Raw genomic sequence first — 70,996 nt, 5'->3', positions numbered from 1 at the left:
TTTCCTATACATAATTAATGAGATTATCTTCACCAAAAAATAAAAGATAAAAATAACTAGATTATAACACGTGATATGATTTTGTTTGTCTGTTTTAAATTTTATTATCTTGATTTTTTCATTACATATAAATATTAATTAATTTTATAAATAAATGTTATTATATAATGAAGATTGTAAATAATATAATTATTATTCTATTTGAAAATTAATACTAAATTCATTTAATCAAATAAAAATAATATAAATAAAAGGGGAGGTTACATTTACTCATCTTTGAAATGTGGTAGGCCTCAGGTTGTAATTTATTGGGTCATACTTATTAATTAATTAATTATTAATAAATTATAATTGTTAGATTGACGAAAATCAAAGAATAAGAGTTGGTAGTAAGAGATAGTAAATAGTAAGTATAACCTTTTTCTAAATAATAAAAACAATTTATAAATTTATTTGTCTCAAAATAATACTTTTATAAAAAATATAAAAATAACCGAAGAATTTCTTGAAACCATTTTTTCACCACTAATTTTTATTAATTCTGAATTTGTTGGATCATTAAATCTTTGATCGTTCTAAGTTTTCGAATAATCTGAATCAATAACTAATCAACATATTTTTAAAAGAAATAAGTTATGTCATTTTAGGATAGAGATAGACACAAGAAATAAAAATTATAGAGAGAAAGTGAGTGATTTTTTGTAATTTAATTTTTAAATAAAAAATATTACTATTAAAATAACATAATTTTATATCATTTAAAATGACAAATATTTCTTCTATTTTTAAAACAACACATAAAACTATAACTGCGCTGGCAACGGGGCTTCGTAGAGTACGGGGATAGAGATCGGTTATTCGCTCATGGGTAAATTGGCCTCCGAAGAGGAATGGAACCAGTGCTGGACCTGACTGAAAACCATAAGGGAAATAGGCCCAATCATTATAGGGCTTGTGGATCTATTTAAATTGAAAGACCCTGACTCAAAGTATGAATAAATTGCTTTATGAATCTAACTTTCTCGATACATATTTATTTGTAAATATTCAATAAAAGATTTTAATTCTTGGAACATTTTTGTTGTTGTTGTAGCTATCTATTCCTTTCTACTCCTTTTAAGCATCACTCAATGAATGCTTTTGTATATATTGCCACGAATTTTTTTTTATTTCCTTACGCAAAACATTTTCTAGGCACATCGGAGTCCAGAAAAGAGTTATGTCCAAATTAGTTACAGACAGTTTCATCATAGCCAGTAATCCAAATAATTCATATTATTGGGCAAATTAAAAAATTTAATACTGTTAAGATTACTCTATTATTTTTTGAAATAATAATAATAATAAAAACTGCTAGGTAAGGCGCTCGTGTGCCACTTCAAAAGAAAAGTATATACGAAGCCATATTTTCTTTGTTAGTTTCACTTTATGAAGGCTCAAAGTTCGAACAGAAATGACTCTTGGAAATAAAAAGCTTACAAAGAAAGAGACAGAGACTGTGATAGAACACGGAGTAAATAATTAAAAGGGGTCAATTCCTTACATTTGACGAACCAACAAATTCGGCTTCTGATTCGTTACCTGCATCTCTAACATTACCATTTATCCTTCCTTCACCATAACAAATATTTTTCCACAAAACCATGCCACACGCTATTCTTAACGTACCCAGTAAGTCACACTCGTAAATTCACTCACTCAAAAAGTTCTAACTATTTTGAGACAGCAAATGTTGTCTTTTTACCCTTTGCTAAAAACACAGAAAACGACTCTGCCATGCTCAACCCAACCGACCGTTTGTTATTTCTTCCTTTGTTCTTGTTCTTGATTTCCGCTCCTGTGTTTCAACAAAAATGTTTAGCCTCAGGGTCCCCTGTGCATGAAAGGAGCTTCAAGAGACCTGATCCTTTGCGACATTTCAAATACTACAATGGATATTTCGATGTTCGAAACAAGCATTACTTGTCTGTGAGTCGTTTTTCCCTTCTCTATTTCTTAAATTATGATATATTTATTTTTCTTTGAAATCACGTGTACCATCATCATATATGTATGTCTACTATAGGCACATATAGCGTATTATATTATGTATATCGGAATTTGAAGCCAAGGCAAGGTGTCACTCTACACTTTCACATACAGTTCATCATAACCTCAACCATGATTTTATATCATCATCATCATCATCATTATTAATATTATTATTGGCTGATTATAAACAAAAAAGTTTTGATCCTTTTCAGTCTGCGGCATTTACAGGAGTCCACGGATACGCATTTGCGGGAGTTTGGTTGTTATGTGGGGTGGCCTTCGGCATTTTTATGATGGTGAAGTGTCTAAGTGGTGGCTCTGTTTCATTACCATGTTTGAACCATTTCTATCTCCACATTTTCTTCTTGCTTCTCTTTTTGACCTCTCTCGCCATGTAAGTTCACAATTTCATACACTTTATCTTCCTACGCATGCACCATTCAACGTTATTAGATGAAACTGTAATTGAAGCAATTGGGTGTATGACAGAGTTGCTTCCAGTTTTGTCCTCGCCACGAGTCAGAAGACCCTGCAGAGGACAGAAAAACTGAAAGAAACTGTGCTGGATATAGGAGAAGATGCTCTTGGGACCTTAGGCAGAGTAATAAGAACAACGAAACAAATGCAATACCTTTTGCTTCCATATAATCCACAGATATGTTCCAGTTTGAATTCCACCACTGAAGACCTTAGAAGCAACTCGCGTGTGATCCACCGTTTTGTTGAAACAAGTGGGCAATCATTCGACAAAGCCACTCATACTTCGTATAAATTTTTTTCCCTTTAAATAACTTCGAAGTTGATTGTAATTGTGTTTCTTACTTTCTAATTCATTGATTTCGCGATCTTAATGTGTCATAGGTATGTAGTTCATTTCGTTGTTCTAACCATCAACTTAGTGACACTGGTTGCAGCACTAGGTAAGCATTAATCCAGCACAACATGAGAAGCCTCATTCTTATACCTTGTAATATACTTTATATTGTTTATATTTAGCTAATTTCCTCAGACAATTGATTGATATTAATTTGGTTTCATTAATTGTTTGCTCACTTTGCTGTTTTGACTCAGTTCTGCTGCTGCTGCATTGGCGTCCTGGGTTTATAATGTATGATATACTATCATTTTCAATGTTTTAATTAACTACAGAGTTAGTAGCTCTGTTCACTATTTTGCTATGACTTAACATTATTTAGCATTATTTTGTTTCAGCATAATTTTCTTGTTTTGGATCTTAACAAGCCTGTGCTGGTTCTTGACTGGTTTTGATTTTTTCCTTCACACGTGAGTAAACGAACTGTTCATGCATGAGTTATAAGTGGGATTGAAGTCATTGAAACCTCTTTTCAAGTGTCACGACGTTCTGTAAACTGTGCATGCAGTTTTGCAGATGATGCATGCTCAGCTTTAGAGGACTTTGAAGAAAACCCACAAAACAGTAGCCTGGGTTCGATGTTGCCGTGCATGAACGAATCATTCTCAGGGAACTTGATAGCTCAAATTGGCAACACCATCCACAATTTCATAGTTGAGGTACAAAATTTGAACTCCATTCATTCATTCATTCAAAAGAAAATGCAAACGAATGGTTTCTTTCTGTCTCAAGATGAATTCTAATATATTATGTTTTGATATAATGTTTTCTTTGTGTCTCAGTTGAATTCTAATATGTCGGTGATTTATCGGCTCCTAGGAGTAGGTGAAGAAAATGAAGAATTAATGGGAGTCATAAAGATTTGTGACCCTTTCTCAGGATCACCAAACTACAGCTACATTCCACAGAACTGCCCTCAGGATGCCATTCGGATTGGAGATTTACCAAAAGTAAGTCTTACACTAAATTAAAGCTAGACTGCTATTTATATCTTTTACAACATCTCTGAAAAGTAAACTCGTAATTAGATTCTTGCAAGGTTCACATGTCACGAAGAGGACAAAAGGGAAGAATGCACAAAAAAGGGGAGATTTCTTCCAGAAGCTTCTTACAACATGGCTCATGCCTATAGTAGATCCATCCAGGATTTGCTGGATATATATCCAGACTTGGAAAGACTGTCAAAATGCACCATTGTGAAGAACAAAATTGCTGAAATTGTGCTGCATCAATGCAGGCCAATAAGAATTTGGACTAGATTGTTGTGGTCATCTATGATGTCTTTGTCCATTATTATGGTAGTCTTGGTATTCACCTGGGTGGTGGAGGCTTTTCAATGCTGGGAAAAACCCCTCTCTATGTATTCTAGGACTCCAAGATCTACATAGGGGGTTTTATCTATTTACACATTTTAAAGGTAGATACAGTAATCAGGGGAGGAGGTATATACTTCTTTTCCTTTTCTTTTGTTCTGTGGTTTTTCCAATTTCAGCCTAATAACTGGGAAAATAGCACTCCATGCAGTTCGTAAGACAAACTGGAGAACAATGTAAAAAAATGAAAATAATTTGTTTCAAGTGTGAATATTGCATGCTTGTGGAAAAAAAAAAAGTTGTACATTGCAGTTGCAGCTTAATGATTTGTGTGAGATACATTGTATGCAATTGGTTGTAATTGTAAATATGACAATATATTACTGCAGTCATTTGATGTTACTGATATAAATTGTCTCCTGTATTAATATTGAATTCGCTTTTAAAACAATAGGAATAATTATGTTATATTACTAGTTTTATTAAGGGGTGTTTGGTAGAGTAAAATTTTTTTTGTCGGGAAATCATGATTACCAAGAATATAGTGGGAAAGTGAATTTTTCGATTGGTTGATTGTCAAATATTAATGGGAATGTCAAATTTTTCTGATACTTGAGATTTCAAGAATACCACCCTCCTAGTGGTATTTTTGGATGTCATTTTGCTATACAATTTGTTCACAAATCAGAATCTCAAACAAATTAGATTACTGAAAAAAAATTTAAAAACCTTCTACCAAATATTGGTAAATAGAATTCTCGTAAATTTAAAAAAAGTCCAAACGCTCCGTAAAGAAACAATGTACTTTGTTTTACTAAACTCTCTAAAGAATTATAATTTCCGGACAGTGGCGTAGCCACACATGTAGAGCTGTCAAAACGGGCCAGTCCGGCCCATTTAGCCCTAGCCCAAGTGGGTTAGGACCAAAAAGCCCACATTGATATAGATCTACACGGGCCAAAGCACTATGGGTTAGGGCCAGCCCGCGGGCCTTCTAAAAAAATAACGTATTTTTTTAAAAAAATATTTATAATAAAATGGTGCATAGAAATTATTAGAAAAAATAAATAAATAATTTTTAGAAAATTGTCACTTTTTTAAAAAATTATTGCATAGAAATTTTTTCGTAAGACGTTTTAACAGAAAACGTTTCTGTAAAAAAATTGACGAAAAAAAAAATTGTCAAAATTCTTTACAGAATCTTAATTCCATAATATTTTTGACGAAAATATTTCCAACGAAATTTTGACGAAAAAAATTTCCGTCGAAATTTTCGACGAAAATTTCTGTCAAAATTTTTGAAACAAAAATTTACGTCGAAATTTTTGATGAAAAAAGTTTTTGTTGAAATTTTTGACGAAAATATTTCCAACGAAATTTTGACGGAGAAAGTTTTTGATGAAATTTTTGAAGAAAAAAGTTTCCGTCGAAATTTTTGACGAAAAAATTTCTGTCAAAATTTTGACTTAAAAATTTACGTCGAAATTTTTGATTAAAAAAATTTTCGTCCAAATTTTTGACGAAAATATTTCCAACGAAATTTTGACGGAAAAAGTTTTTGTTGAAATTTTTGACGAAAAAAGGTTTTGTTGAAATTTTTGACGAAAAAAATTTCTGTAAAAATTTTGACTTAAAAATTTACGTCGAAATTTTCGATGAAAAAAGTTTTTGTCGAAATTTTTGACGCAAAAATTTTTCGACAAAATTTTTGACTAAACACATTTCTGTCAAAAATTTTTGATGAAAATTATTTTTGACAAAATTTTCGATAAAAGATATTTCTTTCAAAATTTTAAACGGAACACATTTTTGTTAAAAATTTCCCACGAAAATTATTTCTGTAAAAAACTTTGACGAAAATATTTCTGTAAAAAATTTCAACGAAAAAAAATATTTTGTCAAAAATCTTTACGAAATCTAAATTCCGTCAAAAGTTTCACAGATACATTACCCTCATAAATTTTGAAAAAAAATATTTCCGTTGTAATTTTCATTGGGTCACATTTTCATCGAAGATTTTGGACGGAAAATATTCCGTCAAATTTTTTGAAAGAATTCTTTTTTCCCTCAAAACTTTTGATGAAATTTTTTTCGTTGTAAATTGGGTTGAGTATTGTAGCCCGCGGGCCAGCCCCAACCTAACCCTATAATGAGAGGACTTTAAAAGGATGGGCTTAAAATGGCCCCATTACGTAGAGGGCTAAAATTTTGATGGGCTGGCCCTAGGGCTTAATGGGCTGGCCGTAGGGCTTGAGTCCTTTTTGACAGAACATGCACCTGCTTGTTTTAATTTTTTGTTTACTTATTATATATATTACATAATTAATTATAATTAATCAAAGTTAAAATTATAATTTGGCACCACCTAAATAAAAAATTAAATGCTCAATACAAAGTAACAACAAACTATGTAAATGCAAACAAATAATAAAAAACATGTACCGTTGTTATTTTTGTGTTTCACCTTCTTTTATTTTTTATCTTGTATATTTGTTTTTTTTCGCTTTATTCTAATTAGTTATGTTATTTATTCTTATTCCTATTATTTTAAAAAAGAAAGACTTCTAAACTTAATCAAAAAAACAATTAGTTGACATATTTCAAAATTTGGACTCAACTAAACCAAATAAACCCCTTAAAAGTAGGGAAAATGGTTTGTCCTTTTAAAGGACAGAACCTTGTGTCTTTTTAATTTTTGACACTATTTTTTAATGGTAAGACATAGTTATAATATGAAAAAAATTATTTTTCTTTTTCTTTTTCTTTTTCCTCAGTCACTTTAGCTGACGTGTAGAGAGAGAAAATAACTTTTCATGAAAATAGCTTTTTATGTTATAACTATATCTTAACGGTATAGACATAGTGTTAAAAACTAAAATGACACAATTTGTGTCATTTAAAAGGATATACACTTAACCCTTAAAAGTAACAATCATGAAACCAAATGAATAACATGTTTATAGTTATGGAATATGAAGGTCCATTAAACTATTGTGCTTTGAGTTATTGGAGACCCAAAGAATAGTCAAAAATCTAATTATCAAATGTGAGAACTTTCCTTTGTGCTTATGGCTATTGAAAATAAGGGTGATGTTCTCTAACGAGAGATATTGAAATTTTAACGAATGGAGATAATGAAAAAGAGACGAAAGACAATGCTTATTATATATATAATTATTATATTTGTGTGTTTTCATATCCTTAGAAAAATGTTTGGTTCGTTATTTATTATGTTGTGGGAGGAAAGTGAAATTCTTATGTTTGAAATGCTTATCGAAAATGTCAGTGCATTTTTATATATTTGATTTGATATATAATCAATGATAATTGTTCATTTGAATTTTCAATGTTATGTGATATTATTTAGTACATAATTTTGATAATTATGCTAGAATTCATAGTAAAATTTTTTCCTTATAATTTAATATGTGAAATTTTCTGGCACCACCTAAATTTTTGGGCTGGCTCCGCTACTGTTGCCGGACATAAAAAAATTTATCCATTGCCAAATATTTCTAACAATTATGTCTAAAATAGTAGAAGTTGGTTGCGATAGTATTGTTTGAGGACGTAAATATGCCACTACACAAAAAATAAGAGACTATTGGGATGTATAATTATTTCCATTGGAAAATTACACCTAATTAAATTCACAAAGCTAACGTCCAAACAGGGGTGGATATTAGTTAGGGCTAACCTTCCTCTCCCAAGAAAATAAATAAATTTTCCAGTGCTTACTCCTGTCACTAAAATCGTGCCTGTGCAAAATCAAAGTATGAATTTTTAAGAGAAAGAGAGGGGGGCATTCTATCTTTCAAAAAAAAAGAAAAAAACAGAGGGGGGTTATCGCCTTCACAATTTAGGGACTCGGAAAGCCACCTATTTCATTTTCAAGATATTGAGGGAGATCCCAATGAAATCAGAGTTGTAGTCCTGTTCGCAAATGGTACAATGAAAACGAAATTGATTTGGTTTTAGGGTTTTATAAGAGTTATGTTGTACGAAAAGTGATTGTGTAATGTTATAGAGATTCGTTTTGCGTGCCTGAATTTTGTATTTATTTTTTTGTTTTAAAAAGTGTGGGCCCCATAAAATATTGTGAAGGTAGGAAAGTTTGTTATGTCATGTTAAAGGATAAAACTAAAACCCTTGGTTTTAATTTGGGTATCATGAATTCGAGAGTGCGAGAGCAATGCACCGATAACGAGGAATTATCTTCAGAGAAGATGGCTAAAGAAAATTATCTTTAGGAATTATCTCTAGTTTATCTATAAAAAAAAAAAAAAAAAAAAACCACCAAATCAAATTTTCAGAGAGGACATTTCCTTTCCAATTTTTTTTTTTTGTGAAAAATGAACTACAAAAAAAATAATGCACAAATATTGAGTAGTGCATAATTAAGAAAAAAAAAATGTTGCGGGCATTACCATTTAAATGAATAATAACAAACTTCCTCATGTTATCAAAGAATAACTAACCAGTCAAATGACCTGCTATTTGTGTTTGAACTGTGTGTACTTTCTACTCTGCTCCAACCATTACTAAAAAGTCGCTATGAGACAAAACATACATTTTTTTTTTATTACGAGAAAAAAATAATACAGGACATAGAATATGTAAAATAATTTTATACTATGATACTTATACTTAATTTAATTTAAAATATATCTCTATCTTAATCCATTGAAATTAAAGAGTGAATATAACTTGTACACTTTATATATATAAATTTACTAAAACAAATGAAAACCCAGTAGTTGGTAGTTTCACTTGTTAAATTTTATTTTATTTTTTTAAATTATTCTATATCGTGAAAAAAACTTTAATTTTAAATTTTTTTAACAACTAATTAATAGTTAATAAGTCCTTTTTTTAATGTTATTTTCACATCCAGCGTCACCATAACATTTTTTTCACGCCAAAGTCCGTTTTATTCACCTTTTCTGCTTAAGAAAAAAAAAAAAGCCTTCTAATGTTCACGGTACAGAAAAGTTAAAATAAGAGTCGTGTTCGGTCATCAATCATGTTCATGATCTCCGTTTGGCACCAGATTACTATAGATAATTGAATACACTGTATTTAAATGCTGAGATTTCGCTACCTGTCATGATATAATGGACACCCGGCAATAAAAATCTAGTATTTAATCCCACCCTATGATATAGGCAGTGGCTTCGTATTTATGTTAAGTAGACACAAAATCAACGAAAGAAAGAAAGAGGAGAGAAGAAACCAAACAACAACAAAACAGAATAAACCAAGGGAAAGGATTGTTTCCTTGATGCTCATCTCATATTTATGGTAAAAGGAAAACTTCTAGAACTGTCCTTGTGGTCGGTACCAAAAGCCACAGTAACACAGTAACACAGTAACAATTGCTTTGGTTGCAAATCAATGTCATCAAACTGAGACTCAGATCCAAACTGCATCGGAAGTTAACTACCCCATACCCAACATCATCTTGTTAATTTTTAATTTTTTGCCTTCTCTCTTTCTCTGACCTCGTATTTGGATTCAGCTTAATTTGGTGTTTGTGTTCTGCCAGTGTGTCTGTAACGTTGAAAAAACACCAACAAAACCGCATGTCGGGGAGTTTTGCTCATCGCGTTGTTGGGGGGCTACTAGGTGAGAGTGCGACTCTTCCACTTCAGTTACACTTCGCTTTTATCATGCATCTATTAGGTTTATTTATTTATTTTATTAGAGTCTGCATATGAATTCCTCTTTTCTCAACCTTCAAGCGTTGTTAATTTTTGGGTGTGAGCTGTTTTGTGGGATTGGGATCTGACACATGGGGTTGAACTCTGATTCCTATAGTTTGATGGAAAATCAATCTTTTTTTTTATTTTTCCCTTCCCCTCATGTCTGTTACTGTTACAACATCTCACTGCATAGTCCTGATTTTATCTTGCTGAAGATTAGAATGATGAATTCATGGTGATAATTAATACATTGGTACGAATTAAAGATAGTGCTTTGAATTACATCTAACAAACCTGGAAGAGAGAGTCAGTTATTATAACAAATCGAGCATTGAGACTGCTTGCTCTTTAATTTTTAATTTTGTGATTACAGTATATGCATAATTCATGAAACCGAAAAGGGGACAAACCCAATTAGGCATAGTTCAGTGTCATCATTTGCAGTTATCATAATGATTTATGAAATTCTGTACCATGTAGGCTAGATGTTTGTGACTTCTATTTGGTCACTTTATCAGGTTTCCATAGGTTGCATTTTGTTAATTGCAGCATTCTCTTGAAGATAAAAGGGAAGAGAAAATGAGGATGAGGAACAAATACAGGAAACCAACAACTTTACGTTGCAATGCAGGGAGCAGATGTTCTACGTCTGTTGTGGTATTGAGCTTGCTAGGATGCCTTCTTTTGCTTCATTTATATTCCAATATTCGTCAAGGAGATGGAGATGGTGGAGAGTCTCAAGTGCGTGTGGTTCATCATCCCCAATTCCGTGAACTTCAAGAAGTGGAAGAGGAGAACATTCAGATTCCCCCACCAAAGGGAAAGAGGTCCCCTCGGGCTGCAAAACGCAGACCTAAACGGACAACCACACTGATTGAGGAATTCTTGGATGAAAATTCTCAACTGAGACATGTGTTTTTTCCTGGTTACAAAAGAGCTATAAATCCAATGCAGGCTGCTGAAAATGATAATTATTACTACTACCCTGGTAGACTTTGGTTGGATACTGATGGAAATCCCATTCAAGCCCATGGAGGGGGTGTTCTGTATGATAAAAAATCAAGGACATACTATTGGTATGGTGAATATAAAGATGGGCCCACCTACCATGCTCATAAGAAAGGAGCTGCTCGGGTAATTTATTTTATTTTAAAGAACTCTTTTGTTTGTTAGTTAATAATTGCCGTTATACTGTACCTAAAAAAAAAAAAATTGCCGTTATGGTTGTAAGATTTTATGGAGCTTATTTTTTATTATTGTAAAAATTTAATGGTTGTCGTAGTGGTTAGCATCTTTATGCAAATGCAATGTTTTATATGATTGCATCTTTCGGTTATTTCGATGTAGAAAAACAATAAGAAGACTTCCTGGTAAGCTAGAACTCACTAGATTAGAGATGCATGTTTGATTCTCATATCTGCATTGATTCCTTCTCTGTTTCCAGTTGCTTACTTAGAGATGCATTTAATTCGTGTTAGATTATTTATTGTTTAAGGTGCTGTATGCTTCAAGTAAGTAATTTCTGTGTCGTTTAAGTTCTTAACATTCTTAGTATCAGCATTAGTAATTCAATTCTTTGGCTGAGAAATGGTATATGTTTCCAAGGTCTCATTTTGTTCTTGAGATGCTAAAGTTAGTCTAAAAGGGGGATATATAATGACCTTTCAATTTGACAGGTTCAGATATTAGAAAATGTAAGAGTCTTTTCAATTTGGATTAAATGCAAACATATGGAGAGCTCATGTTTAAAAAAAAAGAATCACTCCCTATTAAACCTCGACTAGCAAAGGTGGGGGTGAGGGTAATTCTTGTACGCAGTCTTACCTTTGCATAATTGCAAATAGGTTGTTTCCCGGATTCGAACCTGTGACCTTTCAGTCACAAAGGAACAGCTTTAGGAGAGTTCATGTCTAAAAAAAAGAAGTAGTCATCCTAAGAGATATAAAGCTAAAGGATGCACTTTACAGAATAAAATGCAAAAATACCTTTGCAAAAAGTTGAGACCTTCTGCTACAAGTGAAATTGCATAGGTTCTATGCACAGCCTTTTTCACCTATCTAGAGCTCAAAAATTCCATTGGCTATTTGTTCAAAGCCCCTCAGAAATCCACTGATTATAAGTTCTTAATACTTGCAGTAATACCACTTCTTGCTTACCTCAAAGGTAACAATTTCTTTAAGTTGAATTTACATGGCTTTATATTCACAACAAAGAAAAGAAAAGATACTGGCTTTTTTTTACCTTCCTCGTGGTATTCCCTTACCTCACCCAGTTGATATGGCTTTAAGTGATGCGCAAAAGTCAGGGAAATTTCTTTTACAAGACTCAAAATTCTCCGTGCTAATTGAAAGGCACATCTGGTCAACTAGCAAGTTTACAAGTGGAGTGGCTGAGGAAGAACTTTTGTACCTGTATCCAAATAACTTAGGCAATCTTATCCTTTTTGTTCATTTTTCTATTAGGAAGAGCAAAGCTTGTATTACTAGTGAGTTTGAGTTTAGAATGTTTTTGGTTCCATGCCCAAGTAGATATCATCATGAATGATATTCTTAGTACCAATAGGAGTTTTTTTTTTATGTTTTTTAATCTATGTTTTTCCTTTTCCTCCCTCTGCTTTATGAACATAAAGTGAACTTGTTTCTCCTTAAATCAGAATTCGCTTTCAATTACTTGTATATTTTGAAATAACTATTTTCCTTACTCTTGTGGTTATAGTAGTGTTTTTGTATGATAATTTGAGCCTATATATCTTGCCGTTATAACCTCACCTTCCAGTATCTACAACAGGAATACTTTTTTATTTATATTTTTAAACCAACCTTGCACATTTACTTAGATGCATAACTTTGTGTCCAAACACTAGTCATTATCTCTTTCTCCATCAGGTGGACATTATTGGAGTTGGTTGCTATTCTTCTAAGGATTTGTGGACCTGGAAACATGAGGGAATTGTATTGCCAGCAGAGGAAACAAATGAAATGCATGATCTGCACAAGTCTAATGTGCTTGAGAGGCCAAAAGTGATTTACAATGAGAAGACTGGAAAGTATGTGATGTGGATGCATATTGATGATGCCAACTATACCAAAGCGGCTGTTGGCGTAGCAATCAGTGATGCACCTGATGGTCCTTTTGATTATCTCGGTAGCCAAAGACCCCATGGATATGAAAGCAGGGATATGACAGTTTTCAAAGATGATGATGGTGTGGCATATCTAATCTACTCCTCTGAAGACAATAGTGAACTGCACATTGGACCCCTTACCTTAGACTATGTCAACGTGACATCTGTCATGAGAAGGATTCTTGTGGGACAGCACAGAGAAGCACCAGCTTTGTTCAAGCATCAGGGTACATATTACATGATCACATCGGGCTGCACAGGATGGGCCCCAAATGAGGCACTGGCTCATGCAGCTGAGTCAATCATGGGGCCTTGGGAAACAATGGGAAATCCATGCCTCGGAGGAAATAAAATGTTTCGGCTTACAACATTCTTTGCTCAGAGCACTTTTGTGCTTCCTCTACCTGGCTTCCCAGGTTTATTTGTTTTCATGGCAGATCGGTGGAATCCAGCTGACTTAAGGGACTCAAGATATGTATGGTTGCCTTTGATAGTGGCAGGACCTGCTGATCAGCCTCTGGAGTACAGTTTTGAATTCCCATTGTGGTCAAGAGTGTCTATCTATTGGCATAGAAAGTGGAAACTGCCTCAGGTTTGGAACGGTTTGAAATGATGTAGATTCTCTTTGTAGATTTGTGGTCATATACAAAGTCTCGGTATATATCTTACCGTGTTGCATGTCTTGCATGCACTTGTTGGAAAGTTCGTGGAGTGCTTGAGGAATCAGACATAGAAACTTTTTAAGTCTCAATAACATGCAGTGGACTTGAAACCTCTTAAATTTAGGGGAAGTTGAGATTAATTTGAGGGAGCTTATGTATATTGAGAAAGATTATTCACATAATTCGAGTTTTGCTAATAATTCAGTATTGTTGATTAGTTGTGTCGCGACATTATGTGTAATTAGTTATGTAAATGATTCTTTCATATGTGTACTTTATGTTGATTTTTATTTTTATTTTTTTGGTGGGTTTCTTGGAATTGCTTCACATGCATTTTCAGTTTGTGCATAAGATTACGAACAATAAGAATATGCTGTTGGTTTGGCAAAAGCAAAGTATCCGTACAATCACCAATTGCATATAGCCAAGAATTTCCCTAAAGTTAGATGGATGGGCTGTTGAAACTTGAACATATATCATTATCGTAATTAGGGCCCTCCTGGGCTTGGGTTTAGCTTGTGGCATATTTCTAATAATAAAACCCGTAGGAAGGCCTAATGTTGGGCCCAATTCTGTGGCCCAAATGATGTGATCCCAGTAGCTGGCTTCAACATATGCTTGGATCTGGTGTGGGATCTCAAGTTGCATCAAACCACCGTCTCAGGCAAAAAGTGACTGAAAAAGTGAGCAGGAGACTGGGTATATGACAATTTCAATTAATTTTAATCGTAAGTTTGGTCCTTATTTTCTTTCTTAGTCATTCTCGTTTAGCTTTTCTATTATTAAATTAGCAAAATATAATCTCGCCAGTATTGTCGGAAAGAGGTTTTTCTTTTTTTATATTTATTATTATTACCCAAACGGGTTAATACAGAGAGACAAAGATCTTGAAGTGCCATGGGTTGGAAATTATACACTGGAGTTAGGCTTGTACTTGAACTGGTCCCATAAAAAACATAAAGATCAGCTTGTCGTTGTCATTGCTATAGAAAAGGATACTAAAGCGTAAACCTGCAGAAGGTGGTATGGGCCAGCATCAAACTCCCTTATTAACAAACACCAAAAGAAAGCAACTAATAAATGTTTTTAAATCAGGGAGGTGGGGAAAGATGCAAAAGAGTGGAGAGTGGATAAGTTAACGTGGAGGGGGCAAGTCTCATCAGAAGTTCAAGATATGCAACCCTTAAAAGATGAACCCACTATTCATATTATTTCCTTTTCATTGTTTATGTGTACGTACGATTCATTGGCTTTCATGGGAAAAAGGAGCCTCTTATGAGCCCCCCCTATCTTACCTTCATCAAAGAGCTCAGGGTTTTGTGGGGCCATACAGAAGGTAAAGCTAAAATATGTGTCATATACAAAAATAATTGAATTTAGAGTTAGAAAGAGAGAAAGACATTAAAAAAAAGAAGAAGACCATTTCAAAGGCAGCGTGCTGGCCACTAAAACCCTTAACCCACTAACGCCAATACGCCTTTTAATGAGATTCCTCAAGCATTAACCCAACTTGGTGACCGTCCTAAGATTCTATTGCCCAAAAACTAGATAACGACCTCGTTTTATATATGCAGGTTTATGGTTGCGCCTTCACTTAGTCATTAAACTCTTAATATTATTTATTAAACTCCAAATATCCTTGAAGCTGATATCATCTTCGTACGTCAAAATACCAAACCCTGTTTGTTTTCATGGACCTATTAATTTTGTGAACATAAATTAAGATTATTTTGGTGGGCCAGTATACGGCTAATTACTATTTATTATCTAAAATATTATAAAACAGGAGATTACAAGAACATTGTCCATCTTAATTATGTTTTTCCTTGCCTTGCCTTGATGGTTAGTTAAGAACATAAACAATTATGTAGCTCATCTCTAGTCAAATTTGGACAGAACCAAGCTTAAAGATAATACATATAAATCAATGATCAACAACCGCCAACTTGAAATTAGTCAATGTGCTTGAACCTGTAAACTTGGATGGTGACAATTAGTTATTTTAGCCTAAGAAATTTGGACGCTGTTATTAATATAACAAAATAAAATAATAAATACTTGACAGAGTAATTTCACAATCATTATCATTGGTAATTCATTATTATTTTTCTTAGTTATTGAAAAGGTCCCTGTATTTAATCAGATAAATAATAAATATTAAATGTGATTATCACTCACTAGTCACTACAAATTAGGCTTAGCAACAAGTACTCGTTCAAACTTATTAACCAAGCATTTGTTTCTGTTTTTTTTCTTCAATTCTATCCTTGATATTGATAAATGAGAGAAATTATTAATAGAATGATGATAATATTTTGAATAATCTTTAAAAAATATTTTAAGTAATTTAATATAGGACAATTCATTCAAACGTATTTACATTTTATAGATATAACTAAATTTTAATAACTTACTTAGTTATTGTATAATGATCTTAAAATAACCAATAAAAAAAATCAGAAAATAATAAGTTTGGTGCTAGTAAGATCGAGATGCATTGTTTTAATTCTTAACACTGAACAATTGAAATTAAAGTCGTTTCAATTAATTCATACATATATAAAAATTTGCAAGCCAAAACCTGTACTATACTTCTAATTAAAAAAAAGAAAAGAAAAGTGAATAGTAATCAAAACCAATTTAGTTGATGATTCCTTTTTGAATAATTAATACAAGCAAACTCATAACCACCAATTAATCCTATTGTCTTACTTACCAAACTTTAAAAAAATAAAACCCATAACTGAAAAAAGAAACAAAGAAAAAAGAAAACCCAACACAGGCACGTGCTAAGAGAACAAAGAACACGTGCGAATCAGTCACGTCAAGTCATCCTCCCACCACGTCAAGGCCTCCATGCACTGGCCCACACCACCGGCTGATCCTTCCACGACAAGAATATTCCGGTGTCGGAGCACTGTGTCATTGACCAACCCTCCTTGTACCTCCTCAAAAGTGCTCTCACATCATCGCAAACCTCCTCGCTAAACGGCACAGTATTGAAGCCACCCCCATGCAGACGCTGCGACCACCGCGACGCCGTTTCACGCCGCTCCATGGAGTCTGACGGAGCACAGGCGATCAAATCAACGATGGCTCTCCCCGCCGCTCGTTCAAGCATCAAACGTTCATTGCTCGTCCTCGAGAAACTCTCATCCAAAGCCTCAAAGTAAACCCTAAACCATCTCAAGCATTCTTGGAAACCTTTCACAAACTCAAACCCTTCAAAACCCACATCAAGGTCAGCTTCCTCTTCCACAACGGTCACAATCCTCGGTTGCAACCTGCATAACGAAGATATCAACACGTCACGGTGGTTACCAACGGCTGTGATCGAATGGAAAGCGTTGACACAGTTAATAGCCAAGGCCTCATCGTCCTTAATGTCTAATTCGGAGAAATCCAAGTCGGAAAGATGACCGGAATGATGAACGACATTGAATTTAAAGGGAACACCCATGAGCCTGGCGAATTTTTCCATCCTGGTGCCTATCTCCTTCATGACTTTTTGAACGGAGCCACCGGGAGTGGCGGTGACGACGGTGGTCAGACGGAGGTGTGGTGTGTCGTCGTTGCGAGTGGCCAATGCTTCGAAGAGGGTAGGCCATTGGGTGCAATAGGTGTTGCTAATGTCAATTATATGCAACTTTTGGTGTCCTTCTAAGGCCTCCAAGATGGCACCATTGCAAGCCACGTGGCCGAATGTTGTCCATGGGCTCACCTCTTGGAACTTCAACACCGTCTTCCTCGTCGATTCGAAGGAGCATGTTTTCTCCGATGCGGAGGCTAAGGTTCGGTAGGTTCGGTCACCTGCTTCGGTCATGCGGCTAAACAAGGCTTGGAGGAAGTAGGAAGCGAGTTTTTGATCCGTGTCACCGTAAGGTGAGCTTAGCTCGTTGAGCATCCACATGAGTTGGTTAATACGAGCGCTGTTCTTCTCAGCAATGGCACGTGCTGTTTCGAGGAGGATGTCCTGGGCCCACTTGCCGGTTGAGAATTCCAAGTTGAAGTTGAAGGAGAAATCAGTGGTTGTGGTTGTGGTGGGGGTGGGTGTGTTGGTGTTAGTGTTAGTGTTAGTGGTAGTGGTAGTGGAGGTGGATGGGTGGGGTTGATAAGGATAGACGTAGTGTTTGGAAGAAGAGGAGGATAAGTCATCTTCATCCATGAAAAAGTTGAAGCATTCTTCTTCGTCTTGTTGTTGTTGGAAGTAGTGATGATAGTTTTGTGTCGAGGATCTAGAGCTGCTAGATGTTGTTCTGGTGGTGGTGGTGGTGGTTGTGGAGTTGAGGGATTGATGATCTTCTTGGTGTGGAAAATTCACTAGCCTAAACAACGTATCCATTTAACCAACATCGATCAATAAACTTTGACTCTGATGATGATATGGATGGTCGCGTCCCAGCACAAGCTAGCAAAGGTGCGTAACGTGTTTTTAACTCTGGGAATTTTGGAGGGGTATTGTCGTGGATCAATTAGGATTCTCTCTAGCTATAGTTAACCTTGCAACAAAATTCGGTTAATTTTTAAGGGAAAGAAAAGAGATAGATGAGAGGGTTAAAATTAATGTAGCTAATATAGTTGATTAAGTTGTGCTTTAATTTGCTCTCCTTTTTGTGCAATTAATCGATGTGCGGGGAAGGGGGAATTAGTGGGGTTGGGTTATTCTTTTATTGAAAATAAATGGGTATGGAGAGAGAGAGAGAGAGTGTGGATTCACTGAGAAGTGTTTCTTAGTCAATAACTAAATGACTTGGTAGGGCTTTGTGGCCTAGCTGATGCTTAGAATAGAATTGGTGTCTGACAAAAGATGAAAAACAACAAAGTGTGAGCAAAAGGTAGAAAGAAGAGATCCTTTTCATTCTTTTTGAGAGAGAGAGAGAAAGAGAAAGAGAAAGAGAAAGAGAAATTTACAAGTATTTGATGAGTGGGAGCAGGCGTGCCAAACTGCCAATTGGGTATAGAGAGAGAGAGAGTAAAGCTGCCGGCGTGGATCATCTTCATCAAACCCACTATCATCATTCATCTCTCATCAGCAAAACCCACTCACGTTACTTGCCTCCTAATCCCTCTCCAAACCCTGCCAAAATTCCAACCAACTTTTTTCCCTTTTCTATTCTATTCTATTTACAAAAACCCACACATCATTATGTCATATATATAATAATATTCTCTTCTAATACCAAAATGCACTCCTTCTCAAAGTTCTAGGGCATGCCTTCTTACTTTTTCTGCACTCCTATTTGATGGTTTATAAGCACGCACTAATTACTAGCACCCAAACTCTAGCTAGCTAGGCCATTTCTTTGAACTTCGAAGACCAAACCCAACCATTGCTCTCATCCCATGTCCTACTCCTCAAATATTTATTTTTATATATATATATATAATGATTGCTGCCAAAAACTCTGCTCAACTTTCCGTTGGTCTAACTCAGTCTACAACCCCTTAATTAATCTTTGTTAGGTATTAGAATAAAATTACTTCCCCATTTGTTGCCCGGACTAGACTACCCTCCTTACATATTGATGTCCCAATTATTATTATTATTTATTTATTTTAAAACCAAGTCTCTGATTGTTGTATATATAGTTTGGAGGGGTTTTCAGTATGTCTGCTTTTTTAGTAGTCATTGTAATTATTATTATAGAGTGCGGTTGCCGTATAGCTATTGTTTCTTAAATAGGCCAATTGATTATTGATTAGAGGGGAACGTGTTTGGAAACGTACACGGGCTCTTTGTTTTTCTTGTTCAATAATCTCTTACAATTACGTTTAATTATAAACATGTTACAACCGGACAAAACATTATATACTCTATTCGCTCGCTAAATATTATCTTATTTTATCTGTTTTAAAGTGAGTCTAGTCTTTTTTTATTTTTCCTTTTTCTAAGCCATTACTCCCAGACAGGATGAGACATGTTATTAGCCATATTGAAATATCAATGACCGTATATACAAATGGGAAAGGTGGTTTCGTGATCAGCTTTTTCTTTTTCTTTTTTTTTTCTTTTGTTGTTTCCCCTAATTGTGGAGGTGAGGAGTGATAGTGAAAGGGATCCATCTTTTGCTTTCAAGTTCAACCAAGATAGTGAAAACTTCCCAATTTGCACCCATTACCAGAGCTATATATTAGATTTAGTTTATGAATTTAGCCACAAATAATAGAAATTCAATACCCTTCTCTACCCTGTCAACAAATGAATAAATAAAGCAAATAAGACATGGACGTGTACCACTTAATTTTGGCGACTTTTCTTCTTTCTTTTTCCTACACGTTGAGGTGAGCCCCATATCCCCATTTTAAATTATATTGAAAGCTATTACATTTTTAAGAAAGGATATAGTTGACGTATCAACTGCTTCAATTATATATAATACTAGACAATTTCTTTTGGAGTGTAGATAGATAAAAAAAAATTTGTTATTTTACTTCTAGTATAGTACGTCATTTTCATAATTAGTAATTTACTTCTTTCATTTTATAATTAATAAATTGAATTTCGTAAAATAGAAACAAGGACATAAACTACTCTTTATTTGTTAAAGTGATGTAACGGACCGACCATCTTTACTTAATCATTTCTTAAGATATATGTGAGTGAGTTTATTTTACTCTCGATCAGTAGCAATTGTTCCCTTTATGCTTTCGAAAGACAAATTTTATAGTGTATCGATATTGTTCTTGTTGAAATAGTGTAACACGCGGCACACTCTACACAACAAATTTTAAATCTCAATTTTAACAAAACAATAAAAAATAAAATAAAAATGAAAGTGACAAAACCATATACAATCTTTAAAGCTAGTGTTTAGTTTAACACCATAAAGTTTTTTGGTAGATAATTCAACACTACAATATAAAGTAACATTTGAGTGTTACTCTTAAACTTGTATCAATTTGCACTTAAAATTTACGGCCTACAGCATGCCACATAAGCATTGTACGGATACAAAATGTTGACTTATCTCTCTGTAAAACTAACCATTCCAAAAAGTTGATATAAAGAATTGTTGAGAATGACTCTTATTTTGCATCTAGTCGATAATTTATGTTTTTTGTGCTTGTAAATGTCTAGAGCTGCTTACCGTTTATTTAATAATTTGGGGTTGCTCTTACGAAATTATATTTCCTAATGTGTTTGTGGGTTATGTATTGTATAAATAATTATATTATGTTATTTGATATATATTGGATAAATTAAACTGATTAAACAAAGATGTCCAAATAGATTCCTAAGTAAGTGTGGGACAAATGGGTGGATATAAGTGTTGGATCAATTAGGTATAATGGGAGTTTACTGGCCCAAAAATTAAAAAAAAATACTATAAAAGGTTATGGTCCCCAATATGTCAAATAGTAACCCTAGTTTCTCTTCCTCATAAAGGGAGAGACAACACACTAAAGAATAAGGATTAAGGTTATTTGACTGAGGAAGATCGCATATCTCAAAGGTGAAGATCGAAGTTATTCTGCTGCTATTGAGACATGTATGCTTCCATCTTTTTGTTAATATTCCTTTACGATTTGGTACGATGGATCTTGGTTTGTTGGTGATGGTTATCATCATAAGGTTAAGAGGAATTATTATTCCAACAATTGGTATCAGAGTCATCATCATATTGAATCACGAGGGAATTAAGTTTTGTGATTTTTATATATGATGAATCATGAAAATTTTTGTTTTATTGTCTCTTGGCATAAATTTTTTTGAACTTGGGTTTCATCTCATGTATTTTGTATTAGCTATGTAGTGTTATTTTTGTTTGACTTTGGAACAAAAGTTGCAATCTTTTGAAAATCTAGGATTCTCAGTTTAATGAGGGTTTATTATTTAAACTTTTGAATCTGTATAAAGATGTAATATTTGATATTCTTTGTTAAAAGCTAAATATAATTTTTTTTGGGGTATTGTGCATCATTTTCAAGCTTTCATTTGAAAAGACTTACCTGTGCATCGACTGTGCATCATTTTTAAGCCTTATAATGAAAAGGTATTTATTGTTATTGATATAGTATATATGTATGTACATTGAGGATTGATAAAGAATAATTTTCTTTATTGTTGTTATTTTATTTTTAAATGGGTTTATTATCCAAAGTTTCTATTTGAAATTGAATATGATAGATTTGTTAGCCGCCAAAGTGGCCATATTTATAAAGGTTAATTTGATTTCAAATAGATTGATCATATAAATATATATTATTTATGCGAATAATTATCGGCCCAAAAGAAGGTAGTTGTTTGGCCAAATAATATATGTTGTATGATCATGTGTGTGTTTGTTGCTTATACAGATAATAGTCGGTCCAAAGGAAGATTATTATTTGGCCAAGTAATGGACATACCTGTGGTAATAAATATGTGACAATTATTAAGGTTTCACCATGTGAGTCATAGTCGGCCCAAAGGAAGGTTATGGTTTGACAGGAGTTATTGACAATTTTTTATTACTTCATTGAGAGTACTACTTACAAGTTGATATTTTTGTCCAAAGAATGTCAATGTTGTGCTAGGTATCTTGTAAATAAACTCATTTGACTTCAGATTATTTGTCAATATCATGCATGTAACATGATTATGATGGTGTTTAAATATATACATGATATGACTATTATGAGTATGTTATCTTATTCCGTTCTCTTTACAGTTTCTGCTACTTCTGCTAACTTTGTTGCTCAAGTGAATATGATTCCCATGCTTAATGGGGTGAATTTCAAGATTTAGAAAGAGCATGTGGAAATTGTTCTCGGCTGCATGGATTTAGACAATGTACTAAGGACTGAGAAACCCAGTTCTACTTCAGAAAATCTGAATACTGATAAGGTTGAGAAGTGGGAACGCTTAAATTGCATGTGTCTGATGATCATGAAACACTTTATTCTGGAGGCGTTTAGGGGCTCGATAGTTGAGACTACTGATGCCAAGATGTTTCTGAAGGAACTCGAGCAATACTTTGCTCGAAATGAAAGAGACCGAAATGGGTCAAACCTTATCCAAACTCATTAATATGGGGTATAATGGAAAAGGAAACATAAGGGAGTACATTATGGAAATGTTTAACCTTGCTGAAAAACTAAAGGCATTAAAGTTAGAGCTGCCATCTGAGTTGCTCACGCACTTAGTTATAATCTCTTTTTCTGCACAATACGGTCAGCTATAACACCTAAAGGGAAAAATGGACTTTTAATGAGCTTATTGCTCATTGTGTGCAAGAAAAAAAGTTACAGCGAGAAAAGACTGATAGTGCTCACTTGGCATCAACTTCTCAAGGCAAGAAAAGAAGAGAGCTAAGGATAATGCAGAAGCTTTGCCCGTGCAAAAGAAACAAAAGAAGCTGGATCAGGAATTCACTTACTTCTTTTGTAGGAAATTTGGACACATTGAGAAAGAGTGTTCCAAATATTTGGCATGGCGCATAAAGAAGGGTATAACTCTCACTTTTGTTTGTTCTGAAATTAATTTAGCTTTTGTGCCTGTTGATACTTGGTAGGTAGATTCTGGTGCTACTACTCACATAAGTATGACTATATAGGGTTGCCTACGTAGCCAACCGCCAAGTGATGTTGAGAGATATATCTCTGTGGGCGATGGCAAGAAGATTGTAGTTCAAGCTATAGGGAATTTTAGATTATTGTTAAAGACTAGTGTTTATTTGGATTTGACTGAGACATTTGTTGTAGCGTCATTTAGACGAAACTTAATTTTTATTTCAAGTTTGGACAAATCTGGTTATTCTTGTTCATTTGGAAATACTAAAGTTTGTCTTTCTCTTAATTCGAATATTATTGGTATTGGTTCTTTGATTATTAATCTTTACATGCTTGATACTGTTGCTACTGATAATGAAATAATGCACTTAAGTGCACAAGGTACAAAACAAAAATTAAATGAGAATTCTGACATTCTGTGGCACAAGAGTTTAGGTCATATCTCTAAATAGAGAGTTCAGAGGCTTGTGAATGATGGAATTCTTGAACGCCTTAATCGGGATGCTTTTGAGGTGTGCATTGAATGCATAAAAGGGAAAAGACAAACATAAGGAAAATAGGTTCCAATAGGGCATCAGACGTCTTAGAACTGATTCATACGGATATTTGTGGACCATTCCCTATAGCTTCTTGGAATGGTCAACAATACTTTATCACGTTCATAGATGACTAATCAAGATTTGGCTACCTATATTTGATTAGTGAGAAATCACAATCATTGGACGTGTTCAAAGAATTTAATGTTGAAGGTTAACTTCAACTAGGCAAGAAAATTAAGGCCATAAGATCTGATCGTGGTGGTGAATACTATGGTAGATCTGATGGCTCAGGTGAACAACGCCCAGGGCCCTTTGTGGTCTTCCTAAAGGAGTGTGAAATCATCCCACAATACACAATGCCAGACAAACGTAGCATGAATGGTGTTACGAAAAGGCGAAACAGGACTCTTAAGGACATGGTGAGGAGTATGCTTAGCCATTCTTCTTTACCATAATCACTTTGGGGAGAAGCACTAAAGACTACAGTTTATATCCTTAACAGGGTTCCAAGCAAAGCAGTGACAAAAACCCTTATGAGCTATGGACTGGCAAGAAACCTAGCATAAGTGTAACATCCCGGGCGCTGACGAGGGCGGGGAGTGATCGCCGGTGCGAAAGGGCGTGGACAAGGAGCGGCTCCTGACAGGCTTCGAGCGACAGGGGTACATGAATGAATCAAATCAACACCCAAACGAGAAGGATTCCAGATACTGTGTTGGTATGGGACGGTACAGTTAGGAATAACTTATAAGAATTAATTGGTACTACCTATACTAACAAGATGCATCTGCTTTTCGGTAGCTCAGAACGGAAGAACTCCATAGTTAAGCGTGCTTGACTTGGAGCAATTCTGGGATGGGTGACCTCCTAAGAAGTTTTCCCAGAAAGTGTGCGAGTGAGGAAAAAGCACACTGAAAAGTCTCGTGTTAGTATGTAGGGATAGTCGTTGATTCTTGAAGCGGTCGGGTGTTACAAGTGGTATCAGAGCAGGGCCTCTCATCCAGTACGGTGTGGTTCGAGGACGAACCAGGCGGAAGATGGTGGGCATGTAACATCCCGAGCGCTGACGAGGGCGGGGAGTGATCGCCGGTGCAAAGAGGCACGGACAAGGAGCGGCTCCTGACAGGCTTCCAGCGGGGGGTTACATGCATGAATGAATCGAATCGACAGCCGAAAGAAAGGGATTCCAAAGGTTGTGCAGGTATGAGACTGCACAGTTTGGGATAGCTTATAAGAATTAATTGGTACTACCTATGCTAACAAGATGCATCTGCTTTTCGGTAGCCCGGATCGGAAGAACTCCACAGTTAAGCGTGCTTGACTTGGAGCAATTCTAGGATGGGTGACCTCCTGGAAAGTTTTCCCGAGAAGTGTGCGAGTGGGGAAAAAACACACTGAAAAGTCTCGTGTTAGTATGTGGGGATAGTCATTGATTCATGAAGCGTTCGGGCCTTACAATAAGGCATTTACACATTTGGGGTTGTCCAGCTGAAGCAAGGCCTTATAGGCCAAATGAAAGAAAGTTGGACTCAAGAACAATTAATTATAAGGTACTTGTTCATGACATTGTTATGGAATAAGCTTCAATTCCTAACATTAGTTTGGGTCAAGACAACAATGAACCACCTCATTTGCCACATGAAAAACAAACTCAAGAAGTGCCATCAAGGAGATCCATTAGAGAAAGGAGAAACGCAATCCCAGATGATTATGTTGTGTTTCTTTAAGAGCATGAAAATATTTTAGGCTTGAAGGAAGATGATCTAATCAACTTCCAACAAGTCTTAGAAAGCTCTGATGCTCATAAATTGATTAATGTCATAAAAGATGAGATGAAGTCTATGAACGATAATGACGTTTGGGATCTTGTTGAGTTACCTAAAGGTGCAAAACCTATTAGTTGTAAATGGATATTTAAAACCAAAAGGGATTCCAAGGGCAACATCGAAAGATATAAGGCACGTCTAGTTGCTAGAGGTTTCACTTAGAAGGAAGACATAGACTATAAAGAGACCTTCTCTCCAGTTTCTACGAAGGACTCTTTTAGGACTATAATGGCACTTGTGGCTCATTTGGATTTGGAGCTACATCTGATGGATGTAAAAACAATGTTTCTCAATGGTAACATTGATGAGACCATTTATATAGTGCAACAAGAAAACTTTGTATTTGGAGATTCAAAGTCTATGGTTTGCAAATTAAAGAAGTCCATTTATGGCCTAAAGCAAGCTTCTCGTCAATGGTATCACAAGTTTCATCAGGTTATCATCTCCTAAGGCTTTGAGGTGAACTTGGTAGAAGATTGTGTATAGTATAAGTTCAGTGGGAGTAAGTTCATATTCCTGATACTATATGTTGATGATATACTTGCCAGCAGGCAGCAGCGATATAGGCTTATTGCATAAAACCAAGAAATTTCTCACTAAATTTTTTGAGATGAAAGATCTTGGCGATGCATATTTTGTCTTAGGAATACAGATATTTAGAGATCGCTCTCAAGGTATCTTACGGTTATCACAAAAAACCTATATTGAAAAGATTCCTGATAGATTTGGCATGAAAGATTGTACATCAAGAGACACGCTCATATCTAAAGGAGACAAGTTTAGTATCGGTCAATGCCCCAAAGGTAAGCTTAAGATGATGGAAATGACAAAGGTACCTTATATTTCGGCAATAGGAAGCCTTATGTCTGCCCAGGTTTATACTCGCCATGATATAACATTTATAGTGGGAGTATTAGGTAGGTACTTGAGCAATCCAGGAGTGGATCATTGGAAAGCAGCCAATAGGGTTATGTGATATTTAAAGAGAACAAAAGATTACATGCTCACATATCGGAGGTCAGATGAATTAGAGATTAGTGGATATTCTAACTCTGATTTTGATGGATGTCAAGACGGTAAAAGATCCACGTCATATGGCCGCTGAATTTATAGCTTGTTTTAAGGCGTCCAACCATGGGGTATGGCTGCTAAATTTTGTCACAGGGTTGCGTATAGTAAGTGGTATTGAAAAGCCACTAAAGATTTATTGTGACAATAAGTCAGCAGTGTTGTACTCCAACAATACCATAAGCTCTTCAAAATTGAAGCACATCGATATAAAGTTTCTGGTTGTTAAAGAAAGAGTTCAGAGTGGTCAGATTTCCATAGAACACATAGGGACGAACTCCATGCTTGCGAATCCGTTTACTAAAGGCTTAGTGCCTAAGGTTTTTCACGAGCATACTGCTCATATGGGTGTTGATTAGTTTGATAACATTATGGTTTAATTGGAGTTCTTTATGTTGGTGTTCTATGTAAAAACATTTATATGTTTGTTTTTTGCAAAATAAAGATTTTGATGTTATTTTCCCTCTGATTGTGTATATTTTGTGCTTGTGTTTATGCAGAAAATTAAGGACTGATCTCATAAGGACTAAAGTAGGACCAGTTGGAAATAGGCATGGTGGAGATCACATTGCATGTAATTTCCATGCCACTTATCCATACTTGATCTATGTCATTGGATATATTGGTGTAATGACCATGGAAGGTTTAGTTATGCTTGACAGTGACAAAAGCCACCATGATCTCATATTAATATAGGAGATGGACCAGATTGTATCTAAGGAGGAATCTAAGGATAAATAGCATACAATTGCGTACTAAGGATACATGATATAATTATCTCAGGTCAATGTGTAGCCCAAGTGAGAGATTGTTAGGAAATTATATTTCCTAATATGTTTGTGGGCTACATATTGTATAAATACTTATATTATGCTATTTAATATATATTGGGTAAATTAAAGTGATCAAATAAAGATGCCCAATAGATTCCTAAGTAAGTGTGGGATAAATGGATGGATACCAGTGTTGGACCAACTAGGTATAATGGGAGTTTACCTGCTCAACAATAAAGAAAAACACTATAAAGGATTATGATCCCCGATATGTTAAATAACAACCCTAGCTTTTCTTCCTTATCAATAGAGAGATAACACACTAAAGAATAAGGATTAGGGTAATTTGACTGAGGAAGATTGCATACCCCAAAGGTGAAGATTGAAGTTATTCCGCTGCTATGGAGACATGTATGCCTCTATCTTTCTGTTAATATTCCTTTATGATTTGGTATGATGGATATTAGTTTGTTGGTGATGGTTATCACCATAAAGTTAAGAGGAATTATTATTACAAGATACAACAAAACATATTCTTAGAAGTGAGTCATGGTAGCAGTTCAAAGTTATGAAAAGTAGCATTTTGCGTTTTAGAAAAATAACCTTTGATTGCTCTTTGGATTATATCTTCCAAAATATTTCGAGTCTTGATAAGAAACACTTGTAAAAAAAGTAGACTAGATTTTTCTAACAATGCTCATTTGCTTAAAATAGAAAAGAAATTAAGTTATGGTATATAAAGTTGCCTATGTACTCCGGGGAGTACATTCCTCTCTTTTTGTACTGCTCGGAGTATATAAGCAAGTTTTTAAGAGTTTGTAAATAAAATTTTTGTAAATATAATATTGGAAAAACGTTTGTCCTTTTAAAGGATATAACATGGTGTCATTTTAGATCATAACCGTTAATTTCTGTCAATTAACGATTATAATTTATTAGGCCAAACTTATTATTAATCATTAATTGACAGAAATCAACGGTTAAAATATAAAATAACACGATGTTATATCCTTTAAAAGGATAAAAAAAAATTTCCCATATAACATTTTTCTGTAAAGTTAGCTTTTTGAAACCAGAAAGTAATAATGATTGATTATTAAAGGCCGAGTGTTTCGTCCCAAAAGAGGTTTGAGGCAAGGAGACCCATTATCTCCCTATCTCTTTGTCCTCTGTATAGAAAGATTGGCTCATCTTATCAACCAGACTGTGGAGCAAAAAAGTTGGAAGCCGATGGTGATCAAAAAGGGAGGCCCGCCAATCTTCCATTTATTTTTTGCTGATGATCTTCTTTTGTTTGCAGAAGCTACTCAGGAGCAAGTCACTGTAATACAACATATTCTTCATACTTTTTGCAGTTCCTCAGGGCAGAAAGTTAACCAGGGAAAAACTAGAGTCTATTTTTCTCGTAATGTGGGGCACACTAAAGCAAGAGAGCTTAGTCATCATCTAGGATTCTCTCTTACTGCAGATCTTGGCCGATATTTGGGTATCCCCCTACATCACAAGAGGGTGGGCAGATCATCATTTTCCTATGTGTTGGATCGCCTTCATTCTAAAATGAGTACTTGGAGTCATGCCAGTTTGTCCCTTGCTGGTCGAGTAACATTATCCAAAGCAGTGTTGACTGCTATTCCATCCTACCCGATGCAGGTTAGTATATTTCCTCATTCCACTTGTGATGAGATTGATGCGAAGATCCGAAGCTTTGTTTGGGGTTCTTCTTCCACGACCAGGCATCCTCATCTTGTTGATTGGAATCAAGTTTGCTTGGATAAAAGTCATGGTGGGCTGGGATTGCGTAATATGAGAAAGATGAATTCGGCTTTTATCATTAAGGTTGGATTTAATCTTCTCACTTATCCTGATACTTTATGGTCCAGGGTTCTTCGTGCAAAGTATAAAGTTGAGGAAGGTATGACGCCCCATATTAATGCGCCAAACAACAGTTCTCGGTTGTGGAAGGGAATCAAGCGTCATTGGGACATTATCTTAGACCACAGTCGAGTCTTAATTGGTGATGGTAGATCCACTATGTTTTGGTTTGATAACTGGCTTCCTGAATGTGGCCCTCTGATTACCTATGCTCAATCTCATGTTTCTGATGCTGATCGATTGCATTATGTGACAGACTATGTGGATGTGTCGGGTTATTGGAAATGGGATTCTTTGCATCATCTGTTTCCTGCTTGCATCATCCAGCGGCTCATGAATTTTCTTCCCCCCTCTGATCAAGATGGTAAGGACCACATCATTTGGAGCAAGACATCAGATGGGATTTTCACTCTAAAGTCAGCTTATGATTTGGTAAATAACAACACAGCTACAGCTCTAGCTTATCAATGGGACAATATCTGGAGGTGGATGGGACCAGAACGAATACGTATGTTCCTTTGGTTGTTGGTTGGAGAAAAGTTGTTGACTAATAGTCGGAGGCTTCAACGTCACATGACCTCTTCGGGTGTTTGCCCTAGATGTAATATCTCTTGTGAAACTAATCTCCACGCTATCCGGGATTGCCCTCAGTCAAAAGAGGTTTGGAGGTTGGTGGTTCATCAAACCAGTTGGCAGGTATTCTTCTCGCTTAATCTGCATGACTGGATCTTCTCTAACTTAAAAAATTGTAGAAGCTTGGCAATGGACGATGATTGGCCTTTGACTTTTGGGATATTAGCGTGGAGCATTTGGAGGAGCAGAAACACTTGGGTTTTTGAAGGAAAAATCAATAATGCTTACACAATTGCCCACTCAGCCTTGGGGTATAGCAATTGTGTCAAGCATACAGCTACCACTCTCCATGCAGCAGGTCTTCAACCGAGAAAAAGTGTAGAGAAGATGATAGCTTGGTCTTGTCCTCCGTTAGGATGGGTTAAACTTAATGTTGATGGGGCTAGAGCTGGTAATGGGAACAGATCAGGATGTGGTGGTGTTATTCGTGACCCGTCCGGAGCTTGGATTATCGGTTTCTGCAAGAGTTTGGGGCCAGGTACTGTTTTGCATGCAGAATTATGGGCTTGTTTGGAAGGTTTGCGTTTAGCTTGGGAAAAAGGATTTAGAAAAGTGTGGCTGGAAGGAGATTCCCTCTCAGCCCAACAGATTATTTCTAATGGGTGTCGTCAGGATCACCCTTCGTCGAGCTTGGTGCAACGTATTAGAGGAATGTTGCAAAGATGCTGGCAGGTCCAGATTTCTCATGTCCATCGTGAAGGAAACAAAGTAGCTGATTTCTTAGCTTCACATGCGTATAGCTTTCCATGGGATGTGCAAGTCTTTGATGACCCTCCTCCTGGCTGTCTTCAAAGTTTATACAGCGACACTGTAGGTGTTCGCTGGGCTAGGTTCTGTACTTAAGCCTTTTTGCTGTGTTTTTCATTTCCTTTATCTTTCAAAAAAATAAAATAATAATTGACTAATTTGTTGTCAGAAATTTAGAGAAGACGAATAATCAATTATCTCATGCAGTAATCAATTATTCTCAATATTCAAAACTTTCTAACAACTAGTAATAGCTAGTTTTCATAGAATACCTTTTTCAAAACACTGGTAATAACTGTTTTATCACTTGGGTTGTGAATATAAGTGAAGTTTGAATTAATCCTTCTTTCACTGAAATCAAGTTTTGAACTCTTCATTATCGATTTCTCTCTATCTCTTCTATTCAAATCAAGTTTCGAGCTATTAATAATCAATATCTCTTTATCTCATTAATTCTTCAAGTTATAATCCATTTTTTCCAGAAAGAATATATATTTTTTATTTATGCTGCAAATGCTTTTAAGAGGGTTGATATTTGATATTCCTTCAAGTGAGATTACGGGTGAGGTATCCTTTTGATTGCGACGCTCAAACACTAAGGACCAGATGAACCAAGAAAAATTAAAGTTTGATTATCTATTTTATTTACTGTTTAATATCTAATGCATATGTTGTTTTACTCAGAGGTTTGATGTTTAATATCTAATGTATATCTAGAGCATTATCAACTAATTCAACTTATATTTAAGTAATTTATATTATTTATAATTATCTAATAAACACCTTTTTCGAATTTCAAGCCATAGTTGCTTTGATTATTAGTGCCTGGCTTGTTTTATTTTTAATTTCTCTTCTTCTTAGCATAAGTTTAATTAAATATATTTTTATAAAAGTTCTTATTATAAAAAGAGCTTTTTTATAATAAAAAAAATTAAAAACTAAAAGTTCCGAAGAATAGTGTTTTTTTAAAGATGTATGCAATTTTTTTTACTCCTCATATTTATTTTACAATTTTGCCTTTATTCTAAACTTGTATTTATAAATTTTAACTTTACCCTAATAATTCATTTTAAGAATAAATTATTGAGATAACTTTATTTTGACGCTTTGTGGTTACATTGTTTAGACCCATTGTAATTACAACATTTAATCACTTGTATCACATATACGCACCCTTACGGTCTTAATTATATATATGGGATTATGTTTCTCATTTTGTAGGAGATAATTTTATCTCCTACATACACATAAAAGTATGTGAAGCCCATATTTTTTGTCTCTCTCGTTTCTTCACATGACCCCACACACTTTTATGTGTGTGTAGAAGATAAAATTATCTCCTATAACATGAGAAATATTAAACTCTCTCTCTATATATATACATTGATAAGATCCTTTGATACCGATTTCAAATATCAAACTTAGAAGTTTGACACCAAATTCTACGGTTGACTTCCGCCAATCGACGGTTATAATTTATTGAGAATAACTAAATAATTAATAAGTTTGACCCAATAAATTATAACCATCAGATTGGCATAAATCAACACTCAGAATTTGGTGTCAAAGGATTATAAATGTATCATATAGTGTTCAATTCATGATAAAAAAATAGAAAAATATTTCTGCATTTACTGCAGATAAGTTATCTGTATTTACTTCTAAAACGACTTCGTTTTGGGATTGAAATATTAAAAAATTATAATTATAAAGACTATAATAACCCTGAAATCAATTAAAATTATAAAAACACCATGATTTCCGCCCCAAAACAATGTCGTATTGGGTTTACTGTATCTGCAGTAACTGCAGAAAAAGTGAACTCTAAAAATAAATATATTTTTTTGGTAATCATAAAAATAAATTATTTATTTATTTTATTTGAATTAAATTCATTAGATGATGCGCATTTATTTTTATTGTAAAATAATATAAAAGTCAAATATCATTATTTATTTACTTATTTTATATTGTCATAATATTTTTAAAAAATTAAAATAAATAATTTTTTTAGTAATCAAATAAATAAATAATTTATTTAACTAATACATCTTTAATTTATCTTGAATAATATTCTTAATTTTAAATATATATTTTTGGCTAATTAAAAAAATCATCTTAAATTTTTAAAATAAATGACTTTAATTTTTTTAATTTAATCGTTAATAATTAATTTTATTAAAAGATTATTTGATAATATTAGAATTATATAAAATAAAAGTTAGAAAAAATAAAGAATTTTTATATTTATAAGACTATCGGGTTCTATCCAACAACAACAACAAAATCATCAGGATCTAAATGATATATTTTTATTATCACAATGGGTGTAAGTAAAAGTTTAAAATTACAAGGAGTTAAATGATAAACTTATTTAATCACAATGAGTATAAATGATAAGTTTGAAATTACAAGGGATTAAGTAAAATATCATTAAATCACAAAAGGTGAAAATAAAGTTTTTCTTAAATTATTTTATTTTTCTTCCTTCAAAATTATCAGAACATGTTATATAATCACGGAACAATTTTTAACTGTTTTTTAAACTCTCTTTTTTAACTTTAGCTTAAAAAAAAAAAAAAAAGTTACCCTTGCCGTATGTGATGCGTAGAGAAAATCTCCTATAAATCTAACATGGAACATAATATCCATTTGATTGTTCTCCATAACATGTGCATAAAATCATTATTCACTTTAGCAGTAGTTTCATGTTCTATACTATGAAGCCAGATGTAGCCATGAGTCATGGCAAAAGTAAATATATAAAAAAAAAAAATCATTATAATCTGTTCTCATTTAGTACACCAAAAACCCTAGCACTAGGCTAGCTGTCATGAAGTACTCTTGTGAAGGACAACCTTAGCTGAATTTTTAGCCTTCACGCCAGACAACTGAGCATGAAGGAATAAGTAAATTCCCTGCAAGCAAAAGTTGATCGGATTGACAAACGCCTCAGAAAGGGAGGAACAGAGCGGTTAAAAGAATTACATAGGGGAAAACTTAAATCTCTGCCATCGAATAAAGTTGTAAAATTTCTAATACTATTTGGAAAGCCAGTCCATCAATCAAATCCATAAGCAAATTCTGAAATTCTGACAAGGCAGCAACGAAACATGAGTGGAACCTGAGAGAGAGAGAGAGAGGGAGAGAGAGGGGAGGGAAGACATGCTTGAGACAAAATGATTCTATTCTTCCATTCCAATACTCAATGTACAAATCCTGAATGGCGTGAGAAATGTTCCCAATGCAAAAAAATTGCAACAAGATAAGTTTACACTTTTTTTTTTCACAAGGTACGAAATTGGGATTGTCACCATGCAGAAAAATCTTTAAATTCACTACTGGCAACTTCCACTTTTCTTTTCTTTCCTACAACGGCAGTACCGGTGTGAACAGTATCAGATTCAGCTGGAGCATTCCTAGCTTTCAAGTACTTCCCAACACCACCGCCAACCCCCGTACCTCCAGATTCAGAAATTCCAGCGCCAGGATTGCTATACCATGAGCCAACCTTATCCTGAAAGGTAAGCCAAAAAACAAAAATCTACAGAATTAGTTAAAAAAAACCTTACATAAGTGAAAAAAGAAAGAGTAAGAGTTATCTCAAAGAATATTGAACAAACATTATCTTCATCATTCTTCTCTTTGGCATTATCCTGCTCTTCTTCCTCATCTGGTTCAGTGTAAGGATTGACAAAAATCGTGACACTTGTTATCTTGATTTCTTCCTGCAACACAAAATATATAGAACATAATGCATTGTTTGAAGTGGCAGCAGCATAGCACGCTTGATAATGGATAATGGATCAATCAGAAGGCATCAAATGCCCCAGCAAGCATTGTTATTTAATATATCAACTCTTCAAACCAGTGAAAACTTGCCTCCATTTAACAAACAAGCTCTTGAGGCACAATGAGACACAAAAAGCATGAGTTATACATTGATATTAGTACCCACATTGAAAATTTATGCATGAAACTAAAAGCCCAAACTAGCTCGACAGATGCAAAGGTAAAGAACATATTTATGCAAAAGATAACAAAATATGCATAACGCAGAAGAATCTACTTTTTCTAAAGCAGATCCATGTTTAATGATCATATGTTTGTAATTACCCAGGTTGAATCTTTATGCATTTGAGAAGAATTAAGCTAAAAAAAGGGGAGACAATCTATTGCATCAACAGTCAAAAGAATAAATGACTCACAAGAGGTCGGTCATCATCATCAACTGGAACCTTTTCCATTGCTGCTAGTGTAGTCAAGCCACCGACAACTCCTCCAAAAACTGTATGTTTGAAGTTTAAATGATTTGCAGACTTGTACAGGATGAAAAACTGGGAACCATTAGTGTGTGGGCCACTGTTTGCCATGCTAACCACACCCCTTCCAGAGTGAATTAATTTGGAGTTAAGTTCATCTTTGAAAGGCTTTCCCCATATTGATTCACCTCCTTTACCAGTACCAGTCGGATCACCGCCTTGAATCATAAAATTCCTGCATAAAATGGATAATACGACATCATAAATGTGAGGTTTAATTTACTCCAGGGTGAAAGACTTTCTCCCTGGTATAAATACACAATTTTCACAAAAGGTTGTCATCATATACCTAATGTTTCTATGAAAAGAAACCCCATTATAATATCCACGTTCACAAAGCGTGATAAAATTCTCACATGTCCTGGGTGTTATATCACAATGCAGCTCAATGTTCAGATCACCGTGTGTTGTACGCAGTTGTACATATCCCTTCTTCTTTGGATTCTTCTCAACTTTCACATATTCAAATTCATTTTTTGTAACTGGATCAAATGATGTTGAAGTGAAAGACCGGGAAGCAGCACCAGTAGTAAAACGGCTTTTCACCTGAAATAGGGGACTTCATTAGAAGTTGATAATACATAGAATAGTGATTAATGGCCCTCTGTTCATATAGTACATAGAAAGGATGATTTAATTATGCATGGGAGCTCCCAATATATATTACTTGGTTAAAAAGAGGTTACTACTAGGAAACTCACCATCTTTGCATTCACTGGCGCCCTGTCACCAGCTACGTGCATAGCTATTCTAGCAGCAGTTTTATCACCTGATGAGGCTTTAGCAGCGGCTGCACTTCTCCCATGTACTGAAGCAGATGCAGCATCTACAATACTAAATGCCTGAGGAGCTTTGACCTCTCCATTTTGATTTGATTTGGAATCTTCTTTAACAAGTGACCTTGCAGCTAAGATGGCAGCAAGTGCAGCAGCCCTTTCTTTTTGTGCCTTGCCACCACCTCCCCCATGCATCGCAGTTTCCTTTCCTTTCTCAGTTCCAAGCTCCTGAAGCATTTGCTTGATATCTCCCGACATGTTTATGTTATAGGTTGGATCTGAACCCATTCTCTGTAGTTCTGAGAACAGAAAACTGAATGTGTCATAACTAATACTAATAACAACAACAAAAGCAGCAACATCAAGACCAACAAGAGATTTATAGCTGACAAAAGATGGAGGAGCTGCAGGCTGTAGCATACCTTCATCATCAACTTTCAAACTATTTTTAACATGATCAAAATCCAAAAGAACCTTGCTGTCAAGTGCATTAGGATTCTGCAAAGAGTACATGCACAAACGTCAACATGATATAAAGCAAGCCAATAAAAGATAAAGGAATGAAGAAAATGTTCTCATTCAAAGCCAACTTACCTGAATTGTTATAAGGTCATCCTTGGTGAATGCCTCATCAGTGAGGAGCTCTTTCCAGTTTTTCGTCTTGATGTTTAATTCTTTAACGGCCTATTTTCCAATAACATATATAAATATAAATACCATCAACACAAGTAAATTAGCATTATTAACACTAAGGATCCAGGAACAAACCTCATAGCAGAACACATTTCCTGTGGTCTTCACAGCCACAATATGTGTAAATTCAGTGAAAACTTTGTTTAGCACTGGACAATGATATTCTCCTGCAGAACATCAAAGAAAGGTTAGTCAATACAAAATGGCTAGTACGCTGGATATATAGAAAACACATGCAGGAAAACCAAAAATGCTAAACCCACCCCCACCCCTTCCCCAAACAATTGAAGAAACTGTATGTAACATAAGAGAACATTGGTTTGAATTTGAACAACGACATGGCTCCACAAGAAAAATATCTACGTAATTTCAGAGAACAAAAAAGTGTGCTTGAACTTTCAATTAATTTCCATTAATGATATATATCTTGTGTAGAAAGTGTGACCTGAAACAAATCCCAGACTTTTGTTATAAACTACATCTTCATAGCTGTACAACAATGCACAATCCTCACAAATATTTATTTCAATCTTCTGACCTTCTGAAACTCCATTGTGTCACAATCAATGCGAGAATAACTAGGCTAGTGAATAATGCTATGGTACCAATAAAGTGACCATAAAATAACAGGTGCACAGCACACCATAGCATTTCCATTTGACACCATGCCAATTGAAAGGCAGAGATATCTCCATTCAAAATGTTGAGGCTTGGAAAACTGAAAGGGTCCAAAACCTACAAATAATCCTCTGCTACGATTGAAGTTAGTAATAGAAAAGTGGCTTCAATTTTCTTCCTTTCTTTTTGGGTGGGTTTCAGGGTGTGACATGTTAGCAAAAGGTATCCTCTGTTTCTCTCCTGATAATACCATCATTTTCTATTCCACAAAAACCTAGGAACCAGAAGTGTTACCGCATTTGGCAAATCTGATGTGGTCTTTTAGAGTGCATGCCTGTTACTAGTGTAAACACTATTTTCATGAAAAATAAGGTAGCATACCCAAACTAATGCAACATTCACTACCCTCTTCCTGCATTAAATTTCATATCTCTTCATCAATGTTACAACAGTATAAGCAATGAAAATCATTCTGAAGAGAAATTAGGGGAAAGATTACCTAGATATTAGTTCAACACACACACACACACAAAAGAACTATGCAAAAATATGAGAAAAACCTTCCATGTAACACAGAATAAGGTCCCTGAGTTCTTTCATTCCATGACAATGTCATTTAATTACATTTGCACATCAACTCCACAAAGTGAAAGAAATAGTTCAAAAGTAAGCCTATTGAATTCACAGTATCACACAGTTAGGTTTATTTACATTGTTTACAAGCAATAATAGCCTAAAATGCAGAGCAGCCAGTTTATCAAGTATCCCCTATATCAGCTCCTCATGAAAACCTACCAAACTAAATAACTAACTACGTCATTACCAAGACTTGACCTAAGAATATTCGGGGTAAAACATTTGAAAAAAGCAACAGTTTTTTCAATGCAACCAAAATTTTTCCTTCATCCACAAACAGAACAGGAGATACTACTGGTGACAGAACCGTTTTGGCCAATGTTACAAGATACAGATACAATTTTTAAGCTTCTAATAATAACAAAATGATTAGGAAAAAAATTCATTCATATTTTAAGGCAGACACCTCTCCAATAGTACAATCAAGTAAATGAAAAATCTCAATGATTATTCAATGTCAACTAATCAAATTTATATTCGGGGACATGCAAGGATTTAAATTAGAGGAGACTACACATGGCGGCAGAGTCTCGTACCAAGAATTAGAAGTGAAGCTAATCAACTAAATCTCAATCCAAAGATTAATTTACAACTGTCAATAAAACTTCCCAATGAAATGAAGCAACAAACTTGAAAGAACAATTTTATTGCAAAAAAGTAAAACCTTCTGAATTCTTGTGGAAATTTAGTGCAATGAGATCCTGCTGCTTAAGGGGAGCTCCAGTGACAGGATGTTTACCATATTTTATAATATAAGGGGTTATGTTCCTGCAGCCAAATTGAAAAGCCAATCTATCAAATAATTGGCAATAAAAGAGGAAAGAAAAAAAAAAGGTAATACTTCAAAATATAAAGTAAATGAGAAAACTTATAACCGTGACTAAATGGATCACAAAGATACTGACATAACATCGAAAACACTGCCATCAGCTGTGCAAACCGGGAACTCAAACGGCGTAAATGTAAGCCTGAATCAAAAAAATAAAAAAAGAATGAAAATTAGAGTGAAAGGAGAAAGCTAAGAGTGAGTTATTAGGATTGAAAGGACATACGCGCAGCAATAGAAAGGAAGACGTTTGAAAGGAGTGCGATTTTCTTTGGATTTGGCTCCTCCCCATTCCGTTGCCCACTCAGTTTTAGTGATGAACATCCTATCCTTGCTGTGTTGCTTCTTCCCCATTGTTAGGGTTCTTCTTAATCACCACCTAGTTGCTTTCTTTAAGCTCCACACACCAAATCTATAAGATTGTGCTTCTGAGAGAGACCAAGCGACTCCAAATTTGTTTATGCTATTCTCGCCTCTGCACAACCGCCTTTCACAGATTCCGCCACTCACAAAACACCGCCGTGCGACGTTCCTGGGCCAGGTTATTTTGGGTCTTTGATTTTTTATTTTATTTTTTAAGAAAAAAGCATTTTCAATTTTTTATTTAATTTTGAAGAAGCTTATGCTTATCATCATTTTATTTGAATTCAAAATAAATTAATTATTGTTGATTTTAAATTAATCTAACCATAATTAAAAAGGCAACAAAAATGTTAAGTCTAAAATGGTGATAAATATAATAATTTCCATTGAATTTAAAGCTAAATTTAATTATAAATTTTTTTATTCTCTAATTATATTTGACTTTAAATATTTTTTAAGCTTTGTTTTATAATTATAATCTACTTCAAATATCTATTATTATCATTTATATTTTATTTCATAAGCACATAAAGCTAGTCAATACGCTAATAATGATAAATATTAATTTTAAAATATTTGCACCACAATTATCTAATCATGTGTTATTATATTTTTAAAAGAATTTAATTATGATAATTATTTGAAGGCCTAACTCTTAATAATGTAAGCATTATTGAATGATAATTAAAATAAATTATATCAATATTACGAATCACAATTGAACTTAATTTCTTGTTTTTATATAAATATTATACTTACTATATTATCATCTAATTATACATTATCACTTTATTTAGATTGATATCTTTGTTGGAAATAATAAGTATGAGTTGTAAAGAAGTACCACATAGACTAGACATAGACCAAGTGATGACCATATAAGTGTGAAAGACCCATAAACCTACAGCCTTAAAGTTTTGGGTTGAGATGTGGTGTCGGCCCACTTATTATGGTTTATCGCTGGACCCATGGATGTATCCCTTGCAATGGATTTTGGGCTCCCCCATACCATTCTTAACAGTGGTATCAGAGCTAAAGATTTTGGAAGGCCTCTGCAGAAGGCTAGTGTGACCCTAATATTTGAAAGAGAAAAAAAAGACTTCTGCAGAAGTTGCCCTTAGGGGATTTAGCCGATGGGTCTTACACCATGACCTCGCCTACTTTTTTTTTATATATAAAGTAATTTTTGAGCCCTCAACAAAAATTATAGACCTATTTTTTTTTTTTGGTAAACAATTATGGACCTATTTTAATTCTTAAAAAAAAAATCAACTTCTGGTCCCTATAAAATTTAAAATAAACTCAATTATTTAAAATTATGATTCCTCTAAAATTAAAAGAAGACCCTCGTAAATTCTTCGAAAATGACTAAAATGAGTCTATTTTAAATTTTAGAAGATCAGGAATCTGTTTTTTTTTTTAAGAAATTAAATTGGATCCCATAATATTTGTTGAGCACTCAAAATGTATCTTAGTCAACTTTTTTTCTTTTTCTTTTTTTAACGTCTAGAATGTCTCCGGAGAGAAAAATCTACAAAGTTACGGTAGTCCCTAGATGGACCAATAGGACTACGACAATTAGGCTGAAAAGTTTACAAGTAGATAGAAAAAAAATAATTTTAATATTATAATTATACACCATTTCAAATACATAATTATAAGTGTGACGGTGATACTTGAAAATGCGCTCGTGGGAGGCGACTTAGCAGCACTTTTAATAAAATGGCCAACATAATAAAACCCATTTCTTTAAAAATTGATGTTTAAGACTATGTTACACTTTTCCCAAGTTTTACTGATTTTTATTTGGTTTTAATGTTTCTAAAGTAAATATAGATAAGTTATTTATGTTTGTTCTCAAAACGATGTCGATTTGAGTTGAAAAATTAAAAAATTATAATTAGAAAGACTATTATAACCCTGAAATAAATTATAATTACAAAAATATCTTGATTTCTATCTTAAAATAACATCGTTTTAGGTTCAATATAGATAAATTATTTACATTAATTGTGAAAAAAGCGAACCTTTTTTATTTATGGGAAAATGATTTGTCTTTGTAAAATATATAATTTATATTTTTTAATAATTTATAATTATGTACAAAGAATAATATATAATTATAATATTAAAGTTAGTAGTTTTTTTTCTTCAGCGCTTTTGCTTGAACATGGGCTGTAATGCTAATGGAGCATACGTTTGAGCTCCATAAAAATTCGAAAGATGTAATGCGAGACGTCAAAGATGAAAGATGGGATCGTGAAAACAAAATGAGGACGGCGACTGGTTAGCATTACCATATATGATATAACTTGGTAAACAATTTGCCAACACCAATTTCTTTTATTTCAGGATAAAGTAAGGATGTGGTCTCGATATAATAGAACAGACAGTTGCTTGATTTTTTTTAAGCCCGCTAACATTTGTTGGCTTTGGATAATCATTTACAGATCATCTAATACTATCTGAAAACTCTATATCCCTTTCACCAAGGGCCTTAACCTTAAGTAAGCAAGCAGAATGTTGAGGATAAGGACTCCCAGACCTAGTATTAACAGTTACTAGTTGCGGATTACGGCTTTCGCAGCAGGAAGATGTCACGTAGGATAGCAAACAAATCTTCACAGACACTACATATTGTACTACAAACATCTTTTTGCTAAAAGATACCGATCATATATACTAAATTTATTACTTCCTCTTTCCTATACCATAATACCAATCAAAACCAACTCCTTCCTCATGGTACCACCTCACTTATTTCCATCTATATAATTAAGCTTTAATAGCTCTCGTGTTGCTGCAGATCAGAAAATTTGCAGCACCATTTACTTTCATCAGGATCCGGATTCGTATCTAAGATTTTTATTTATTTTTTTTAATTTCAGGATCCGGCTCCGTGTCTTATGTAAATATATTTGCTGCAAGTTTTTTCATCAGCAGTGACAGCAGAAATGAGGAACCCATATAATTAAGTCGTAAATACAGTGTGGCTGTAACGAGCAATTTTTTATATGCCTTGCTACTAGATTGAAGCAGATGCATAGGATACAATGATTTCCTCGCTGCTGGAAGCAGCAGTTCTTTATGTGCCTCAGACTGTTATATACAATATACCAACAACAAACAAGAAAGCAAGGACCCGTTCAAGCAAGGTCAGGCCCGCAGGTATCCATTCTTCTCCAAGTAGGATATCACTATTTCTGCGGTGTCACTTGGAGACATACAATCACTTACTTTTTGCTGTAATACTATCTGCAAGAGGATGAGAAAGTAAAGTCAAATTAACGAAAGTTCGGAAAAGTTTCAAAGGAAAAGCAGAGGCTGGATTACTCTGACATCTTGTTTATAAGGTCAATTTTTCCCTTCAAAGTTGAATCCAGGGCAAAGAGAACTAAAACTAAAATATTCTCATCGTAAGCCCAGTATGGTATATATTTGTTCTATGTTCCTCTAAAACAACACTAGCATTTGTACAACACAATAAATACGCACCTCACAACTACATGGTGGTTCATATGGATCATCTACGCCTGTGAAACCTGCAGATTTCCAAATAGATAATTTAACACTGATGCACGATTCGACCAGCAGTTAGTGAGAAATAAGCATAATTTATATAGCTAAACTGCTGAAGCTAAAGTACTTAAATAACAACTCCAACACAAACATAACTGTTAAGTTGTTGCACATAATACCAAGAAGACACCTATTAGATACAAAGCAGTAATGCAATAAAAACAAATAAGATACCTTTGATCTTTCCGGCTCGAGCAAGCTTGTAGAGTCCCTTTGGGTCCCTTGCTTCACATAAGTCTAGTGGCACGTCTATGAAAACCTGCTACACGTGTTGGTTGAGGGTTGTAAACATTGCATTGACAATGAAGAAATCTTGTCTTCAATTATCTTAGAATTCCCTATTATTAGCACTTAGAAGATGCCAAACCAATTGCATAATTTGGTTTACCAAAATAAGAATGTACCTCGATAAAATCTCCTTCTGGCAGCAGAGCTCGGCAAGCATCCCTATCCTTACGGTAGGGTGATATTAAACTAGTGATGCAAATAACACCTGCATCTGCCAAGAGTTTTGCTACTTCACCTGAAAATTATTAGTCATGATGTTTGGCTATTAACAAATAATATAGCAAAAAACTTGGAAGATTGAGCGAATAACTTTTGTATATTGATATGTATATATGTAGTAACTCACCAATCCTTCGTATGTTCTCTGAACGATCTTCTGCTTTAAAACTAAGATCACGGTTTAGACCATGCCGAATATTGTCACCATCAAGGATGTAAGTTAGCTTTCCTCTGCGGTGCAAGCTTCGACTCAAAGCACATGCCAGAGTGCTCTTTCCTGAAATCAATGTCTAATACTGTAATTAATGAGACAGAGAGAGAGAGCAAGAAGTTCAGTGTTGAATATCATAGATACAAGAGGAAATGATAGTAATCCTTGTTGTATTAAACTACACAACATTGGTGCTATTATATAGCGAACCAATTGAAGAATACTAAGAGACACACTCAATGTGAGACTTCTACACTATTAACACTAACACTCTTAACACTCCCCCTCAAGCTGTAGCATATAGTTAATATGCTACAAGCTTGATACATAAATAATACTCCCATTAGGAACCAAAAACAACAATGCTACATCAACGAAATGAAATGACTAAGTACAACAAATCAACTGGAATGACCATCAGTGTGAAGAGCTGATAAAGAGATAGTGCTGGAATGGACATCAGAGCATGGATGGTGCCGGAATTATCATCGACAAAGACAACTGAGCTGACCAGGACATCAGCATCAAGATCCTTCTCAGACATTTCATTTAACAGTTTGTGAGCAACCGTGGTTTCCCCTTGACTATGCTACAAGCTTATTACAAGAAAGACCAAGTAACATAACATCAAAATAAATCTCCTAAATGAGAAACCAAAAATCAACAATGTGCTAAAAATGGCGTCGAAATGAACATCAACATGGAAGATGCCGAAATAATCATCGGCAAAGACAATTGTGCTGGAATGACCATCAGCAACATGGACGGTGCTCCCCCTCAAGAGGAACTTCTAAACAGTGCCAGAATTATCATCGGCAAAGACAGTTGTGCTGGAATGACCATCAGCAACATGGACAGTGCTCCCCCTCAAGAGGAACTTCTAAACAGTGCCGGAATTATCATCGGCAAAGACAGTTTTGCTGGAATGACCATCAGCAACATGGACAGTGCTCCCCATCAAGAGGAACTTCTAAACAGTGCCGGAATTATCATCGGCAAAGACAATTGTGCTGGAATGACCATCAGCAACATGAACAGTGCTCCCCCTCAAGAGGAACTTCTAAACAGTGCCGGAATTATCATCGGCAAAGACAATTGTGCTGGAATGACCATCAGCAACATGGACAGTGCTCCCCCTCAAGAGGAACTTCTAAACAGTGCCGAAATTATCATCGGCAAAGACAATTGTGCTGGAATGACCATCAGCAACATGGACAGTGCTCCCCCTTAAGATGGATGATGAATAGTATAAATACTCCATCTTGGGAAGAAAGAAGATTAAAGAAAAACAAAGCTTCGCGGAATCGAAAAAGTCGCCGGAGACGGCGGTGGGTCGTCGAAAAAGTCGTCGGAGACGGTAGTGGATCGCCGAAAAAGTCGCTGGGGACGGCTGTCAACAGCGGATGACGCGGTCAACGACAACGGTGGTCAACCCAACAACTTCCCAAGGATCATTCTTTTCTGATGTGACAGATCAGTCTAAGCTGCAGTCACAGAGCATACTAAGAAAAACCCGAAAAAGAAATAGCAACGGGAATCCCTCAAGGAGGGTGTTATCTCTCTATAACCATATTGAAATTATGGAAAATAGAACTAAGTTAAACGGATTAAGATTCCTTTTGTTGGGCTCTGATACCATGTTGAATATCATAGATACAAGAGGAAATGATAGTAATCCTTGTTGTATTAAACTACACAACATTGGTGCTATTATATAGCGAACCAATTGAAGAATACTAAGAGACACACTCAATGTGAGACTTCTACACTATTAACACTAACACTCTTAACATTCAGTTTTGATTTCACATGAATAAGTGCAACTAAAATTATCTCAAAGTCATATCCTAAAAGCTGAGAGTGAATAACAAAAGTATAGATCTCGGTTCAAAGGAAGACAAGCAAAAATTAGTGCAACATTATAACTAAGGACTTTTTAGTGCAAATAGATAATCTAACTATAAGAGAGATGATCAAACCACCTGATGGAATAATGATAGAAATATGTGTTCTGTTCTAACGTGCTTCTTCTGGATCAATATATAGTCTTGACCATTTATGTATTTTATCCTCTTTCACATGCATATATCAACTATTCAATGTCAGATATAAACAAAAATTTGAAAAGTCTGCGCTAGTTCTGTCACATAATAGCTCAGTTGCAGGGTAATTAGTGTGTTCATCATATGATCATATCAGGCAAAAACTTATCAACTGTGGTTGCATAGGTCAGAGCAAAGAAGCTGAGACGGGTACATAGGGAAGAAACGTAGCAGAGAATGATACATAGCAAACAAGACGATGCAGTATTTTAACTGTTTAGTTATACAACAATATGAGACATTATGAAAAAGGAGCATATACCAAAATGAATGCTCACTATTTCTGCTCTGCTTATAATGCATGACTACGGAAAAATCAAATCACCATTGGAATCCTGGAGGTATTTAAGACTGATAAATGGATTATTGAACATAATTGGGTATTTCAGCTTGATATCAATGAACTACAGCGAACATTTAGAAAAAGTGAGTATCTAAAAATTAACTGAATTTCACAAACCTGAACCACTGAGACCAGTTAACCAAATGACACAACCTTTTTGCTGAAGTAGTTGCTGTCTATCAAGTTTCTGGATTGGACATTCATGCCACAAAATGTTCGTCGATTTCCCAATATTTGACACCTCGCAGATATTTTTGCCTAGCTAGATAATAACAGGGTTAAAGATTTGAATTATCATTTTTTTAAAATTGTAATCGCATCGCTTAGAATTAGAAGCTAGACATTAACTGTTTTTTTTTTTTCTTGAAAAACAAAAGTTGTTAAGGGCCTGTAAGCAGCATATATGAACGCTTAAACAGTAATTCAGTGAAGTCCATTAGATTTCCAGTTTCAGTTCAAAAGGTTTTCCATAAAAAAAGAAATTCTCTGCTTTATATAACTTCCAGAAGAATCAGATCATTCAAGCCTTAAAACTTAAAAGATAAACAAGAAAAAAAAAAAAAAAAAAAGATTGTACAGGCTTACCACTCTTTTTACTACTAATTTAATTACGTTTATTTGGAAAATTACCTTGGACAGCAAAATCGGGTCTTCCTGATCAATAGATCACTAAAGATTTTATAGCAATAAAGGCATTGGTGAATAGATGTGGCGGTTCAAAGTTGATTGTTTAGCACGTGAGAATCTTAGACACGACTGTTGTAAAAATATTTTCATACATGGTACATCAGATCATTTAACTCTGTCATATCAGCCATGTCACTTATCATTGAGTGGTTGAACAGGACTTTATTGAAGAATTTCTGATTGAAAGAGCATAGATGGAAACGGACACGAAGCTACAAATTACTACACAGTCTTCAAAGGTTTCAAAACAGACAAGTCCAAGGTCGTGAACGATCTCATTCGACCCTACACTAATCTTCAGTATAGTAATGATTGATAAAAGCTAGTCGAAAAGTGTCTAACTCTAAGCATTTGTAAAAATCAAACAATGGAAAATACTCATGATATAAACAAAGAGCAACGAAAAGAAAGTACCGGAAAATGCAGCACAATAATCAGTAAAAGGCTTATTCACAGAAAGCCCCTGACATATAGGACTAGCGTCATCGGTAGGAGAGGCGCCACGGTCCTCCTTCGCCATAATCGGCTTCAACAAGCTCTTACAACTTCGGCCTAATCCAACGGCATTGATCCCGCAGAACTTCACAAACCCTAACTTCTCTGGCGCCGAATGTCTACATTCGACGTTCAGGAACAATCCACAACTACACGATGCACGCAGTGCTTGCACGGTGGTGCTCATCTCCGCCAGACGAAGAGGAATTAGTTGGTTAAATCAATATTATGATTAGTGTTTGAAAGAGAATGGGAGAAGGAGGTGTGGTACAATGCTCCAAAGGGCACAGGCTCCGTAACGGTTTCCAGTTTCACCTAATCTTGCATATCATGATTATTTGTATCATTGTATGAGCTGCCATGGACTATAAAGCTACGTGTCCACGCAAAGGTGAGAAATGACAAATGTTCATTTGAACCGTGAATGGGATCTGCAAAAGTAATGCGTGCCGCCACGTCAGAAATCACAATGGGATCTTCTTATTCAGGGAAAAGTTCAACAACAAAAAAATCCACATGCTGTTGCTTTCAATCACTTACATGACTGTACTTTTTTTAATCATTGTAATTTCTTGTAGTTTTTCTTCTTCTTTTTTGTTAGAAGATTAATTAAGTATATTTATTCTACTATTTTTAGAATAAAAAAATAAAGTGATTAAAAAAAATAAGATCAAATATTATAAAAATTTAGAACACTTAATAGAAAATTAAAAAATATTAAAAAATCAAATTTGTCGAAATAAAAAAATAAATATATAAAAAAAGAATATAGAATAAGAAAAAAAATAGAAAAATCAAATGATGATAGATTAATTGACGCATTAAAACTGATCAGGTAAGGATGAAAGCGTGTGTTCGATCCTTCACAGTACAATCTTTGGAAAGGATTTAAAACTTTAATTATGAACCTACCCTGAATAGAATTGTCTATCGTAGAAGATATCAGTGATTTATTCTCAAAAAAATAAAATCAAATATATTAAAAATCACAACAGTAATAGAAAAGACTAAAATTAAAAAATAATATACCAAAGACACAAAATTAAAAGAAAAATTTAAGATAAAAAATAAATGTTTCTAGTATATTTTGTTTTATTTTTTTAATTATTCTTTTTGTCATTCGTCTATTTTATTTTATTTTTTTTCTTGATTTTTTTTAGTCTTGTGTCACATCCACTCATCTAATGAAGATTTTTTAAAAAAAGAGGGAGAATGAAATAGAAATATAAAAAAGATCAAACATATCTAAATAGAAAGAACTAATAGACCACGGACAAAAAAATAAATAGAAAAAAAAATAAAAGCAAATATATTGAAAATTCATAGTTTCTTTTTCTCCTATTTTTTTCTTATTCTATTTTCTTTTTTAATTTAAAAACATTTGATTTATTTTTTTTACTATTTGTTTATTTTAGTCATCTATTAAGTATTCTAATTTTTCATAATTTTTTTGTCTTATTTTTTTTTCATTTTATATTTTTCTTTTAAGAAGAATAGAACCTGCATACTTAGTTAATTTTTTAATAGTGTTAAGAGAAGTATAAATAAAAAAATCACAGAAAATTAAATAATTAAAAAAAAGTATAAAGAGATAAGTAATTTAAAAGCATACTACACGTATTACCAAAAAAAAAGAAAATACTATACGAGAATTTTTGAACTTTTCTCTAATAATAATGTTCAAATTTGCGGTCCAGCGTTGTGTCACACTAAAAAGCAATTCGTGATATACGGCCACGTGTACCCGATTAAACTTCTTTATTACCGATTAGACAAAGTGCTGCGATTTGTGATAAAACTTTAAGGACGGGTTTGGTATAGATTTTATTTTGTGTTGATTTTTAGTATTTCAAAAAATCATTTGAGATATGATATTTTGAGATAGATGAGAAAGTGGAAAAATGAAGAAAAAGTTATGGATCAAATTGACCTTCATAGTGAGTGACTTCACTTCCACAAAAAATTTATAATTGGGTATTTTCGTCAATTTAACTTATTTTCTCATCATTATTTTACATTCAATCAAACATAGACTTTGCAAATTTATATAAAAATTTTCAGTAATATTTTGGTTAACCAAATAATTTTTTTTAAATTTTTCTATCAAAGTTACTATTTTACTATTTCTCCAGTAATTATATTTTTCTAATAAATTTTTTTTTTCATCTACCAAACATATATTCTAGAGATATTGCGGTTTGTCATTTTAATTTAGATGTAGATGCGGCATGGCTATGTACTTCCTTTAAGAAATGATAAAGTGATGAGATTGAGTGAGACACATAGCATGAGTTGTTGAGTTGAATCAATAATTATGATTTAAGTGGAAAGTTTGTTGTAAACCACAATCACTCACTCCGTGCTTGCTTTATCTTTTTTCCGCCGCCTGCTTTCTGTTCTCGCGATTGTGAAACGGGCAATTTTTTTTAGAGTAATTATCAAATACAAGTGTTTACGCACATGTTATTTTTTATTATATAATTTCAGTTAATTTTATTTTTTTATATGCTTAATTTAGGAATCTACTTTGATATTTTTAAAAACATAATATTGTATTATTTTAAAAAATTAGAAACTGGAAACAATATTTATAAATGAAATAATAGAAGTATGCAATTTTTATGAATTTATAACTTTTATTTTAAGTACGTAATTTTTTAAACATTTAATATGAAATTTATAATTTTAAAAAAGAGTCTAATGTTTTTTAAAACTAATTAATAAACTCCTTGAATTACCGTTTTACACGTACGTGCAGAGATGAGATTTCGAAAAGGATTTTATTTGTATCAAGTAACAGGACCAATTACTTTTTTTCCTGCTGATAGAGTGAGATATGGGTCCCACGCAAGAGAAAAATAAAAAAAATAAAGAAAACAGAAAACGCTGCTTTCGATGGGAGAGCAGCAAAAAAAACATGTTTACAGTAACATGACAATTGATTTTCCCTTTCGAAAAATATATAAATCATTTTTCTTTTGCAGCTTGCAAACCCCGACATTGTTTGTTGTTTTCTTTCACAGTTGTCCGACACGTATATTATGAACGATGAAAAACAGTGCTAAAGAGATTGATTTGACTGAAAAATCAATTATGATAAAGCGAATAATTCGTACTATTTTAAAATTAATAGAGTAAAATATCACTTAAGGTATATTTGTAATGTCAGCTGAGGACACTTTTGTAATAGCTCAAGTAAGGATTAGTTAGTGTGGAATTGATTCTGTTCAAACAGAATCAGTGACGTGTGTTAGCTTTGAATCATGTATATTTTAATGGGTTAAATTCTGATTTATTTGGGCTAGATGAAGTGTGATATGCAGGTATTTCAGCCAAAAAGAAAAACAATATGGCCCAATTTGAAAAAAGGTAAAAGAAAGGAAGTGAATGTAATTTTACTAATAAATTTCATTACCCAATGCTTGCATATGTTAAAAAAGAAGCACGTGACCAAGGTGATAAAAACAAAGAACAAATCTGGATCGTGGGATGAGAATAGGCATGGATGGACAACAATGCATTTTGAGGCAGCTCTTTAGTTTTTAGTTAAATAGGAGTCTGAGTCATTAGGGTCATAGAGAGAGAACTTTTCGTTTATTTTTCGTTTTCAGACTTCGCTCTTAGATTCTTGAATTTTTCTTAAGTGTTCGTTCTGTTCTTCAAAGTTCCAACATCAAGAGCAAGCGTGTAACTCCGTTCTTGGAGGGATCCAATACTCAGCTACATGCAAGCTCTACGTCTACATTTCCCTAGTCTAAGTTTTTCTATTTTTCTGACCATTGTAATTCTGGAATACTGGTTTGTTCCTAAACTGTTTTCTTTCTAAGTTGGTAATGCATGTTATTTTCAAGCTCATAATTTTTAGTTTCATTCATTGACAGCATGATCTTCTAAATTCTTTTTATGGGATTCAAGATGATTGGGTGATTCTTTATTTTTCTGAATATTGTAATGTGTGCTTTAGTTTCATTGGATTAGCAAAATTCTGATTTAAAGTTCAAGAAAACCATGGGAATAGATCTTGGAATATTTTTTGCATAATTGTGATTGGGAAATCAGGTTATGTTCTTTTGCTAATTGAACCCTTGAGGTTAGGGATAACCCAAGGAGATATTTGATATAATTTTTGAAGATTTAGAAGACTTTGGGAAAAGATCCTTCTAAAGATTAAAATCTGGAACTGAGAAGTTTCAGGTAAAATAGCCATAGTAGTTCAAATTCTGAGATTAAAGTGCCATAGCAGTTGTAAAACGTAGGAATGCGTATTTCTTTGAAAAATCCATGATTCAAGAATTCCAGTACCTTATCATTACTGAATTTGTGATTAGATATTTCTGTTAATTTTGTTTAATACAAGTCTGATAAATACCTTGCTTCATTTAGTCTTTTCTTAGTTTTAAAAGATTGATTACTTAAATTCAAGAAATTAGAAATAGGAATTAAAAAAAGAAAACTAAACAAGCCATTCCCTGAGAACGATAACTCTTTCTTTTGAAAAATTACTACCAACAACGTGTCATCAATGTATCTCTATAAAGCGCAACGTGTACAGTTCCTGATTCATTAAGAAAATATATGAAATACTTTAGCTTTCTCCCTCTTCAGCATTCTCTGAATGTCTTTTCTCTCGTTCATCTCTTTCTTCATTTCTTTTGATGGTATCAGATCTCTCTTCCTGAGGGCCTGATACGAACGTGTTCACCATGGCTTCCGCATCGCCATCTCTGTCACTGTCTTCCACCATAAACGCAACAGGAGAAGCTCGCTCTTCATTGTCTCCGTCACTGTTCAACCACACGATCTCAGTCAAGCTAACTGAGAGCAAATTTCTTCTGTGGAATCAGGTTGTAGAACCTGTCATCACTTCTCACCAACTCCACAAATTTCTTGTCAACCCTAAAGTTCCTCTACAGTACGAGTCAGAACAAGATCGAGAAAATGAAGCAATCAACCCTGCATAGACTGACTGGATCCGTTAGGATCAGATGCTCATTTCATGGATTTTGTCAACGATCTCCGAAGATATACTGAACGAGATCTTAGGAGTCAGTCATGCATACGAAGCATGGGACCAGATCCACAAGTTCTTCCAAGGAATGATGAGATCTAAAGCTCATCAACTTAGATCTGCTCTTCGAACCATGAAGAAAGGTGGAAGATCAGCTGCTGAGTATCTCAGACGTTTCAAATCACTGTGTGATGAACTGAAAGCTATCAAGAGTTCTGTATCCTTTGAAGAACAAACTAAAATAATCTTGGCTGGACTTCCTGCAGAGTTTAATCCTTTTGTCACATCTGTAAAAGCTCGTGAGAATCCTTACTCGATAAATGATTTGCGAGTTGAACTGATGTCCTATGAACAGATGCTAACAAAGCAGAATGAAACACTCCTTGCTGAATCAATGTCTGTGAATATTGTGCAAACAACTTCTGCTGATCAGAAGGACGAATCTGTACCTGGCAGAACTCCATTTGGTGTTATCCAGCAGAATCACGATCAAAAATTTCAAAGCCAAAGGGGTTTCAGTAGAGGAAGAGGAAGGTCATTTGTTCGTAACAACAGAAATAGCAGGGGTAGAGGACGCAACAACCTGCAATGTCAGCTTTGCTACAAATTTGGACATAGTGTTCAAAGCTGTTGGTACAGGTTTGATGAAAATTTTGCACTGAATCATCCTCACCTGAAGCTCCACACTATTTTCCAGTTACTCAACAATCTTTTCGAAGGCCACATCAGTATATTCGACCTCCTGCAAATCCTCCTCAAGTGCTGCTCACAGCAAATCAATTCACAACAAATCAACTTCAGAACACACTTCAACCACAGTGTAATGTTGCCTCACAGGGACAAGGAATCCTGCCAACTCCTCAAAATGTTCAAGCTATTGAGTGGTATCTGGACTCAGGAGCTTCTCATCATGTCACAACATATCCTCAAAATCTTCTACAAAGCACTCAGTTGTCAGGAGCAGATCAAGTCTACATAGGGAATGGCCAAGGTCTAAGGGTTAATGCTACTAGTTTATCCTCATTTCCCTCTCCTTTTAAACCACACACTCAACTACACCTTGACAATCTATTACTTGTACCTTCCATCACCAAGAACCTCATTAGTGTGAGTAAATTTGCCAGGGATAATGGAGTTTATTTTGAATTTCACCCCTTTACTTGTTGTGTAAAATCACAGGAATCTCATGAAGTGCTGTTGGAGAGTGACTTGGGTTCAGATGGCTTATATCGCTTCAAAGAAATCTGCCTCACTCCCAACTCAAGACAGAATTGTCATTCTACCTCACTGTCTCTTTATAATACACCTATAGGTCATAGTTCTATTTCTTCCAGTGTAAATTCAAAGTCTACAATAAATGTAACCTCTAGTCATCAGAAAGTTGTAGCTTCCTCATATATGTACTCCTCATGGCATTGTCGTTTAGGTCATCCTCGTACTGAGGCACTTAATTCTGTTTTGAAGTCTTGTAATCTCCCTATTCCAAATAAAAATGATGTTGAATTCTGCTCAGCTTGTTGTTTGGGTAAAATACATAGGTTACATTCTCCACCATCTACCACAGTTTATGAAAACCTTTTGACTTGATATTCAGTGATCTGTAGAGCTGTCAAAATGGGCCAACCCGGCCCGTTAGGCCCTAGCCCACGCGGGTTAGGGCAAAAAGGCCCGCAGGGCCAAAAAGCCCACTAACACAAAAGCTTGCATGGGCCAATAAATCTATATAGCCCTATGGGTTAGGGTCAACCCGTGGGCCAAAAAACAATTAATTAAAAAATTAATAAGTAACAAATAAATATTATATTTGATTTATCCAAAATTAAATACAACTAATGATAAAATGGTGTACTAGTATTACAAAAATAATTAAAAATAAGTAAATCATGTACCAAAAAATAAATAAAATAAATAAATTGATGGGTGTTATGGTCAATTGAGAAAAAGAACATGACTCGTCATAAAGGAGCTGCCAAACTATGAAATGTGCAGTTCCCAGCTTCATCGCCTTTATTACACGATTTTCGCGTTTCTTTTCCATCAATTTTAGATTCGCAGTGCTCGAAGATCTCGTTTTATGCCCTCAAACTCAATTCCCACGCAGATCTTCTTTGTCTTCCCTGAGGTGAGTAAAATTCACAGAACCTATTATCGAAAACGACAAGATAATCGCTGCGCTTCTCCAACGCAGTCATAGTTATGAAATTTGTGAGATGAGTTGTGTTATAATCGCTCGCTGAAAACTAGAGAGAATTTCCACCGGAGAGGATCAACATGAGAACCACAATCAGTCATGGCTAAAAGCCTAAAACGACGACGTCCCCTCACTATCATGTTAAAATGCCTCACTGAGGGCTGTCCGCGGGTTAGCCCGTCCCTACCCAATAATTAATGGGGCTATATGGGGCTGGGGCTAAAAAAAGCCCCCAACATATGTGTCTGGAATTTAGTAGGGCCAGATGCAGGGCTAAATGGGTTGTCCCACGGGCTTTGGCCCTATTTGACAGCTCTAGTGATCTATGGGGTCCTGCCCCTATGACATCTACTTTAGGCTTTACATACTATATACCCTTTGTGGATGCCCACTCCATATATACCTTGATTTACCCTTTGTGGTGTTGTATTATTCCCCCCCCCCCCCTCCCCTCCCCTCCCCCCTCTTTGGTAGTTTGAAGCCGATGTATACATTTGATATTACTTTTCCCTATGTGTTGGAAGTAAATTTCAAGCAGTAGTAAGCTAACAATTGCCTAATTGTATCAGTTTTGAGTTCCGTCTTCGGGTGTCTCTTACGACAGATGTCTCCCTAGGCAAATTTTGAGATATCCTGAAACAAACACCCCATAAGTGTTTCAATATATTTTAATTTATCCAGCATAGCGGACTATTATTATAAATTGGAATAAAGTAATAAAAAAAATTATATTTACAAACTTTATATTTATAAATTTTTTATTTATAAATTTTTTATTTACAAACTTTACTATATGGATGTGTTTGGTACAGGAGAAATTTTTTGGTGACCGGGAATCATGATTAATGGAAATTCAGTAGAAATTGAGTTTACTTGGAATCTTACGAAAGATGTGTTTGGTTCGCTAAAATATTACCGGGAATACTAGGTAAAAAATACTGATTCCATATCTGGTTTAGAACGAAATATGACTTGGAATATGAGGTTATTTTACAAAAATAACCCCAAACTATTTTTACTTTTGTAATTGATAGATTGGGTCTAGATTTTTATGTGTATTGGGGTATTTTTGTCTCAAAATTTATTGTTGTGCTTTCCCTTTACTTGGTATTCTGATTAGTATTCCGAATTACCATATTATTTTTGGTAATCTGAATAGTGACTTTTCTTTATAAATCAAATTACCGGTAATCCTTGAATATCCGGGAATCGTAATTTATTCCTTCTACCAAACGTGGTAATTACATTTACCAAAGAAGGATTACCGGTAATCCTCTCCAAAAACTTGAACCAAACACCCCCTATAGGTAATCCATGTTTGAGTAATATGTGAAATGAAGTAACAAAAAAGAAATAAATTATATTTATAAACTTTTTATTTATAAATTACACTACATACTATAGTTTGTAAAAGTTTACAAATATAACTATATTCATAAAAAAAAATATGAAGTTTATACCCAAAGATTCTCTCTCTCTCTCTCTCTCTTCAATTTCCCTTGCGTCTATACATTGGTGTTTTCATCACACATTCTCAACCTCCCGTGGTTGAAAATATCCTTTTTCGAGATTTAATCTAATGCCTTGGCATCTCAGAACAACAATTTAACGCTGCTGAACTTCTTCGCGACTAAAAATATTTGGGATTATAAGAGTCACATACCCAACTCCAAGAATCCGAAGATGGACTTCTTCGCGAATAACAATATAAACCCGCTACACAAACCCTCCCCAATTTCTGGCTATTTGTTACTTTACTTTAGAAATTTAACGAATTTCTTACTAAATTGGTGAACTTAGTAAAAGCGAACTTTTCAATTTAAATGACAAGTTGAATAAATGTTTGACAAAAATATAAACATGAAGGAAATTCAAATAACTTATATTCCAATAGACTCCAAACAAGGGGCATACAGCCCAACTCACGTGCCAAAGTAAGTGCCAAAGGACTATATAACCGCACCCCCAGCCCCCGAAGGGTATTTCTTTCGCCTCCCACAAGATTTTGAACCCAATACCTAGGGCTAAGAAAAAATGGGAAGCGTTAGTAACATCACTTGCCAAAACTTTATTTTGACAATTTGGTACCAAACCATTATAGAGACTGAAATTTAAGGACAAAATTGAACTGTCACAGTGGCGCTTTTCCATTCAATATCAACATTTGGAGTACAAATCTTAGTTTTTAAAGTCGAAACAGCAGATTAGTGACCAAGGAAAACAGTTAAGTGGCTAGTAACCATTTGCAAGTAAAACACGATGCTCACATCCTATCCCCCCCGCCGTTCTAATTCAAAATCAAATAATAACAAGCAATAGATACGCCAAAAAAACAAATAGTTACACAGTACTTTTAAGGTGGTGTTTGGCTTGAGGCTTTTTACAACTTTCCTATGCAAATGTGCTGAGGCTTCTTGAAATGTCGTGTTTGGTGAAGGGTGATTTACTCAAAAACCCATTCATCTAAGATGCATTGGTTTTTAAATTTTGGAACCGAAAGACAGCTTTATGTACTGTTTGGAAAGCTTTTTCGGAGATGGTTTTTTGTTAAAAAGCTGGTAATCTCACTGTTCACTCAAATTTTTCACTATATATTACCTCCAACCAAACATACATTTCCTAAAAATTACCTAATTTTTCCAGTAAAGTTTTTCCCCACCAAACTACTTTTTTTAACATTTTCCTATCTATCTCACTTTATCTCACTTTCTTATCATTTCCCTAGTATTCAAAAAATTTCTCCTCAACCAAACGCCCCCTAAGAGAAAAATCATTTCAACATTCTTCAAATGACTTTCACTTGTTAAATTGATCAAGGACTGAATATCCCACGGTGAGTAAAACAATAATGACATTAAACATCAAAGTAAGATCATAAGTACACAAAACATTGAATTCCAAGCAAATAACACTCAAAACATTCATAGTGACCACATGTCTCAAGGCTGGTCTAAATGTTATGCATTGTAGAATCACCAAAAAAAGTTCCATGCATCAGCAAGCACATCTTACGACCATCCTTGGTTTACTTGAGCAAAGGCATATAAGCTTTAGTGGAGGTGCATGATAATGATGAGGGGTTAAGGTAATTTACATGAGATCACTCTTTCAAACTTACATGTTACCATTGTAACAAAAATGAAAAACAGCACCATATCAAGCAAAACATTTACAACTCACTAGTACAGAAACAGGACAGTGATTGCACCGTGAATAAAAAAGATATCTCACATCAAATATGAACGCCAACTATTAGTTTAACCTAAAAGTGCTTGATTACATCTTCAATCCTATCCAATTTACATTTAAAAACAGTAGCCTAAAAGGTATTTAGATTTTTGTTTACTTTGCCCACAAATAATATTCAGTTCAAAAACAAAAAAAATGCGGTAATCTGAATAATGACAACAAGCAGAGCTCAATAGCAGGTGAAAATAGCAAAAAAGAATAAAATAAAAGAACAAGAAAGTAAGAAATATTACCAATAATAATAATAATGTCAAAACATTTCATTAAATCTAACAAAACGGAAAGGCCTCAAAATAATTGAACCGTTCAGATCCAAACCAGAAGACCCTCAAAGTACCAACCGAAAAGAAAAACATAGCACAACACTAATAACCGAGTTCGAGTCCAAATTTTGGCAGTAACAACAAAAAGTAGTAATTAAAAGAAAATTATGAAGAAAATATCACCAACTAATCGACGGTCTGCATGATATCTTCGGGAGCGAACTTGGTTCCCTTTTCTTTGTCGGCGGCGGCACGACCCTTAGCCTTGCGATCGAGCAAGGACTTGCGGTCCTTATCCATTCGGATCTTGGTGATCACAACTTTGGAAGGGTGGATCCCGACGTTGACCGTTGACCCGTTAACCTTCTCACGGGTAATACGCTCGATGTGGATGACCCACTTGCGGCGATAAACCTGAACCACTTTCCCTTCGCGTCCCTTGTAGGTTCCTCTCACCACCTGCACCTCGTCCTCTTTCCGAACCGGCAACGACCTCACGTTGTACTTCGAACGCAGGTCGCTTGACAGCGGCGCGCTCATCAGCACACGGCGGACGCTCGACGGCGCCGTGAAATGTGCCTTGCGGCTCTTGCGCCGGCTACTAGAAACCCTTGGATTGAACTTCATTCTCTCTCTCTCTCTCTCTCTCACTGAAAGAAGGGTTTTCTGTTTTCTTATTAACCCTGCTTTGTGACGGCAAGGAGAATGAGTGTATATGAAAACTGAAACCTAGGGTTTTCAGTTTAGGCTCTTTTTTTCATTTTTAAATTAAATTTTTTAATTGCTTATTTTCTGCGTGCTCTTGGATTGGGTCCTGCATCTACAACTAAAGCTAGCCCAATTTGACTCAAGCTTCACGAGGACGTGTTGCATTGGGCCTGCAGGTCTATGTGCGACCGACGAATTCAGATCCAATTTAAATATATATATATATATATATATATATATATATATATATATATATATATATATATTTTTAGAAAGTTTTAATGAAAAAAAAATCGAACTATTGGTGTTTTTAAAAAACATATATAAAAAATATTGATGTTTTAAGTTAAAATAATTTTTAATCCAAATTTTAACTTGTACAGGTTCTTCTGCATTCTTTCCTTTTTTTCCTTTTCCTTTTGAATATATCCATGTCTTTTTGTAATTGGTGATAAATATTTAATCAGGTATTTCATTTACTAATGAAATATAAATGGAAAAGTATTTGTCATTTTAAATAACACAATTTTTTTCAATATAAAATAAACAAGTTATTTTTGAATTTGTATTTTTTAATAAATAAGTTGTATAACCAAATAGTAATCGTTAATTTTTTAGACTAGGGTGTAAATGTGTCAGGTTAGGCCAAATTTTGACTTTGATAGCCTAAGTCTATGTAAAATATTTAGAGCTTATACTGGTTTATTAACTTATTAAAGGCTTAATTTATAGGTCTGACATGACTTATTATAAAAAAAACTAAAATGTCTAACCAGTGGCGGAGCCAGGCTCCAACAGGAGCCCGGGCCAAAAAATTATATGTGTATTTATTTTTCTTAATTTTAATTAGTTCATATTATAATATATTTAAATTATATTAAATACAAAACACCTGAGCAGACAGTATCAAAAAGAGTTATAATTTTATTAAATATTTTTTAATTTTATTAAATATATTTAAATTTTTTTATATAAGTGAAAATAGAACACCTAACTTAATACAACTTTCCCAAATTTCTCTCCAAATATATTTTATTTTTTGATAGGGCCTAATCATAAATTTTAGCGGGCTAAATTATAATTATACATAATAAGTACAATTTGTTAAAATTTAGCTCGGGCCGATGCCACCCCCAGCCAACATGTGGCTCTGCCACTGTGTCTAACACGACCTATAAGGCCTACGGAGTTGAAACTAAAGTTTATATAGGCCAAGTTGGAACTAAAGTTTATAGATCAAAACCAAACTAAAATTATAAAATATAAAATTTCTTATTCACAAAGATCATAAAAAATAATATTTTCATTAGCAACACATGAAAGAATGATCATAAAGATCACATGAAAAATTTATATATATATATATATATAGTTCGTTTTTACTGCAGTTAATGCAGATAAGTTATCTGCAGTAACCCAATATGACGTCTGTTTGGGACGAAAATCATGGTGTTTTTGTAATTTTAATTTATCGCAGGGTTATAATAGTCTTTATATTTATAATTTTTTAAGATTTCAATATTAAAACGACGTCATTTTAGGAATATATGCAGATAACTTATCTGCATTAACTGCAGAAATATTTTTCCTATATATATATAGGGGTAAACATTTATACAGTCACTTTAGATAAGGTTATCTATAACTACCCCAAAAACTACGTCGTTTTGATTAATGAAGGGCGTTTATATAATTTTAGGTGAATTAATGAGGGGTGTTTTCGTAATTTTATTTAATTTTTTATCATATATATTTTACTGAAACACCCTACATTAATTCACCTAAAATTACATAAACAGCCTTCCTTAATCAAAACGACGTAGTTTTTGGGTAGATGTAGATAACATTATCTAAAATGGATGTAGAAATGTATATATCACTTTCTTTACTAAGTTAATTTAATATTATATTTTAAATTTTAAATAAATATTTATTATTTATTAAAATAACATTAATTCTATTACTTTGAAAATTAATGTTACTAATCATGATCTCAGAATATATTTTTAAGTGAACAATATATATCACAAATATTTTATTTTATTAAAAAAATAAAAAGCTAGCATGCAAGCTTTTAGGCCAAGCTTTTTAAAGGGGGCTATGTCCTAATTTTTAAATGAACTTTTCTCAAAACCGAAACATGTTCTATTTAGAAAATAGAGTAGGTCAGATCAGGCCTAAAGTAGGCCAGACTATAGGCTATTTCCATTTACACTCTTACTTGAGAGTACAGGTGTAAATAGGTTTTGGATTAAATAGGTCAAGAATGTATAAAAAACCTTATGTCTAGGTTGACCTGTTAGTCTGTGTGGGTCCAAATTATAAGTATGGTCTATTTGACCTATATTTAAAAAATAGGAGCCTTAGCCTAAGCCTGTTTAAACCTATCAAACATTCAATAATTAAAAAATAACTAAATTAACATTATTTTTTTATTCAAAATTATTAAAATTGTAATTTTATTTTATTTATTTTAAATAAATAATATGATGTTTACCAAAAATAAATAAATAAATAATATGATATAAGTTAGCATGTAAGCTTATAGGTCTGATATGTATAAAAAAATATATGACTTGCTTTCTAAATAATTTTTTTTTTTAAAGTTTAAGCATATTCTATTTGACTATTTTTAATGGGCCAAATGTAACTTAATATAGACTAGGTCGGCCTAGCCCATTTACGGTTAAGAGTATTAATCCCTTAACAACAAAGGAAGTTGAAGAAATTTCCTATATAAAATCTATATTAATTTTAAAATATAGCAAGTGTTTAGCACATTCTCAATTAAAAAATAAAATTTCTCAAAACAGTCACAACACTTACATCAATTTGTACTTTCACCGACCAAAATAATAATAGAGTTGTAATATTTTTTAAATAAACTTGTATTGAATAAAAACAAATATATTTATATTTAATTTAATCTAAAACGTATCGTGATATTAATTCTCTAATTTAAGAATAAATATAATCTTCCTTAATTTTAAAAATTATAAATTAAATAAATAAACTTGAGTTTTGTAGACACTCGGTGGACATTTAAAGATGCTAAACTTGTGAAGGAAGGGTAAGCTTATGTTTCGTAACAAAATTTGCAAAAATTGATAAGTTCATACAAATTCTTCAAAATTAAAGGTGACTGAAATCATAGTAGATTAATCCATGGGTTGTCTCAGAATTTGGGGAATAGATGCATTTAAGTGAGTCATGTATCTCTAAATTAAGTGGGTAGAGAATCTAACACAAGAACACTGAAAATTTATCCATACTGCACAACAGCCATACTGCAGAACTGTAGAAGAACAAAATTGTTCCGGTATGTGAAAAAACCATGCATCAGAAAATAATATTGAACATAGAATTTTAAGAAAAGCACACAGGATAAAAATCCTCTTAGAGAACAGGACTTCCATATCTCAGAATGTCTACTACAACGTCAGAAGGAAAGCATAAAATTCAATAAAAAATGGGAAACAAAAGTCATTGGTTGATTCCAAGTTAATGATATTTCATCCATTCATGAAGAACCTGGAAACACTCTTCTGCGGAACTAATTATTCTGCCCTCCCTTCAAGGGCCACCAAAAAAAATTGAATGTAGTTTGGAATACCATCATGCGTTCTACAAATAGAGAAAAACCCTCAAGGTTTGAGGGCAATGGCCAACCCAAACCTGGGATTTTTATCCAGGGCCTTGGTATCAACCTCACCAGAAATAGTCAGGACTGACTTTGGTATCACCTCATGCTGCAGGAGAGCCCCAAGCTTTCCATGATTGTTGAGCCTTGCTTTGACCTGTGTCAGATGGTCAATAGCAAAAGATCCTCCAACTGTGAAAGTGTTCTCATTTGTTGAGAACCTTCTAGTGATCTCTGCAACGGCAGCACTCTTCTTAAATTGGTCGAGGTGATGGAGGTATGACGCTTTGATGCTGTCACCCTTGTCGCCACTGAAAAAAGAAAACAAGTTAAACATCAATTTGACAGCTTTCAACATGATTGCCATTGCAAGAGATTTGGAACATGAATCTTATTTACATGTAAAAGAAGCTTACAGGATTATTGAAGCAGATGAATCGGGTTTTGAGACACTAATCCCAGCAGTGTATTTAGTAAAGCCACCAGATGTAGTATCATAGCCTGCCTCAGCACCAAATGCAATGGTTGGGGTACCGACGATGGCAGAAACATCAATGATAGGGGATTGGTTCAGTGCAACAGCTGTTGTTAAGGTAGCATGGTCATGGAAGTATTGAACCTCTAACTGCCAAAGATAAATCAGACAAGTTTTCAGAAACAATGAAAGGCAGTTGGTCAAATTTCCCAACCAAAAGATGCAAACTTATGTACCTTGCCAGAATTATAATCAGGCAGCTTAAATGAAGCAATAGTCTTGGTAGATGGAAGAATGTCAGTGAATGTGAGGGTTGTGGAGATCTGTCAAAAAAAGAGAGTAAACAAATAAGATGATTTACTCAAGATCATACACTATTATAATCTAAAAAGACAAAGTAACCTACAATTGATGCTGTGTCAAGTTTGACATCAATAATAGTGTTCTTATACTTGTACAGGGCTGCTATATCCCCAGTTGAGAGTCCTCCTTTTTTCACAGCTGTTGAAGTGAGGGCCTGCAGCAGAAAAAGGAAGAAATCGTATTGAAATGAACATTAGGGATTTTTTGCTCCATGCAAATGATCTCAAGTGACGACATGCACTGTCACACATACTTAGCATTACAAAAGCCACCATGAAAACCAGAAATTACAGTAGCAAGACACGAATTTAAAATGAACATATAATTTCCAGTCACATGAAACTTTGAGAAAAACTTAGAACTGTTAATAGATGACCACCTTCCAATATAAATAAATAAATAAATAAAACTGTTAACAAGATGTTAAGCATCAGCTTCAATACATCCATTACAATACTACATTTAGAATAAACTCTTAGTCATGCATGGTAGGTTATTGTTGATTATTGAAAGTTTTTGTGCTTATTACTAAAAATGGGATAACAATAAAGTAAATGAATTAATGAACACAACATTAACTGCATTCAGATACAACCCAACTTAAGAAAAGCCTTCGTTGCTATTAAGACGTGTCCTTTATCCCCAAACCCTCGGACAATAAACATGCAGTTTGCAACAGGCTAGAAGAAATTCCAAAAGGAATTATGAAAATACACAATTAACAGCAGCACTAATCATTTGGTGTTTCAAACGTACTAAGTGGCCCATACAAGAAGCTGTCAACATTTATGAATTCAACATAAACTTCCATTAGAGAAGTCAAGAGATCATTAGTGCACTTTGTCAATCTTACATTATCGTATTAGTTTACAAGGGATTAAGTCTATACCCTCTACCCAAATCTCACTCACCTTTACCCCAGTGATCAATCTTACATTACCTAGGCCTTAATTATATACTTTCAATTACTCAGATCTTCACAAATCAAAATTCAACCATCAAACAACTTTTCTCAACCTCTGCAGTCTATTATCAGCTTTTTTTTCATGACCTTTGGTACGTACAAATGTGGCGTTTCCAATCACCATATAGTTTATTGGTAAAGGTGCACAACTTATTTGATAGTTTCTAATGCCTATCACACAACTACAAAAGCTTGTCATTATGTCAACTCGTAAAAAACAATTCATCAGTTTAAATGGTAGATAACAGAATTCAGAACCCGAGTCTGAAAGGCATGAAAATGGTAACACCTGCGAGATAACTTTCATCAGTAATGACTATCGAATATCCGCTTTTAAAACATTTTCTAAATTGATTTCACCTATGGATCTAAATTTCTTCTATTTCTGATTCCCAACACCCATCCAAGGGCAATGCTATATCTTGCACCATTAGATTTGACTCCGGGTCATGCTACTTATTACATCAAAGCCATTCTGCACAAGTCTACATACAATCCAATTGGCTCTACATCAGAAGAGTACGAGCCCATGGAATATCCTAAATTTCTTTTTCTTTTTTTATTTGCAGTGATAAATTTGTCTATAGAATACGAATTAACTTAACGTACTAACAATGTAATCTGAAACAGGCTCAATATACAAATAAAAATACGTAACCTCAAGTGAAATAATTTTTCGGAGGCAATTTCATGATCCATTTAAAAATAAACCAACAAAAGACGTAATGAGGCTTTGAGAGGAACGGTCAATAGACATCATCAACCTCAAAAGCGAACAAATTAATTGCCATGTATAGCATCACACTAGATCCTGACCACAAATCCAGTAGACCTCACAAACAAGAATGTAAACTAAGGTAAATATATAAGAACAGATTGGTTATAACGAAATTTCGAAGAGCGTACCACTCCGGCGCCGCTGTAGGAGGAAACGGTGAGTTTCTGATCGGAGCTATAATCCTTAGTCAAAAGATCTACGAGCAACAACAAATCAAAATTATTGAAGTTATTTTTTGATTTTGGCTTCGAGAAAGTGATGTCGAATCAAAAACATAGATAGTGAGAGATAGAGCGAAGGATAATAGAGAGCATGTTCTTTCACCTTTGGCTTTCTTGCCGATATCGGAGAATAGACCCGGTCCCTTGCTCATTTTCGATTTCGTAGAGAGAGAGAGAGAGAGATCTTGACGCACTGAGCTTCACGATCACGAAGCAGGGTGTGGCGAGGAAATGATGCTTCTTTTTTCTTTTTTTCACATTGTTATTTTAAATGTAAAATAATATTATGTAGAATCGCCAATCTGGATGGTCGAAGTGGTTGTGTCATATCGTGCGCATTACGACGAATCTATGGTGATCCCGGTCGATTTTAGCCGTTGATTTTGGAAGCGAATATGACGCGCGGACCCATCGTGCCAGCACTGCCTCTTCCTTTGATCTGATTTTCAGGGTCCATGTATAATCGTTCGTTAACTTATGTCTTTGCCACGGCAAATGGTCGTGATTCTACGTAAGTGATTCAAATGTTAATCACATTTTTATGGTCAATATATACATCGACTTATTTTTCTCCCAATAAAATTAATGTTTTTTAGATTTTTAGATAAAAATCACTTCTAAGTTCTAAGTGTGTCAATATTTAAAAAATGGAAAAAACTATTCTTATGTCACATGATATAAGTTTTCTCTCCTACACACTCTTTTATAACTGTGTCACTTTTTTTTTTATTTTTTCAGGTGGTGGAGCCCACTAATTTATCTCTATGACATGAGATAATTATCTCCTTTAACATGAGATTAATAAAACCCTTAAACAATAGGTAAATGTTGTTGAAGTATAAATTATAAGTAATTTCATAAGTAAATCAATAATAATGTTCAACAATGTCCATTCAAGAACATGATACAGGATCTTTAGAATTCATGATTTTCACATAAGAGTGTACCTTTCTCCATTAGTGCGGAAGAACTTTGATGGTGGAATGCCTTTCTCAGAGTCTTGACCATTTTCTCTACTTGTATATTCTTTGACAGTGATTGGATACAACCACGATGGGCAGACAATGAAGGAGAGTTTCTCTGGAGATACTATTCTCAGAAAACTACCAAAAACTCTTATAATAACTGAACCTGTCACCAGTTATTTATTCATAAATAACTTCCCAACTCCCTTAAACTGTCAATTACCATTATGCCCCTTTTATTAATTAAATTAACTGACACATAATATTACACATGAGACAAATAGTTTTACATAATTTACAAAAAAAAAAAAAAAATAGTTTTACATAAATATAATATTAAATTATGACGATATTATTATTTAAAAAAAATTATGACGATATTTTTTGTCAAATTATATGCAACTGGAATTTTTTCTTTGTTGTAATTTGCTAACCGGACTTCAAAACCATGGTTTTGATGCACAATTGGTTTTACTCTAATAATGTCAAACATATTAGCACAAATTTCAAACTACATTGGGCATTGGCATCCCGAAAACTTCATAGCTTGAAAATAGCTTTTCAAACAAGCTCTCATAGCTAAAATATGAGAAATAACTTTGAAAAATAGTTTTAAAAACTTATATATATTTACGGGTTTAATATCTCTTATGTTTAGAAGATAATTTTATCTCCTACACAAACATAAAAGTGTGTGGGGTCAATGTGGGGTCATGTGAGAAGAAAAGAGAAAAAAAAAAAATATGAACTCCACAATTTTTTATGTGTATATAGGAGATATAATTTTATCGTATAACGTAAAAAATATTATTTCCTATATTTATTCTTGTAAATGACACAAATTGTGTCCTTTAAATAAAATTACAATATTATATTACAATATTGAGGAAGGTTATACTTACAACTTTTTTTTTTACAACCTCTTACAACCATATTTTATCACCGTTGATTTCCGTCAATCAACAGTTATTATTTATGGTGAATTAATAATTAATTAATGAGTTTAATCTGCTAAAATAATAACCGTTGATTAGCGAAAATCAACGGTAATAAGATATAGTTGTAAGAGGTTGTAAGAAAAAAAAGGTTGTAACTATAACCTTGCTCTATAATATTTAACTAATTATTTTTTTATTTATCGTAAGTTGTTATTTTTTGAAAGGAAGATTCACATGTGAGTCATGGGACAAATTTAATTTGACTAATGGTCCATTTAATACAACATAATATGATATTTAATAATAGGAAAAAGTTTAGAAATTATTCTATAGTTTCTCTGTGAATCATTTGCCCCTCTTATATATTTTTTTTTATCACTTACTCTTATGCTTTAATCCATCTTAACACGCTTAGAAATTTAATAATAGGGTTTTATTAATGTTATGTTACTTAACTTAATTTTTGTTTCCAATACACACAACAAAAAGGGAGAGAGAAAGTGAAATGATGAAAGAGAAAGAAAAATATGTGAACCCCGCCTCTTTAATGTGTGTGTAGAAAAGTGAAGTCGTGTTATATTACATGATAAACATAAAACTCTTAATAATATGTCTATTTTACCTTTCTTTGAAACTTGCTAGCCTCATTTGTTGTGAATTTAATACAATGATATACCTTTTATAATAATTCCTAATGCATTCCTTTCATTAAATAATTAATTTGCTTCTATAGAGCCATTGTATTTAATAAAATTAAAAATATTAGATCTAATAAAAATTTCTTTATTTTACAAAATCTAATTTCTTGTTCCAGTTTCTTTTACTTAATTTCATTTTACAGCCCACACTATGACAAACTATTCCTAAATTGTATTAGAAAATTTAAACCAGTTCATTAAATTAATTTCAATTAATAAAACATTACATATAGTAAAGCTCTATACCACACAAAAACTCGATATCTAAGTATACCAAAAAAGTAAAAAAATTAAAACTAATACGTGTCTAGCAAATTGAAAATTGAATCAATGTGACTAATGGTTATTGGTTTATTTAAAAAAAATGTCTTCAATGGATTGTTTTAGTTTTTATTGGTGTGGCTAAAATAAGTATCATAGTTCATTTTAAAATTCTAGTCCAATCAACACTATATTAGAAAAAAATGTAGGACTCATTCAAGAAATAATCCAATTGCACAAAGAGCTATACATAAACGATCGCATCGTGCTTTTTTTTTTTTTTTTTTTGCATCCACAATACTTCGTATATTTATATATCCAAAACATTAAAAAAAATCAATACTAACCTTCCATAGCTAAAATAAAAATATCACTCATAGATTAAAATAAAAGACCTAATACTTTTAGATCTCAGTTTCAAGTTGTAAAGTATAAACAAAATTGAATAATATGGGATGTTAATTGAAATCGAATACAGGAGAAATTTAGTTGTATCGTAAGAAACCCTTGCAAAAGCTTAGGAAAATAAGATGATACGTAAGATAGCTGAATTGTTTTTGTAAGAAGGGTAAAATGGACAGATTAATTAAGTTTCAAAAGGCGTTAAGAATAGACTTAGATGAAAAAAAACATAGGACTCACTGTTACAATGAAGGGTTAGCCCAAACGGGCCGTATCCCGAGGGCATGGTGCCCGGAGAAGGTTGAATGGAGATATCTCCTGGCAATGTACCAAAAAAAAAAACATAGGGGATAAGTGATTAAAAAAATAGAGAGACAAATGTGTAATATTTTAAATTAAAATAATAATAATAAATATAATATAAAATATCTTAAATAATTAGCAAAATATCTTAGATATTTAGAATAAAATATCTTAGATTTTTATAAACGTAATGATTAAGATTCCTTATATATTTATAAAAGTGATGATTAGATTCCTTATATTTTTATAAACGTAATGGTTAAGAATCCTTAGATATCTATAAAGGTAATGATTAGATTCTTTTGATTTTTATAAAAAGTAATGATTACATTCCTTTTTCAAATTCTATATAACTCCCCTATAGGTGTAAATGGGCTAGGCCGGCTTACAGGGGCCTACGGCCTAACCTATATTAGACTAGACTTGGCCTTTTATAAATAGTAAAATAGAACAGGCCTAGGCTCGTAAGAAAACCTATTTAGAAAGCATGCTATAGATTTTTTTGTACATGTCAGGCCTATAAGCCTTCAGGTCGGCCTATATTATATTATTTATTTTAAATAAAATTATTATTTTAATAATTTTGAATAATAAATTATTATTATTTTAGTTATTCTTTTAATTGTTGAATGTTTAATATGCTTAAACACGCTAAAAAGCCTAGGCCAAGGCTTTTATTTTTTAAATATAGGTCATGTCATACTTGTAATTTGAGATCTAAACAGGCTAACAAGCTAGGTCATACATATTTTTTTTTTATACAGACCTAGCCTATTTAAGTCAAAGCCTAGCATAGCATAGCCCATTTACACCCCTCCCCCTTATGAAACTTAAGAAGAAAAGAGAGAGAGAGAGACAGACAGACAGAGAAAGAAAGAAGAAAAAAGAAAGGGAAAGTAGTATTGGGAGTAAACAACTCATTCTCTCTTTTACTTTTAAAGTTAATTTTTAGATATTTTAGAAGGATTTTATTAGTCTCATTTTACATAAGATAATTATCTTATGTTATAGAGAGAAAATGAATGGGTCCCACCATTTTAAGAAAAAAGAAAAAGGTAGAGTGCAAAAATCGAAGTGAAAGAACATGAGAAAAGTCATCTTGTGTGAAAGGAGAGTAATATTTCCTATTTTAGAAAGCTATGTTGTTTTGTTGTTATCTATGTTATGTTTAAAGTTGGTATTTTAAAGTCATTTCTTTAAAAGTTGTGAAAATGTCGTTACTCTGCTAAAATTATTTTATGAATTCTTTCTACTATTTTACTTTATTTTTTTATATTTGGCTTTGTGAATTTGATGAATTTACTTATATTATATACGAGAATGATCTTGAATCAAATTTATAGAAATTAAAGAGTTTCTTTGGTACCAAATGAATACTAATGGAATATATAATCTTTTACTGAATGATTCTGATGTGACTGACCCACAAGGGGATCAGAATGGTTATAAGGTAAGAGACGTTTTATCATGGCTTGAGCTCCGCCATACAGAACATTTAACATACAGAACCCACAGAATTTAGGCGCTGCATAATTGAGCATTAGTCATTTCAGTTAAAGATTACACGTTCTTATATATGTTTGTATACAGAAACCCATAAAAGTTTGGGTAAAACCCACAAAGGTTTGGGTATAGCTAAATGAAGAATCCACAAAGGTCTGAGCTTATATTTATTATTTATGATATTATTTTCTTATTATGAATTTATTTTGTGAGAATGATATTTTTCACCAAAGTGGCTGGATTGGTTATAGGGGTGTTCGCGATCTGGATTGGATCGGTTTTGAAAGCAAAAATCATCTGATCCAATCCCTTCGGTTTGATCACATAATCATCCATTCGGTTTGGACTTTTTTTCTAATCCGATCCGATCCAATCCAATTTTTTTCGGCTTGGATTGAATTGGTTTTCGGTTTTTTGAAAATCCTAAAATTTGTTTTTTGATTATTGCTCAAATAACATCTTTTGTATATATTAGCTTTGGAATTTTATTTTTTTAAATACAAAAGTATCAATAAACGATAATATAGAATTTTTTTTTGGACAATAAGATATGAAGCTCTACATATATGAAATTTTGTTGATTAAATGTGACTAGATTTTTTCTTGATTTTAGTTTATGGGTTAATGGGTTTAGAAATTTTTGGGCTATGATGGGAGAAAGACTCAAGTAGATAGAGGAAAATTAATATATTGGATCGGTTTTCATCAACCAATCCGAAAATCGATCCAATCCAATTAAAATTTACAGTTTTTTTTCGGTTTTTGATTTTTCGGTTTTCGGTTTATTCGGTTTTCGATTTTTCGGTTCGGTTACTGCGGTTCAAATCGATTTGGATCGGTTGATGAACACCTCTAATTGGTTATAGTTCGAAAACCACAATATTACTGAGATTTATCTCACGCGTGTTTGTTTTTATGCTAACCTTCCCAGAGTAAACAGACCAGTATGTGTAGCTTTGGAGTAGGGTAAAGCACTATGGTTAAAGACTTTGAAGGCTATACAGAGTTTAGTGGAGAAAATTAATAGAAAGAAAAATGTTTCTTTTCACTTTAGACTATGATGTATTTATGACGTAATAGTGAACTGACTTCTGTATAATTAAAGATTAAGAATATTTTGTCATGTGCCTTATTTCATATCTGCTGCATTAGAATTTCATTATAATTCTCGTTCTCTTATCTAAATTAAGATTTAAAAAGTAACGTGATATCCTATGTGGTAGTGAATTGTAGAGGATGTTAGAAAATGATT

At 33.8% G+C, this 70,996-nt stretch overlaps 7 protein-coding genes across 15 annotated transcripts in view; 2 read left to right on the top strand and 5 right to left on the bottom strand.

Annotated features, from left to right (window-relative positions):
- LOC133285672 (uncharacterized) overlaps positions 1–4,436 on the top strand; it is a 6,058-nt gene extending 1,622 nt beyond the window's left edge. Inside the window, exons 2-11 of the mRNA XM_061482936.1 lie at positions 1,862–1,968; positions 2,244–2,425; positions 2,521–2,632; positions 2,893–2,951; positions 3,041–3,139; positions 3,244–3,315; positions 3,414–3,564; positions 3,688–3,855; positions 3,934–4,212; positions 4,398–4,436. Of these exons, the coding sequence (XP_061338920.1) occupies positions 1,862–1,968; positions 2,244–2,425; positions 2,521–2,632; positions 2,893–2,951; positions 3,041–3,139; positions 3,244–3,315; positions 3,414–3,564; positions 3,688–3,855; positions 3,934–4,212; positions 4,398–4,436 (1,268 nt within the window). The remainder of the gene's footprint in view (positions 1–1,861; positions 1,969–2,243; positions 2,426–2,520; positions 2,633–2,892; positions 2,952–3,040; positions 3,140–3,243; positions 3,316–3,413; positions 3,565–3,687; positions 3,856–3,933; positions 4,213–4,397) is intronic.
- A 4,972-nt stretch (positions 4,437–9,408) lies between these two features.
- Positions 9,409–13,979, top strand: LOC133285680 (uncharacterized). Of its 6 annotated transcripts, none has more exons than XM_061482951.1 (4): positions 9,409–9,652; positions 9,764–9,843; positions 10,552–11,054; positions 12,806–13,979. In XM_061482951.1, exons 2-4 carry the CDS (start codon positions 9,801–9,803, stop codon positions 13,655–13,657), a joined length of 1,398 nt encoding a protein of 465 aa, XP_061338935.1. In that variant the 5' UTR covers positions 9,409–9,652; positions 9,764–9,800; the 3' UTR covers positions 13,658–13,979. The 6 variants fall into 6 exon arrangements, with proteins under 6 accessions (XP_061338935.1, XP_061338932.1, XP_061338934.1 ...); XM_061482948.1 differs by having other exon boundaries at positions 10,470–11,054; XM_061482950.1 differs by having other exon boundaries at positions 9,409–9,843.
- A 2,361-nt stretch (positions 13,980–16,340) lies between these two features.
- On the bottom strand, positions 16,341–18,377 carry LOC133285676 (protein SHORT-ROOT-like). The gene has a single exon (XM_061482941.1). The coding sequence runs from the start codon at positions 18,046–18,048 to the stop codon at positions 16,552–16,554; it is 1,497 nt and encodes a 498-aa protein (XP_061338925.1). The 5' UTR covers positions 18,049–18,377; the 3' UTR covers positions 16,341–16,551.
- A 15,387-nt stretch (positions 18,378–33,764) lies between these two features.
- Positions 33,765–39,050, bottom strand: LOC133285651 (peptidyl-prolyl cis-trans isomerase CYP65). Its single transcript, XM_061482902.1, has 11 exons — positions 38,754–39,050; positions 38,607–38,669; positions 38,366–38,469; positions 36,523–36,614; positions 36,349–36,438; positions 36,177–36,252; positions 35,680–36,053; positions 35,268–35,524; positions 34,865–35,153; positions 34,280–34,384; positions 33,765–34,173 (listed from the first exon to the last, which is right to left on the bottom strand). The coding sequence occupies exons 1-11, from the start codon at positions 38,879–38,881 to the stop codon at positions 33,967–33,969; spliced, it is 1,785 nt and encodes a 594-aa protein (XP_061338886.1). The 5' UTR covers positions 38,882–39,050; the 3' UTR covers positions 33,765–33,966.
- Positions 39,051–41,859: 2,809 nt separating this feature from the next.
- LOC133285661 (adenylyl-sulfate kinase 3-like) lies at positions 41,860–47,079 on the bottom strand. 3 transcript variants are annotated; one of them, XM_061482921.1, is made up of 7 exons: positions 46,734–47,079; positions 45,750–45,890; positions 43,104–43,253; positions 42,874–42,992; positions 42,644–42,731; positions 42,386–42,432; positions 41,860–42,145 (listed from the first exon to the last, which is right to left on the bottom strand). In XM_061482921.1, exons 1-7 carry the CDS (start codon positions 46,999–47,001, stop codon positions 42,047–42,049), a joined length of 912 nt encoding a protein of 303 aa, XP_061338905.1. In that variant the 5' UTR covers positions 47,002–47,079; the 3' UTR covers positions 41,860–42,046. The 3 variants fall into 3 exon arrangements, with proteins under 3 accessions (XP_061338905.1, XP_061338906.1, XP_061338907.1); XM_061482922.1 differs by having other exon boundaries at positions 42,644–42,728; XM_061482923.1 differs by lacking the exon at positions 45,750–45,890.
- Positions 47,080–55,887: 8,808 nt separating this feature from the next.
- LOC133285675 (large ribosomal subunit protein uL24z) lies at positions 55,888–58,247 on the bottom strand. Its single transcript, XM_061482939.1, has 2 exons — positions 57,709–58,247; positions 55,888–56,037 (listed from the first exon to the last, which is right to left on the bottom strand). The coding sequence occupies exon 1, from the start codon at positions 58,150–58,152 to the stop codon at positions 57,712–57,714; it is 441 nt and encodes a 146-aa protein (XP_061338923.1). The 5' UTR covers positions 58,153–58,247; the 3' UTR covers positions 55,888–56,037; positions 57,709–57,711.
- Positions 58,248–61,572: 3,325 nt separating this feature from the next.
- LOC133285652 (mitochondrial outer membrane protein porin 2) lies at positions 61,573–64,944 on the bottom strand. Of its 2 annotated transcripts, XM_061482903.1 has the most exons (6): positions 64,778–64,937; positions 64,582–64,649; positions 62,755–62,865; positions 62,585–62,671; positions 62,290–62,498; positions 61,573–62,184 (listed from the first exon to the last, which is right to left on the bottom strand). In XM_061482903.1, exons 1-6 carry the CDS (start codon positions 64,824–64,826, stop codon positions 61,878–61,880), a joined length of 831 nt encoding a protein of 276 aa, XP_061338887.1. In that variant the 5' UTR covers positions 64,827–64,937; the 3' UTR covers positions 61,573–61,877. The 2 variants fall into 2 exon arrangements, with proteins under 2 accessions (XP_061338887.1, XP_061338888.1); XM_061482904.1 differs by lacking the exon at positions 62,585–62,671 and having other exon boundaries at positions 62,290–62,378; positions 62,722–62,865; positions 64,778–64,944.
- Between the last annotated feature and the right edge of the window lie 6,052 nt (positions 64,945–70,996).

Source organism: Gastrolobium bilobum, unplaced genomic scaffold (assembly GCF_033153095.1).
Source record: "Gastrolobium bilobum isolate Gb01-03AN ecotype WA unplaced genomic scaffold, APGP_CSIRO_Gbil_v1 utg1162, whole genome shotgun sequence".
Lineage (NCBI taxonomy): Eukaryota > Viridiplantae > Streptophyta > Magnoliopsida > Fabales > Fabaceae > Gastrolobium > Gastrolobium bilobum.
Note: the sequence above shows the minus strand (reverse complement) of the source record. Positions and strands in the feature narration are given on the sequence as shown.

What these genes read in the sequence shown, in the direction of transcription:
- LOC133285661 (XM_061482921.1), bottom strand. Translation starts at nt 47,001, where the DNA reads ATGAGCACCACCGTGCAAGCACTGCGTGCATCGTGTAGTTGTGGATTG. An exon ending in AGAGAACATACGAAGGATTG is followed by an intron (nt 42,993 to 43,103) that starts GTGAGTTACTAC and finishes AATAATTTTCAG; the next exon opens with GTGAAGTAGCAAAACTCTTG. An exon ending in AACCACCATGTAGTTGTGAG is followed by an intron (nt 42,146 to 42,385) that starts GTGCGTATTTAT and finishes ATCCTCTTGCAG; the next exon opens with ATAGTATTACAGCAAAAAGT.
- LOC133285676 (XM_061482941.1), bottom strand. Translation starts at nt 18,048, where the DNA reads ATGGATACGTTGTTTAGGCTAGTGAATTTTCCACACCAAGAAGATCAT.
- LOC133285651 (XM_061482902.1), bottom strand. Translation starts at nt 38,881, where the DNA reads ATGGGGAAGAAGCAACACAGCAAGGATAGGATGTTCATCACTAAAACT. An exon ending in GAAATGTGTTCTGCTATGAG is followed by an intron (nt 36,439 to 36,522) that starts GTTTGTTCCTGG and finishes ATTGGAAAATAG; the next exon opens with GCCGTTAAAGAATTAAACAT. An exon ending in TTTGAAAGTTGATGATGAAG is followed by an intron (nt 36,054 to 36,176) that starts GTATGCTACAGC and finishes TTCTGTTCTCAG; the next exon opens with AACTACAGAGAATGGGTTCA.
- LOC133285652 (XM_061482903.1), bottom strand. Translation starts at nt 64,826, where the DNA reads ATGAGCAAGGGACCGGGTCTATTCTCCGATATCGGCAAGAAAGCCAAA. An exon ending in CCTACAGCGGCGCCGGAGTG is followed by an intron (nt 62,866 to 64,581) that starts GTACGCTCTTCG and finishes TTTCTGCTGCAG; the next exon opens with GCCCTCACTTCAACAGCTGT. An exon ending in AACTTGACACAGCATCAATT is followed by an intron (nt 62,672 to 62,754) that starts GTAGGTTACTTT and finishes TTTTTTTGACAG; the next exon opens with ATCTCCACAACCCTCACATT.
- LOC133285680 (XM_061482948.1), top strand. Translation starts at nt 10,500, where the DNA reads ATGAGGATGAGGAACAAATACAGGAAACCAACAACTTTACGTTGCAAT. An exon ending in ATAAGAAAGGAGCTGCTCGG is followed by an intron (nt 11,055 to 12,805) that starts GTAATTTATTTT and finishes TTTCTCCATCAG; the next exon opens with GTGGACATTATTGGAGTTGG.
- LOC133285675 (XM_061482939.1), bottom strand. Translation starts at nt 58,152, where the DNA reads ATGAAGTTCAATCCAAGGGTTTCTAGTAGCCGGCGCAAGAGCCGCAAG.